The 71,310-nt window shown below is 43.5% G+C and overlaps 3 protein-coding genes across 10 annotated transcripts; 2 read left to right on the top strand and 1 right to left on the bottom strand.

Annotated features, from left to right (window-relative positions):
- The first annotated feature begins 25,790 nt into the window (after positions 1-25,790).
- Positions 25,791-33,977, top strand: LOC120817402 (eukaryotic peptide chain release factor subunit 1). Of its 4 annotated transcripts, none has more exons than XM_040173600.2 (11): positions 25,791-25,974; positions 26,341-26,451; positions 27,662-27,837; positions 29,794-29,933; positions 30,027-30,165; positions 30,295-30,485; positions 31,352-31,481; positions 31,583-31,756; positions 31,863-31,927; positions 32,009-32,156; positions 33,234-33,977. In XM_040173600.2, exons 2-11 carry the CDS (start codon positions 26,366-26,368, stop codon positions 33,314-33,316), a joined length of 1,332 nt encoding a protein of 443 aa, XP_040029534.1. In that variant the 5' UTR covers positions 25,791-25,974; positions 26,341-26,365; the 3' UTR covers positions 33,317-33,977. The 4 variants fall into 4 exon arrangements, with proteins under 4 accessions (XP_040029534.1, XP_040029536.1, XP_040029535.1 ...); XM_040173602.2 differs by having other exon boundaries at positions 25,798-25,970; XM_040173601.2 differs by having other exon boundaries at positions 25,798-26,238.
- Positions 33,978-35,256: 1,279 nt separating this feature from the next.
- fbxw11a (F-box and WD repeat domain containing 11a) lies at positions 35,257-47,784 on the top strand. 3 transcript variants are annotated; one of them, XM_078101306.1, is made up of 14 exons: positions 35,305-35,455; positions 37,681-37,785; positions 39,609-39,677; positions 39,923-40,142; positions 40,504-40,690; positions 40,863-40,953; positions 41,646-41,783; positions 43,177-43,295; positions 44,243-44,492; positions 44,711-44,829; positions 45,030-45,140; positions 45,216-45,294; positions 46,157-46,321; positions 46,496-47,784. In XM_078101306.1, the coding sequence occupies exons 1-13, from the start codon at positions 35,417-35,419 to the stop codon at positions 46,316-46,318; spliced, it is 1,689 nt and encodes a 562-aa protein (XP_077957432.1). In that variant the 5' UTR covers positions 35,305-35,416; the 3' UTR covers positions 46,319-46,321; positions 46,496-47,784. The 3 variants fall into 3 exon arrangements, with proteins under 3 accessions (XP_077957433.1, XP_077957432.1, XP_077957434.1); XM_078101307.1 differs by lacking the exon at positions 37,681-37,785 and having other exon boundaries at positions 35,257-35,455; XM_078101308.1 differs by lacking the exons at positions 35,305-35,455; positions 37,681-37,785 and adding an exon at positions 35,653-35,719.
- Positions 47,785-51,964: 4,180 nt separating this feature from the next.
- fgf18a (fibroblast growth factor 18a) lies at positions 51,965-62,084 on the bottom strand. Of its 3 annotated transcripts, XM_078101312.1 has the most exons (6): positions 60,472-61,433; positions 57,089-57,128; positions 56,762-56,942; positions 55,132-55,238; positions 54,821-55,007; positions 51,965-52,115 (listed from the first exon to the last, which is right to left on the bottom strand). In XM_078101312.1, exons 1-6 carry the CDS (start codon positions 60,501-60,503, stop codon positions 52,102-52,104), a joined length of 561 nt encoding a protein of 186 aa, XP_077957438.1. In that variant the 5' UTR covers positions 60,504-61,433; the 3' UTR covers positions 51,965-52,101. The 3 variants fall into 3 exon arrangements, with proteins under 3 accessions (XP_077957438.1, XP_040030710.1, XP_040030711.1); XM_040174776.2 differs by lacking the exon at positions 51,965-52,115 and having other exon boundaries at positions 53,139-55,007; positions 60,472-62,084; XM_040174777.2 differs by lacking the exon at positions 51,965-52,115 and having other exon boundaries at positions 53,139-55,007; positions 56,762-56,939; positions 60,472-61,415.
- Positions 62,085-71,310: the final 9,226 nt, after the last annotated feature.

Here is a 71,310-nt window from a genome sequence, read left to right as displayed (position 1 = left end):
TTTTATCTCACCTAAATGTGTTTCTCTAGTTTTATCTTTATTAAGTGTGAACCGAATCACAGGCGACAAATTGCTTTTAGAATGAAACATTTCATGTGCGCCCAGATAATGTCTGGCCTTTTTGTCTGAGGCAGCTCTGATGATGTTTCTGCTCTCTGGGAATTGATCATATTAAGATTACGCAATGTCACGATCATCATAGAACGAGGTCAGTGCGACATGTTAGAACTTACCTACATAATATGACTATAAGGTTCTTCCCTCACAGCTGCTGGTTAGACCTTTTTATTTGATAGCAACCTGGTATTTATAAGCGCCTGATGCTTTTCTAAAAGGCTCTCAACCGCACAGACTTCCTCGGCCTGAAAGATCAGTGATGATTCAGCCTGTGCCAAAGAGGAGGACCCGTTTTCAGAGAGGTGGCTGTAAAAGAGCCGACCGGCTCACACCAGCCATCTGGGTTCATAAAATCCCAGACCTCCGTGGTCCCACAGACTGTCCTCACGGCGGCACACACACACACAAAAGAGGGAGGTGGCATTGTTCCCCATGGTGTCTTCACTGTTTATTCCAATAAAACATCGTGCACTCTCTACTATTTCACTTTTGTCATCTTTACGATGAGAACTAAAAATAATAATTGTCATTTGACAGGAAACTAATTGGAAAGAGTTTTGAGAATCTATTAACGGCTGCAGTCACTTTTCAAGCAAACTCTTGGAAACATCTGGGGATTGTCATGTTTTTATTTTCATCTGATATTAACTGATTATCTCTATGTCTAATTGGTCTGACAAACAAATAACCTTAGATATGATGCTGTCACTTTACAATTTATTATTCAATGTTTTTTTCCTTTTTATAGTCCAATTGAATTTGTTTTCTCCTGATATGCAAAATGTCAAGTTATCAGAACGAGCTGCATTTAATAGTCGCAGTTGTCTTATAAACTGTGGTGTTAGTAGTTGCACTACACATGCACCCAGTGGGACTCTCTCTAATCAAGGTGGCCAGCTGACGGAATTCAATGATCATCTACTAGGACACTCACCATGGATCAACGTGCATCTCTCTTTTCCACTCTTTTTCCTGCCATGTAGCTGTTTGATGATATCAGGCTTCTGCTTATAAACAAGGACATCACGGGCAGATTAATGAATTAGAAAGCTCTGAGTTTCTACTACAACTAACTTGGTGTCTATGATGTACATAGTTAAGGCTTTTTGAACTGACAATCCTTAGATGTATATCATGTTTTATATCCATAAGACTGATACGCTGGAAAGTGGTTTAGATCTCTAACTAGTATTGTGTGAGTAGCTTTATTTTCTTAGAAGTTATAACAACCATGTAGAGCACGTCCATGAAGAGGAGAGTGCTGCTCGATAACAAGCATGTTGATCCCTTAGAGTTGATCAGTACCGATCCAGTAGCGTTAAAAAAGTTCATTTTACTGCGATAAAATCCCACTTTATTTTGGTGTCATTCAAATCTGTGAGACAACGTGTTTGTGTTACCACATGATGATGTGCTTTATACCTACTTAGACCCCCCCCCCTCCCCCACCACCCATCGAACATCTCCCAAAGCACATAAAAACATTTGCTTGCAGCACACAAAGCATTACAGACTGGCTAAAATACATCTTTGCCGATTTTAATCTTGTGATTTACGCATCCTACCGTTGCCCACTGTGGGGAGAATAAGGAATGCAGTGTGGGAAAGACACGACACAATGATGGAGGCTGTCCTGTGGAAAGAAAAGGTATCCTAAATAATGTGTTTAGAGAACTGAGTGAACAGCTGTACCGCTGTATATAATTTAGATGGAAATGTGGCCTCGCACAGTCATTTGCTCCTTGTTGACACGTTATAGGGAGACGGAGTGTCAGACAACATGTGCCTGTGCATGCTGCATAGCTAAATAGTTATTGATATAGATGGATAATGAATTCTGGTTCGCAGGCAATGAAGTTCGATCAAACAGCATAGTTGATGAGTCTATTATTTGCAAACTGCTGCCTGCATTCGTGTTGTGCATGTTTATTGACTTAAACAAATAGATTATCTTGCAGTTTTTTTTTTAAATTGACAGTTATGTGGCGTTATTGACAACATTCTGATTGGATGCCATTACCATGCAATTTGCAAGATGCTGATATCAGCAAAAAAAAAAAAAAAAACGTGGAGGCGGCCTGTTTTCCTATTTAACCCAGGGGTTGTATTCTGTGGATATGGAATGAGGTACGAGAGCTTAATCCTCTTGGGTGTATTTGCAGCTTTGCCTCGGTTAATCCTGAAATGATTATGCCATAGCTTGTAATGATTTTTTCTCTTCCTCTGGACCAAAATAATGCAAAGTATTTTCTTAAGGGGGAACCCACATCAGTGGAATATGATGCATGAAAACACATGAGCTTATTGTCTTTACATAAGCCCTGCCACAGTACAGTTATAATACAGGTATAATCCTGTGTGGTTACATCTAAAGGGTTTAATTTCCAGATATCAACAGGCCACATTTCAGCCAAATGGGAGCTCTGGACCTCCCAGGTCCCATCGACTGTATACTTGGATCAGCATTGGTCTAAAAAACAAATAGAAGAATGTTGAAACTAAAGCAAAATACTTCTCATTTATCCTCCATCGCCAGTAATGGCTGCTTGCTCAAGGACCTCTCATGGTTGCGTTGACTAACATTCAAAACACTTTTTGCTGCCTGTTTTATACTTGACCGCCTGCTGACTCCTCACTCACCACTTTCAACCTGCCCCCACAGGGACAACGAGTGATAACACGGTTTAGAGCAGAACAAAACACCCAGCCGCTGCTCCAAAGCGGGAATAAACGGTTCCACCTCCAGCGTTTCAGACGGTGTGTTTGGTTAAAAGCTAAAAGCTAACAGAAACACCAGTTGACAGTGGGCCGTGTCACTCAGGTGCTCCTATGCAAGCGGACAGCTGGGGGGTGCACCGGGAACTGCAAGGTTGGCGGTTCGAACCCCAGCTGCTACATGTCCCATGTTGAAGTGTCCCTGAGCAAGACACCTAACCCCTGATTGCTCCCCTGGCAAAAATGTACAAAGCCATGGCTTAAAAATGCAATGTATGTTGCTTTGGATAAAAGCGTCAGCCAAATGACCTGTAATGTAACGTAAAAAGCTGCCTCACCGAAGCGGTGCTTGCATTAAATATTAAGCAACAAGGAGACCGTTATGGCCGAGGGACAGAGATCGTGGATGGTTGGAATGACGGATGGACCAGTAAAAAATGTTATATGAAATGGTATAGTGGGGTCCTTATATTTCATTTTAGAAATAATTAAATTTGTATGCTTTAACAGGCGTCCGGCTGTGGAGAAATATTTGTGAAACAAGTTGACATTTTGCCAGATGTCAACATAGCTGCCATTTTGGAATGTTGGAAATGGCATCTGCTGAATGACGACTTCCGATATCCAATGTTATGGAAGTCTGAGGATCGTGACTCTGGGGGCTAAACGCTGGTTTTAAAGGTTAAGGAATCTATTACGGCTAATTAGAAGATTATGGTTGTTATTGTTTTTGACTGTAACAGGTGCTGGGCACATAAAACCATTTAGCTGTTTTTTTTCTTAAGTAAATATCAGTTGTGTTGTAAAATGTAAATCTGTGTTCTTCAGTTAACATAAATTGAGAAAGAATGATTCATAGAATGAATTCTGCATTTGTTGTTTTGACACTTTGCTGTAAGTTATTGATCATTGAGTGTCCTGTAGGATACATCAATAAATGTAGTTATGTTTTGACAGTTCCCAAAAGAGAAGGAATACACAGTACATTGGCTTCAATGGATTTGGGCTGAGCTCAGCAGTTGCTGCAAAAAAAAATTCTCTGACCTCCAGAAAAAGGCCACACAGTATTTCTTATTTTTAGAAGTTAAATTGAGTGTCTCTGTCTCTCTCTCTGTGTCTCTCTCTGTGTCTCTCTCTGTGTCTCTCGCGCTTTCTCAGCAGAACTGCTCTGTAAGGAGTGAAGCTTGACTCGGCAGTTGTGTTGGATTTTCTTTGATCCAGTTAGAAAATCCTCGACAGACCGGAACAGTAAACCAGCACCAAGGTACTCACGTTTTCTGCTTGTCTCAGTTTTTCTCTGTCACACACATTCAACAATTACACTGAAGAAACAGGAGGGCCATTAACATTTTGTAATATCCACATTAAGGATCAAATAATAATGAAAAAAAAGATTATTTCAGGAGCATCCTTGTTTTTCACACGATGGAAACAGTAGTTTCAACACATAACTCTAATCTGTTGGCTTTTCAAAATAAAACCAACTCGTTTCGTGCATTTTTAGATGCTTTGCACAAATCATATACGACCACATTGATGTGTAAAAACAGTGAGATTCTAAATCACACTGTTCAGTGGTGGAGTTAAAGCTCTGTTATCAACACAAATATAAGGACATCACAACTCACAGTATACACACAAGTTAGCACTATGGAGAATGACGAGAGACTTAAAGACAGTGAGACTACACCACAACTAATGCTGACTCGTATATTATATTTCCATTTTTTAAATGTAAAACATCCCTTTCTCCACAAAAAGACCGTTGTGTTCATATTCAAACTCAACAGTACGATCAACATCCCTTGTCGGAGACCGAATTTTGTACTCTGTAAAAGCCTCAAATCAATAAACGTCACCCACATTTTCCCCTTCACTGTGTCCAACCTCCCACCAAACAAACACGTATACAGTCTCGTCCTCATCTGACAGAACCGTGAACTTGTTTGCAGACCTAGCGAGCACGATGTCAGATCAACACCGTATCACTGCTGGTTACCTGAGCGCACTTCAAAGATGAGAGATGAGAGAACGGGGGCGTTTCAACACGGCAGACGGTACAAACTACTGCAAACAGAGCCAGTCTACCTGAGAGCAAACCGCTGGGTGGGTGCTGCATTTGCTCTTGTAATTGTAACATAAGATACAGATGGTTCGGTATATTTAGCAGATGTTACATGAATAAAGTGGAAAAAGCCTCAAGCTATTTTTCAAACACTCTGCAAAGACTTACCAGCTTTAAACTTCTAGTAAACACTTTAATTTAGTTTTTTGGAAATTGCTCTAAATGCCAATTTTCATAATTCACAGTGCAGTCAGCAGTATTCTGCAGTCTAATTAATTATAATCTAGCTTGTGTAATTCATTCATTATTTCTTGTTTGACGTATTTATTACATTTTTTATGTTTTTTTCCGCACGGCCGGACAAGACAGAAAGTGTTGCTTAACTATTAGTTAATTAATAATATTTGCAACCTGTTTGCTGTGTGTTGATTTCCATCGTTATTAGAACAAAATCTATAACTACAAGTGTGTGACTCGGCCTTACGTCTTGTGTTTGACCATTTTTGTCTTTGCCACAATCCGACTCTCCTTCGACTGTGATATAAGACGAGACGGCGAACGCATCTTTCATTTTTATGGCATTTTAAATCTGTCTCACACCTCCCTGTGCAGCCTTTGGAAGGATAGGGATGAAATACACAGACATAACCCGCTTATTTATTAGTCGGGAGAGAGGAAACAGACAGTTTCAATAAAAAGATGATATGATCGCAAAAGACAGTTTTATATTCTTTATAATCACTTTTGAGTTTGAGTGACACTGGGGCAAAGTTAGGGCTGCCTTGTTTAATGCTTTTGAAAATAGAATGCTTAAATATTAATGAGGTTCTGGGAAAAGAAAGGTCATTCCTCCGACTTAGGCAGAATAATAAGAAAGCTGGTTGCAACATGAAGGAGTTTAGAGTGTACATTATCGCTCAATAATGTAACTCTGTGACTCACTCTCAACCAATCAGAGCGCTGGATTTCATCTACTCGTGTTAGAACTAAAACTGAGTTTGTTGTAGAGGGCTTACAAAATGAAGGGTGGTGAAAATGATGTGGCCCGCGGGCCGGAGTTTGAGACCCCTGATCTAAAGATTGTAGAAATTAAATTAAATTAACTTTCTATTACTTTCACTTTAGAGCTCCCTTTTAAATGACAGATGTCACGAACGGGGGGGCGAAAAAGGGGTAAACAAGGAACGGAGAGGTAAACAAGAGTCATGACAAATGTTGATTTTAGTAATCTGATTGTCCAGGAAAGTCAAAGGAGGCGCAACAGAACATCCAACAGAAAACTGGCTCAAGAGAAACGGAGGCAGCCCGAGTCAAGGAGCTAAAAAGGGAACGCGGCACAGCTCTTAGCAGTCAACATAACAGGTGGCATGTAGGAAACACGAAGGACGAACCGACACGAGGACAGACAGGGTTTGAATACAACGGGGAGGCGCAATCAGGGACAGAGCGGACAATCACAGGGGCTGCCAGACGCACAAAGGCAGGACATGATGTGAACACGGAACACAAAAATACGAAATCAAATAAACCAAAATCAAGACTGTTACAGCGGCTTAATTGACACAGTGTGTGATGCTCATAGCTTCTGTTCCACTCAGGTAGTATTCGAGGAAAACCTGCAGTGGAGGACGGGAAGATGCAGTTTAACTCTCCCTTTTCAAGCCTGTATAATTTGCCCTGGATGTGTTTGGGATTACATGTCACATCAAATAAGGCCTTAGTCTGATTGCTTGACCATTCTTTCATCTGTGTGATCTTCGTCCCTCTCCGCTCTGTAACCATTAAAAGGAGGCATTGGTAAATGTTATTTGCATGGCTGTCAGTGTAAATGTGCACATGAGAGGTCGGACTACTGAAACAGAGCTCGGGGAAGGGGGAGATTGAGGTAAAACACCGACAAAACGGACATTGCGAGGGGAAAGAGAAATGGATTCTTTCAAAAAAAAATAAAGAAATAGCCAGAAAAAGCAGCTTTGGGTAAGTGAGCTGTGAAAAGGCAGAACTGGTGGCCAACGGAGCAGTTTTGTCGTCTCTCAGTGGGAGAGACAGCTTTGTAAATATGCTGAAGCAAACTGAACAACTTGTGTGTGTGGGGGGGGCTTTTAGCTGTGGCCAATCATTTGGATCCAGCTGTGGAGGAAGACGTTTCTCCCCTGAGCCCGACAGCATGGTGAACAACGCCAGGCCCTGGTTTCACTTCAGGGCCTCAAAGAGTCTTCTTAGCCGACGCTCACATTACCCGATCAAATCGGTTGTGCAGGAAGCACCGTCTCCGTATGCAGGAACGTGTGTGTTTGTGTGTGTGTGTGTGTGTGTGTGCGCCAGCAACAGCACACACAGAACCAGTCAGAAGTTTGGACACGCTCTCTCATTGAATTGAATGGTACTCGTACTTTATGTTGAAAGGAAAACCTCCCTTTATTTTCAACCCACATCGTCACACGCAAATCACACTTCTCTCTGCCAAACTCCCAGCTGCCGCACATGCAGCGTGCATCTGTGATTTATTGCTAATATTCCGGGGCTGACACACACACACACACACACACACACACACACACACACACTGTGATCATACTCCAGTTTGATTGTAATATCGCCAACGCAATGCCATTGGAGGGGAAAACAGCATTGGAAGCTACATCATAGGGTTGCTGTGTAGGTGGGTGGAGAGAGGTGGAGAGGGGGGAGGGGGGAGGGGGGGGTGCCGCTTCATGGTACGACCCTCTATTCAGTATTTAACTTCAAACGCTTGCTCGTTGGGCTAATTGAGGATGACTGATGGAGAGAGGCGAGGCTGCTTGCAGAGTGTAATTGGAGGCTAATTCTCTGTGATTTGTCTCATCTCAATGGGACAGATCAGCGGTCTTGAGGGGGGGTGAATAATCAGGTGAACACATCAGCACAGTATGCCTCTAAATCCCTGTTGAACTACTGGTCCTGATAAGCCAAGCTGATTACTGATAAAAAAGCAACACAATATCACAGCATAATCCAACATTGAGCGTGTGTGTGTGTGTGTGTGTGTGTGTGTGTGTGTGTGTACGTGTGTGTGTGTTTAATCCAAATCAAACAAAATAATTGCGCCCCGTGAGATACAATCCACGCTGCGTTCTTGTTTGAGCACGTGTGTACGCTCCTCGCGGTGCAGGCCTGTGCTAGACGTGCGTTCAGTAGGAATACTGGATCACCACATCCCTCCGTTTGAGAGGCTGCAGAGCAACGTGTCGATACCGCTGTACTTCCACCTGCAGAACCTTTGGGGTGTCGGGTTGGCTGTATCAGCGGGCTTACAGGAGCGTACAGGACCCTGTACTTTTTACGGCCGTTGTTCTGCCGTGAGGCCTCCGATGGAGGCTCCTTCAGAGTAAAGGTTCACTCTATCTATCAAAGTAAAACTCTCCATGGTTACTGTCACACACTGGGCTCTCTATTGGGTGTTGTTGTAGCCGGGTACCTCCATGTTTTATAGGGCTAGATACCCTGTCAAGTCATTGTTTTTTTGTTTTTTCAGGTGATTATCAAAATTATTTTGTGTTTTATATTGATTTATTTCTTTACCAGTATCATATAAACTGATTTGTACACATCAGAACACTCTAACAAAAAATTGTCCGGATAGACAAAGTATGACATTTTCGGGGGGGCCAAAAAACAGGTTGGCTCACTAAGGGGTCAAACGCTTAGTTCGCCAGTCGTCACGTCAAACAAAAAAATAGAGCCAACACATTCTGTCTTTGCGCTTACACTTTTGTTCCTTTCTTATTTCTTTATTACTGTAAGATCGGAGCTCCTTTGTCCCGTGATGTACATGTATGTTTTTGCCTTACTTGGGCTGGAAATGATTGATTGTTTAACAATGGGGAAGAGCGAGCATGAGGAACATGAGGGCTTAAGTTTAATCTTTAGGTGTATTTTCATACTGAGCATCTGAGTTATGGAGGAGAAGAGAGTGAAACAGAAACATTATGTAGTGTCTGTGAGGAGCATCAAGGCCTACTCACTAATTATTTAGATATGAACTATAGGCTCACATCTGGACCCAGTCAATGGATAATTATATATAATGAATATGGTTATTAAATTGGTAATTCCTCTAAAGATGGACAGAAATAAAGAACACAGCAGAGGAAGTCATTAGAGGAGCGGGGAGGTGATTCATTGAGGTGAAAGTACTCTAATGTGTAGAAGGCCATTAGAAGTCTTTTGAGCTCATTTGTAAGATCTGATGGAACAGTAGTTTAGATGATGATTTAAAATGAATAATCTCACATAATATCTGAGCCGTGTCACCGGGGTATTCGGTCCATTTATACAGAGTTTCTTGTTTTCTTGCGTTTTTTTGTTTCATTTCATTGTAATATTGGATGATTCGTTGCATAATGTTTTATCCATTTGGCTTCTGTTTAAAAAGGGAACCTTTTGTCACAATCAGTCTGTTCAATGAGTCATTTTTCTGGTCCGGGCGTAACCACATTTCCTTAGTGTGGTTCATCATTATGGGTTTACTAATAAGTTGATTATCGCTCCTGCTGATTCTGCTATTCAAAAACTTAGAGATTTATTGATTTATTATTTTTTTCAGTACAGCAAAATGTAATAAGTTTACTTCTCCCTCGTTTGGAAATTATGAACAATAAAAAAACTCAGATTATAAAAAACAACAAACTTTCTGCAGTTAAGTTTTTTTCTTTAACAATTTAAATTGTTTACCTCTATGGATTTGACCTCTCACGTGTTATGAATTGTATATCTGCATTGAGCACTTTAGAGGAATCTTTTATTATCGCATAGTAGATGGCTGACATTTAATAAAGATACCAAAGAGCTCTGGGATTTAGCTCATAATAATTTGCATGAATTTCACACGTACTCGAACAAAGTGGCTTTTTCATTATTATAAACCAGTTTATTCTTTCATTAGCCTCTCATACGCTGCATTGACTCCCCATTAGACTAAATATGTTTTGCAACCATCTGCCCACTTTACATTTCCTAATTTGAATTGAAAGCCAAATATATTTTCTGAGTGTTTATGAAGTTTTTGGTCGCAGATTTGTGGATAATCTCTTCTGTTTTTTGTTAATGGAATAAAAAAACAAAGCTCAGAGATGTTTTTATATTTCCAGGGTTTGCAACTCCATGAAACAACCGGATGTTTTTTTTCTTCCTGCCTGTCATTTGTTTTAAAGTATTAGCAGGTTCAGTTGCCCAAATGTAGCCGTCTCCTGTTCCACTCTCACAAGGTCCTGACCTTACCTGGTACCTCCAAGTTCACGTGATGAGATGGCACCACCAAAGAAGACGTATTCACCCACAAATATGGAAAGAAGTTTGCTTTTTTTCCCATGCAATGAAGTATTTTCATGAAAGTCTGACAGGCACATTTAGTTCCTGTCAGAATAGAAAAATAAAGTGTTATAGGAGAGTGGGCTTTTTCCAAATCCAAATTAACCACGGATTGAGCTGCAGGCACACGTCGTAAGCAAATGACAGTGTTTGTGTAGTTCAAATTTACACTCAAATTATATAATGCTTAATTATGCTCACAGCCGGGAGCAGAAAGAACATTCCACTTCTAATTATAGTAATTCACAGAATGGAAAGCAAAGAAGTCAGAAAGAATCAGCCTATTGTGCTATTTTCTTTCCTGTTAACCATCTCACAACCCACCTGATGCCCAATGAAGAACCAACGCTTTAGATCATCTGTATGAACTCCCTGACATCCTTCTCCTGGAGTTTTGGAATGTGATGTTTAAAACACACAAAACTTGCCCTTTTGACACTGAGCCGCAAAGAATATTTGAAATGTTAAACTGTATCTGTATACAGCCTCCGTTATATGCAACACTTCATTATGCCGCCGCTAAATGTCATCGTGTTGCCATGGTAACGGTCTACGGGCCAGGCGCATTGGATTTGACATTCAGCCGAGGCTGCCTGCAGCAACTACAGCAAGTTTTTGTGAGTGTTTGGTTGTGACAGACCGTTAATGAATGTCGTACTTCACACTTAGGCAGAGGGCAGCTCTACACGCGTGCACGCAGAGGGAGGGAGGCAGCCTTCAATGGGAGTCGGGCCGACGTCGGATAAGGTCTCCAAACCTTTGGAGATAACAGCGTTATCACAGGACTGATCTTGAAGACAGGCTCTGGATCAGGAACTGGGGAGACACCGTCACTGAGCCAAAGGAGGAAGGTCATGTGGAAGGATCTGTTGTTTGGGGCGTTGGGACCAAATGTTTAAATTATTTTTAATCAATTTGGTGGTTTGCTGACCCAACCAAAGGTCACACAGACATTACAGGTAACACACAACACACACACACACTCCCAATCAAACACGCGTGATTGCCCTTGGTCTCTGCCCTCCAGGTGTGACTGAATTATCAAGCTCAGGTTGAAGTCGTTGCTGTGTAGTCATTATAATGTCAGACATTTGCTTCATTTCTCGTGAACGCGGACAAACGGACTCGTTGTAAAAAAACAGCTGATGGGCTCACTGCAAAGTGTTGGGACCGACGAAAGGTCCCACGTTGTGTGTCCTCCGCGTATCGGACACAGATACGCGGCCCCATGTTGTATCTTTTCCAGTGTCCAGCTTACGTAAGCTGGACACTGGAAAAGATACAACAGTCTACTTCTTTTTATTCGTTTTCGTTGGTATTATTTTCCCGCTCGCTCCCTTCTGTGTCAGCTGAAGAGCTGCACAGAAAAGCCCTTTAAGCCCGAGGAAACAGACAGACATCCTTGGGAGCAGATCAGAGTTAAGCTCTCAACAAGGCCAATTTCATTTTAGGGCCCCCGTCTATCGCTACGCCCAACAGATTAGCGAGGTTTCGATTGTGATGCATTATCTAGTAGGACCGTCAGAGGGAGGCTCACAAATAGCAGCCAGTGCCCCTTTATCACAGCCGTTCCAGAGGAGCACAAGAGAGTCCAACTGGCACCGAGACACAACACAAAGTACACCAGAAAGAAAGACGTGGCCGGCTGAAGTCTGCGTCTGTCTCTGAATCGCAACCAAATACTCTGAATATGGAAGACAAACTTGTCGGTATATGTCCTTTTGTTTGTTATTGCAGACACTCGACAATATTACCGTTGTTTTATTCACAGAGCACTTTGTTATTGTCTTTACATTTTACATTTATTGACGTGGCATTTTGTGGGCGCCAGCATTGAGTCCGTGTCAGGGAGAAAGTAGCTTGCTTGATTTCTACATTCGGAGTTTGAAACAGCGCTGCGTATTGCAGTGATCGATGCAGATCTACGTTTTCCGTTTTTAGGGTCACTTTAACGTCTCAGCTTGTTCTCCGTTGCTCTTTTGCGTGAAATGCCATTGTGCCTTGAGCTTGAGGGACATCGTACGTTATGATATAAGACCTATAATTGTTGATGTAGACTCTACTGAAACAACGTATCAATGGAGGGAGAAAAAAGGAAGCAATAAGACTCAATTCAATTCTAATCAAACCAAGAGGATGCCATGCGTTTGGTCATGACAAAGTAGAGCGACACGTGAGGTTCAATGAGGACGGAGGTGGTTCACACGCTAAGAAAATACAATGAAGCTCCGTGTACAGTTGATCTGCACTGTTCTGGACTTACAATTGACCAGCAAAGCCAAAGTCAATAAAAGTCGCTGAGTTGAGCTGAGCTGAGTCCAAAGTGAACAGCAAACATCATACATGCATGAACGGATGAATAAGGGGTGTGGGTGTCTTGGGGACATTGGTATTGCATATTAGCTGATAAATGAGGTGGAAGAAAATATTGCAGCTCTGCCGAAAGAAAAGATGCCGACAACAACTTCTAAGCACACCAGATCTTCAGTCGGTTATGAAAGTGGCGGGTTTGGAAGCCGGCCCTGAAGCCCTGCGCGATCTCTGGAGGAATTATTGAGTCTGCATCCAGATTGGCTTCCCAGCCACACTGTAGTGCCTTAATTAACAGAGGGCTGAGCCGAAGCATGGCCTGCTACTGTCCTAAATTCCGACGGCCAAAGAGGCATCACATCTGTGCCAAAGGAACAATCATTTGAACCACTGACACGGGGGTTCCTGCTGCTGATTAGCATTATGTTAATCAAGGACAGATTATTGCAGCCAGACGGTCGTCGACCAAAGATATTCAAATTCACATGGCGTTCTCTCATCGATTAGTTGATTTAAACCACAGTTCTGTAAAAGAGTTTAACATGAGAGCACCAATTCGTCGTGTGATTACCAGAGATCTGTCTCTGGTAAATAAGTAAAGACGTCCTAATTGACAAAAGCAATCTTGACTAATGGACAAAGGGGGAAGACGAAATATTATCCACGCTCACTTTAGGGACAAAGAACAGAATCTAAAGCGCTGCATGTAGATAACATGCCAGTATTTTACATTTTTGCCAGGAATACAGATTGAACGTGAGGTGAAAATAGCACTTCAACCCATCTGAGAGTCGGTTGTCGGGGTCAGGGAGCACAGCTGATGCCACAGCCGGCTGTTTGATGGGAATCCTTCTCACGCCCATGAATGACGAGCATACTAACAGACTTGTGTCCTTCTCTGACATTGCGTGGTTGAAAAACTTCAATTTTCATATTCCTTGAACTCTCGCTTCAGTGGTGTACGAGTGTTACAGGAAATCAATGTGTACTTAAGTATTGATCTGATAGCTTATTTACCCGTAGTCATGCTTTTATCTTGAGCTTGGAGTGCAAATAGGGTCATTATTTCGATGACTTTGTGGGCTACCATTTTTAATATAAAATGATGGAGAGGGAAGCGTTGAATATAACGATGATAGAGGTCGACTGTTATTTCTTAATGTCTGTCATGAGGTAAACACCAGGCGGGAGGAATCCGTTTGAACAGCCAGTTGATCCCAACTATTTATTGTCTTAGGCTTTGCTTTAGATCTAGACCGATTTATTTTGTAGCTGTCTTAAAGAAACGGTTGATTAGGGAACGTATTGCTTGAACAGCAATTTATGAGATGCTTCGGAATAATAATATGCCATCTAAGTGCAAAAGCTGATTGTGCTCTTCATCCCTGCTTATTGCTGCTATTAATACATATTGCCAAACGATCAGTGTGAGGAATATCACATATAAAAACAACTGTGCTTGTGATATTTTGGCCTGTGTAGAACTCAACTACACTTAGTTTCAGACATATTAACATCTTATCTGCAGATGATCATAAACAATCTTAAAGGAAGGACTACAGAGTACAGAGATAGCAGCTGTGTGGAAAACCCTCAACCTCTTATTCTGCCGCAATCTTTAATCAAATTGAAAATAACCTGTTTGTGTTGCAGTCCACAATTCCATCCGAGTGAATATCTGTCCATGTTTTCATGGCCACAGGAAGGAACACCAGCAGTCATGTTCAATTCATTTTGTAGGTATTGAATTTGTTGTATCATTTTATCTTCCCAGAGACTCTTTCCTTGGTGTTATAACAGTGCCTCTCACTGGCCAAACAGTCCTTCTCATATTTTCTCTCTGATGCTATTTTCTCTCTGGCTCCCTAATAAAAGATTAAATAATATTTTAATTAGTTTAAGTTGTGAAAAGTGAAAGTGATACTAATTGCTCTAAAAACCAGTCAGTCATTAATGCATCATTTGGGAATAGTTGGTTTATTCAACTTTAAACTGGTATATTTTCTGAGGCAAACTTCTTACATCATCCCCTCTTACATCCACCCTGACGTAGACCTTTCCCTGGTGACATGTATTAATTAACCATAGGTCTATCACCTAGACATTTAAAGCAACCAGGTCATTTCAAATCACAAGAATATGCTCACTAGGAAGGTCTAACACCAAACTTAACTAAAGCTGCTTCACATCAGATGAATGAATGACAATGCACAGCGACATTGTGAAGAAACATCCCGCTGTAGCAATTAATTACAGCCGCCCATCTCCTCTCTCAGGACTTCTTGGCAAAGTGTCCTGTTGTCTGTCACCCAGACCTTTTAGACAAGACTACACTTTCCAAGCAGCAGAAGGTGTTTCACGTTGTTTTTCTACAAAAACAAAATACAGGTGTTTCTACTAATTAGATTTTTATACTTGTGCTGCAATGATGTTTTCTGCCAGAAGCCCAAGTGCGAGTGTTGCTGCAACTAGAAAACCTTCAAATGGCCGTCCATCCGTCCACTTACCTAAACAAGTGCGTTTCCCACGGAGATTTCCGTAGGACGCTCCAGCTTCACGTCACAATGTAATGTCTACGCTCACTTGTTCCTGAGCTATTGTCTGCTCCTCCTTGTGCTTTTATTGCCTAAATAAAACCATGCAGAAATAGATGAAAGCTTTAAATTCAGCTATGAAAAAAATCCCAATACATCAAAAATTCATGATTGGTGGATTCAGTCCCAACAGCAGACTCTGTTGTGAGCTGCTTGGCGTCAAGAGAAATACATAATGATGCAAAAAGCCACTGAGGGACATCAATAAGGCTCTAAAATAATGTGCAATATAAAAGTTATAATGTTCTTTTGAGCTGTTTTTGAGAAGCTGGACTCCCATAAAGTGCACTTTGTGCATTTTTCTTTTCTACTTTCATTCATGTAGTTTTCATTGCCGTTAATGTGTAAGTCTTACTCAAATCTCTTCATCCATCCTGCTGTTTTTTGGTTGAACAATATACCTGCCATTGTGATGGCTGTATACATGTTCACCTTACGGGTAGAATGTCCTAGACTGCTGTCACATGATGTTATTCTGATGATCCTTCTAATGACCAAGGAGGCTTTACTGGTGCCTATAATTTATTGACGTTGTTTTTTTTGCAGACAGTGAATCACAGATGTAATTACCTCAACCGCTGTACTTAATTGGCCGTGAGTAATTAGTTACAATTTGCTTAAATCGTCTTTCCGTCCCACCATATTAATGCCTCAACAAAAAACATCAGGCATTGCACCACTTTTAGATGCAACATATTCAAACAGTAAAAGCCTCTAACGCTACAGCAGATTTTAACTAAATGAATGCATAATTGTTGTCGGTTACTTGTGTATGCAGTGCATCATAAACTCCACCAATAAAGGCTTTCAGGAGATAAGAGGAGATGCATCTATTGGCCACACTGACGTTTTACTAGATTTATACACTCGCTGCTGTTTTTTTTACACGAATCAGGAGTTAGACCTTTTTTTTTCATTTTGAATTCAGCTTTAATTTCAAACACGATGATTATCTCGATAATGTTTTACAGTTTAGAGCCATCTTATAGCTTGATTGTCCAGCTTTATTTTTTAGTTTCACCTTGACATATATTTTTTATATATAAAGGTATAATATTTGAATAGATTTTCTCATAAATAACAAATGCATATTATTCGCCTTATGAAGATGGCCAAAAATTCCAATCTTTGGGCCAGAAGTCTTTTTTTAATAGTATCTGTATATTCTTTGTGTTAAAAAAATACTAAATTATTAAAATCCATTTTTAAATAGCTCAAACTGTTTGTCCCTCAGGTATCATTTCACCATCTTCAGAGACACTCCTCTCTTCACCCTCCTCCGACTCCTGCCTTCTCCCCCGACTTCGTCTCTACCACGTCTCTTCCTATCAGTGTGTCTGCATCGTTTTTCTATTCCCTTGTGGATCACTCCTGTGGTCATTTCTCTTCTAGTCAACTTTTTCAATATGTCAGCATGCATGACTCAAACTGCGACATGATTTAGCATTTATATTCAGCATTTAATCGCAATGTGGACATGTCTCCTTTCCTGTCCAGTGTCATGCCTTTGTCTCTTCTCTCATCCATGTTCCCATATTGACTCAGTTTCTCTGCATTGAAAGAGTCAAATCGCTTTCTGGTTTCTGCTTTATTGCCTCGGTCTCGTCCTAAAACTTTGGGTCATTGAGCTGCTTTGAACTCTGTCGCCTTGAACGCCGGCCAGCTGTGCCTTGAGTCCACAAGGATAACATCACCGTGGGGATTGATGTGATGGAAAATGGCATTGATATTGGCATTTACACTTGACCTTGTTTTGCTGTATTAGGTCCTCCATGGCATCTCTTAACTTTATTCTTGTCTGTAGCAATTAAATGTACCTTTAAAGTAAGGCATACGGACTATTCTGCGGAGAATCTCTGTGCATTATATCACACACCACAGATGAGTGGAAACAGACAAGTAAAGTACAAGAGGGACGGGTAAGGACAAAATCCAAAGACGTTACAAGAGTCTAATACTTAATAATAAAGCTCATTGGACTGGGAACCAAGGTGCTGGGTGGGTGAGTTGATGAGACGGCACAGTGGGAGACATTTCTGACGATAAGGATTCGGACAATGATGTGATTTTTCTAAATGTTTCCTCTTTATGCAACTCTGAATGATTTGAACTGAAAGTCAATATTTGGTGTAGAATTTCAGCTTTAATTCAATGGATATAACAAACCTTCAAGGGTCTAAACGCCGCCCATGGTGAGGTCTACGGGTCTGAGACAGGCAACCGTTGACTTCACGGGTTTTTAGTATTTCAAACAATCTTTATTTTTACAACTATGTTAGTTTGTCCAATTACTTCGGAACTTCTTAAAATGGGGGTGACTGTATGAATAGGTTTGATTCCTAAATTGCTAATGTGTTATGTATGTCCATTTAATTAAAGCTGAAAGTCCACACATTGCAATAATTATGACTGTGACCGTATATCGAATAAGTAGGTGTTAGAACGGGTGTTCATCTAATTAGTCCACATAAAGAAAGTCTCATCTATGTCTTGAGTTTTCTCAATTCAATTCAGTATCTTTTATTGGCATAAATAACAACAATAATATTTCCAAACTGTCAAATAAAAGTGAGATAATGAAGAAAACAAACCCAGTGTGGTTCATTAAATGAAGAAAATAGCAGAAACAAGGGAAATGGTGGGAAGAGAGAAGAAAGGAAAGGTAGGGGGATAATTCCCAGGTCTGATTCTGTGTTTGATATCTGAAGGTTTGGCTCGGATCAATAGTGTGTGTCTGAGGAGATTCACACAAACTTCCTGCCTGGCTGTTTACCACGGCTTCTTCCCCGGGGCCATGTGGAACCTGAGACACGCACACATGCTTTCTCACACTAACAAACCCCATTACTGTCAGCCTTTTGCTGCATTTACTGTCTCGTCGCTCTCTAGCCTTGTCGACATATTCTTTCATTTATTTATTCAGTTACTATATTTCAGCTCAAACGCAGCTAAAAGCGAGTACATTTTGGAGTCGACAATGGCTTTAAAGGAGCTTTTCAGCTGCTAATAGTGTACATTGCAGAATAAAGGACATGGGACATATTACTTCACAAACCTGAAGTTGAGAGCACGAGGACTGCAGGAACAGTCACTGTTGCCCCCGGTGGTATTCTGCCTTGGAGATGATCAAATGTGTGTAGTTTTGTGTTAAAAACAAGTGATTACTTATTACTTGAAAGAGTTAGTCTTTATAAATAAAACAAACATTCATTAACAACAGCATTCATTGATCGCGATTAATCACAATTAATGAATGTCAAAATGTGCGATTAATTAAGTTAATTTTTAAAACTCTATTGACAGCCCTATTAAAATCAAATACCAAGCACTTCTCTCTTTGCTCCCGGCCGTTTAAATTCCACTTTCCCCATTTGTTCTCCCTCTCTTTTTATCGCTCCATCCGTCCCTGTGTTAACGTCCCCTATGCCTTCCTCTGCTTCATTATTTTATTTGATGGTGACACTTCCGTATGAAGGGCGGAGGGATAACCTACACATTTTGACTACAAAGATGAATTACTCGCCCGCCCATTGCTCTCTTCTCATATAATATGGTGTTTATTATCTGTTTTTCTGCCGGCATGCCAAAACCCTTATGGTTCGCCAATGTATAGACGAAGGAAGATATATTTAACAATTTCCTATTCAAATTCTTGTAATATGCGACCTGTCCAATTGATAACATATTTCTTTAAAAAATCTATTGTAACTGTACATATATTGGTTCCCCAACACAGTTTGGCCAAATTATACTACTTGAATCTAGAACCAATATCATTAAATTATTGTAAAAGTAATGCGGCGTATAACTTTCACAATTTACAAGGCAATATTGGTTTTACATTTTGTTTACTAGAGCCTACCAGCTTATTATTCACCGCTTTCGAAAACGTGTATGTAATATGTTACATGCTTTGTGGCTACAGCTAAAAAAAAACACAGTTTGGCCATTATATTGTTATTGATTTCTTTTAAACTCTCAAATATCAATATTAGCCTGTGGATGTTTGTCCGGCTCTGTATGACACTGTGATATCATCTAGATGCACTAAAGTGTTGTATTACTCTTTGATCCATGTTTGTGCTTCATTCAGTGAGTAATCCAATACACCCATAGATCCGTGCAGAACCCTATTTCTGCTCTATTGTCTCGAATAGTGCAGGATCAGCCCGTCTGGGCCCCTCGGGCCATTTGGCACGCTGTGTCCCACTCAAGATGACTTCAGCTGGGTGAAAGCTCCCGGCCCACCGACCTCTGTCTCTCTTAACCATTAAACCCCTGTGTCCTTTGAATGTACTAGAGCTCACCATGTATCCCCCGTGGAACAACTTTGATGTCGGTTGTGTATCTGACTCTGACATCTTCAGGCCGGCTTGACCCCGACAACGCTGCTGAAAGAAACGGTTGACGGGACACGTTGTCTCTGCGCATCGTGTCCCTTTGTGTTTGCGCCTGCCAGAGTGCCGATGTGTCCTGCTGCGTCTCTCTGACATTTCCCAGAAAAAGGACTTTTACATTACATTACATTACAGGTCATTTAGCTGACGCTTTTATCCAAAGCGACTTACATTACACTTTAAACCCATGGCCTTTACATTTTGCCCGGGGAGCAATTAGAGGTTAGGTGTCTTGCTCAGGGACACTTCGACTTGAGACATAGGGCAGCCGGGACTCGAACCACCAACCTTGCGGTTCCCAGTGCACCCGCTCTACCCCCTGCGCCACGACGCCCCTCAAAGGACGCAGTGCCGTTCCTGTCCAAAATAATTTGGATCACGCGAAGGAGATACAGAAGAGAGGATATTATGGAGACTCACCGTCGACCACACAGCAAAGACTAGAGAGCAGAAACAAAGATGGAGACAGGGAACATTGAGGGAAGCAGGATAATTAGTCGAACGTCTCCAAATAACACAAATCATGTTTGTGTCCAAACACCAAAGAATGTTGAGAGTGCAGTAGGAAAACACTATGAAATGTACCGTTAAAGTGATGAAGCCATATTCCCCTGTTTTTGACTCAGGAGAAGAAGAATTTATGTTTTGGCTTGAAAAAGGATTTTGAGACAAAAGGCCTCTATTGCAACGTGATCTCCAAAACCTGTTCGTAAAAATGTATACGAAAATCTTGAACATACAAATTCGTAACAATACATACGAACTGGCGGTGGTTAACCACGCCCCTTGAGTGAACAACATGGCGGACCATGTCGGATTCTTGAGTGAACGTCTCTCCGCCATGTTGGATTTTTTGAAGTATTTGTTTTTTAGTATTGTATTCTTACAAGTTAACATTGATTTCTCGTTGAAAATGCAATCATAACACGATTTTACATCGTTGGACTTCACAAAGTGTGTTTACGGGGTGCAGGTCCCCATTCACTTTGAATAGGGTGACGTCATCAGTTGCAGTCCGTATTTATTTTGTATGTATCACTACGAATTTGTATGTTTAAGATTTTCGTATACATTTTTAGGTTTTGGAGATCAGACTGTTTATTGAGCTGCAGGCAGTGACTAACTGTAATGCCTGTTAGCATGTTATTCATTCTGATTCACTTCTAGTTAAATATATTATATTTAAAAAACGCCACACAATTCTCCGTTCTCGTGTTATGTCCAGCTGTTACGGTCAGTGTTTATCTATTTTCAGAGGACTAGCATGTCGGACCTGATATTATGGCATTTCTGTTTTTTACTAGGAGAATGAGTCATCACAGAACGAGCGAGGCGATCCATCCCAGAGGAGCTGTCAAAGACCTGGAGAGGGAGGATGAGACTGGATATATTTACATGTCATTTTCATATATTTATATACGTATTTAGTGACTTAACCAACCAAGCACCTCTCTCCTTAAAGGGGGTCCATAATCTCGTTTTCAAATTGCAAAATTACTCTTCTTGGTCCCTTTTTTTAATCTGATTTCAAGATTATATTTGTTGAGATGTTTCCCTCTGTCTTCTCTTTCCTCTTGAATGTCTAAACCTGTGGTCCCGGTCCCTGAGGACAGACGCATCAGCTTTACTGCATATACATACCAACATAAACACTGTATGTTTCCTCCAGAAAGCCAGATTTTACTTTGTTTTCTCACACTGTTCTGACCTCCTTTTCTAGATACAACCCGCAGGATTATACATATACTTTATATAAATAAATACATGCTAAGAGAGAGAGAGAGAGAGAGAGAGAGAGAAAGAGAATATTCAAGAATTATTGTGAGTATTATCCTTTTTCCTCTGAGATGTATGCATGTCATCAAAATGGCATTTACTTTTGATCATTCCCATCACCATCCCTCACAGTGAGCTTGCCTTGCCAGACACGCCTTTGTCTTCATTTAATGCGCCGTATTAAATCCATTTTTACTGATAATGGCCCTTCTGTAGGCAATTTGATTAATGCAGCTCGAAGAAAAATCAATTTTCCCCCCATATTTCTCCCCTGTTACATCCCACCTTCCTCTCCCTATCAGTCTATCTGTGAGGTTGTCGTGGTGGGGACTCCAGTGTAATGATTTCAGACTGCTTTGGAGCTGGGCTGCATGAGTGACGACATGGATTAATACGTGTAGTGGAATTGTTGCTTTGAAAACTTGATTCTTTTTAGTAGGAGAGACCTCAGCGTCTCTGGTGCCCACAGATACCACCTGAGTAAATGTTACGGACCCATCTGATAAAAGCGCCACCACTATTCATACTAATGTAAAACGATTGTCTTTATTTTTCATCCCTGCTAATTGTGCTAACAGTCAGAAGCACCGAGCCGCCAGACAAAGAACGGCAGTGTTTGTGTATTTATCAGGCATTGATGGAACAGATGTGTAACAGCTGCAATGCGAGACGTTTTTGCATCCACAAATATCTATTTTCCTGCATGTACAAATGTGTACATTTATTCAGTCTCCCCAATAATAATTGCTGACAAAGAGGATATTTCATCAAGCTGTGGGAAAGATGTGAGAATGATGGGAGTGTGCCAAAAACTCTCCCTTGGGGGAGTTTCTGGGTGGCACACAGGCTTTATCAACTGCTGCAGCAATATCCTCCAACATTTACAAGTAGCACATTTTCATCTTCGCCGGCCGGCATCACAGTAATAGAAAATGTGGCGACAAATAGCTTTAAAATCGAACTTGAAGTGCAAAATGCACGGGACTCCTTGCTTCCCGAGCCGTGAAAGAATATTGGATGACGTCTCGGGTCAGTGAGTGCTGCAGCCGGGCCTCCTGGCCCACATTACCTTTGGGTTTAACCCCTTTCCGATGCATCATTAAGATTGACTGTCTGTCTTGGCCTCTAAATTGAGGTTATTGGTCTTAATCCACTGCGCTGATAAACTCCTAATAGCCTGCAGTGTGTTGACATAAAGCATGTCTCACTCTATGCCTCAGACGCCCTCATTTATATTTATGTCAACCTCGACCCTCCATTCTTGAATAATCCACTTAATATTAGGACGCAGATCTGTAAATCTGCCTCGGCCTCTGTGGACAGAAGTAATACAGCCAAGGATGTGGCAAGAATTTCAACTCTTGAGACATGAAGAAGAAAAAAAACAGCCTTTTTAGTGCATCCCACATCTTTGCACTTGCATCAAACCCTGAAAGAGTCACAGTGGTGCAGCAGATGGCTGCCAGCCATCAACAGATGTGACGTCTCCTGCCCTGCAGCGCGTCCTGAGAAGATTGCGGTTTAAGTCATAAGCAAGCTATTGAATTGCTGACGATGATGATCCTCTTTTTCACTCGGAGAAAGAGCGCCGGCGAGACAGACGCGTACTGATGTGAGCCAGGCAGCAGAGAATGCGTGCTGCTTGATTCCATGTGACGGGTTCAAACTTCTTGTTTGTGTCAGAGGCTGCAGTGCACACTGAAGGGCAAATTAAGACATTGCGGGCGGGAAGGCATCAAAGATTTGACATGTCAGTGAGCAAATGATTCTGGGAGATCTTAGACCGTTCCTTAAACTTCCATGTCAACGTGTCTATAAATCTCAGATTATGTAACTACTTCCTTCTTTTCTGCAAGGGTCAGATTGGACGCTACTTTCAGCGCTTTCCTCTTTTCCCCCAACTACATGTCTTATTTATGACAAGCAAGACTGTGTCCTTCAACACACAATACACACACCTTCAATACACACACCGTCACCCATCCCGCTCTCCCCTCAATGCTTCTTAGCAGATGGCCAGAGCTGTGGAAGTAGAGCCCTGTGAAGCTGGTGGCATCTGTTTTGGGTCAAACTTTCAATAAGAATTGGACGTTATTGCCTGTGTACACGACATATACACAAAGCCCTTCATTTCCACATCACAGACTATTTATCACCCCTAACATGATGTGATGACCTGCACCGGTAATGAAAGTGCAATTTGATTTTGAGGTTACAGTTTTGAGTGTCTAGTGTCACGATGCTTTAGTATTTATATTTTTGTGTATTACGACATTATACAACACATGCATAGTCTGAAACTACAGGCAAATAGTGAAGAAATGTAATTATTATCATAAGTTCTAACTTGATAACAAGACAATCAGGATTTATCTGATATGCTTTGAATTGTAAAACAAAATTAAATAATGTTCGGCTATTGTTTCAATGTGGGTCTATGGGATACTTGGGATACACTTGAAAACATATTTTACTAACTAACTAAACATCTCTCCAGCTTCTGGTGTTGTGAGAATGTGTTGGATCTGGACCTCGCTGAAATGCTGATGATTCAACAACCCGTCGACCTTCTCTGCTCATCTGAATGCTCGCGTGTGACGATCGGGTGAAATGAGGAATATCGGCCCTGACCAGCACCGCTCCCCTCCACAGTACAGCGAGCACCATTCATCTCCCAACGGCAGGTCATTACAGCTGTGATGGTCGACAGACGTTGATGCATTGCCGATGATGATGCTGGTGATGGTCAGTTTTGGAGGAAGTCGGTGGCACACACTGATTTAACCCCTTTTCACTAATAATAAAGCTGTCCTGTGAGTGTCAGATCCCGACAGAAGCCGGCCCTCTGCCTCACCACAGATGGGTAATACAACAGAGGTAGATCGTGGGCTTCTTGCACGCACACATGCATGTTTGTTCTGACTGGAACAATCACAATTGCCTAAACACACTGACTAATAATCCAGCATATGGCAACATTGTGCATTGAATTCCACAATTACTACAACGTATACACAAGGAAACCTGACGTATGAGCGTCCCAATGAGCGATCCAAAAAACAAGGAGCTTAAGGGATGTGCTGCTCCTTTGTCAACTAACAAAAACAAGCGATACTAAAAAAGACGTTTATTTTTCCTAAAATCAATGCTGCCATCTAGTGGTGCAAAAGTGTGCACGTCATAGTGTTCATCTGCTGCTCCATGGGAAAGGAAAAGTACACCGCAGATCTTCCATTGACCTCCTGACAAATTAAAAAAGAGATGAACAAATATCTAAATTGTGATCGTTTATTTTGGTCATGTTTTATGTTTTTTTGGTCTGCAGAGTAACACTTTATGTATGTCACACTCACAGTTCCATCTTGATTCTCCTGTAAAAGTGTCATTAGTTAGTGAAAGCTCAGCAACTGCTGCACGTGTCACAGAGTGACCTACACAATAACGCTTATTAAGAACTACACCATATTACACACCTCAGGCTTATGCAAGGCTCACCCAACGACTCACTCACCATGTTATTTTCATCTGCCTCATCCAACTCAACAACAGACGGTGATGGAATAGCTGAGCGTCTTGGCTTGGAGACGCTTGAAGTCTTCGACACCGCCTGTCACACTAATTGGACAGCTGAACATTACCGGGTTTGAAAGAGCCAATTTAGAAGTTTGAGCGCTTTAATTTCTGCTACACTCACAGAATGAACGTATGGCCAACCCCGGCTTAACTAAACATTTAAAAGAAAATGCATATATGTGTAACATTCCCAACAGCTGTTAAATCGAAAATGGGGTTCAGTAGGTGGGGGAGTGATAATGACATATCATATCAAAACCTAAATCCTGACGTCATGTTTTTTACTTCAATTAAATTGTTAAACAATACCTCTGACATGTTTTTACTCACTGCTGGTTTGTAAAGGTCAAAGGTTTCTCTCATTGCACAGTATTTAAGCCCAGTGTTTGTCGAAATTTAAATAAGCAGGAAAGAATTGAAAAACAAAGAGAACTAGTAAACTTACTATTTCAGGACCCTAGCATGATAAATACATGTTATTATAATAATTATCTTTATTTGCGTACAGATTTTTTAAGTATTGTATAACAAAAAAAAGACAGCCGATGTGTGCTTGAGTTTATCAGAACAACACGTTCATGAAGCGGCCAGCAGATGTCCCTCTTCACAGTGGATATAATAAGACATAATAAGTTTGCCAACACAAGTATGACAATATAATACGTAGGTTATGAAGCCCCTGAAGTCTTCAGCTAAAGTCCAAACCATTAGAAGTAGCTTTAAATGTCATGTGGCACGACTCGTTCATTCGCATCACACTAACTTCAACTCCCACGATCCACATTCAATGACGTCCACCCGACCTCTAAGGCTGCACGTTTTTTTTTTTATTAGCTCCTGTCCAATCGCCGCCTCCCTCGTATGATTGACGTACGCTGTTATTGGTTACTATGCGGTTTCCAGGAAGTGAACGCTACAATTCAAACCACCTCCCACATGTGAGCTCTGTCGTTAGCACCACGCGTAGCGTGTGGAGGGAGAGAGAAACCGGTCGCGAAAGGCAACGTCACTCCTCGGACCCACCGATTCGACGTAGCGCAGCGGACAGTGGATAGTGGAGCGGCGTTGTCCGAGGCAGGTACCGTACCTGTTCCTACTTCACCCGACAAACACGCCACGCATAAAAATCGGACATTTGGTTTCTAGGAGAACAAGGGTGTGTGTGGGGGGGAAAGTAGGTCGTATTAGATAAGAACAGGGTGGACGCTAGGGCCTGGCAGAAAAAGTAGGCCTGCTATTCTCCTCGTGCTGTACTGAGCGGCACAACCCGGGAAGGGTCTTTTCCAGCCCGGTCAGTACTGGTCAGGTGCCTTAACGGACACCTCGCCACTAGGTCGGACAGGTACCTAGTCCTGCTGAATTTGACAAATATTTCGGCAGACCGTGAATTTCGATCGATTCATTTAATAACAGGTTCGCGCGTATGTTTTTCTTTTCTTTTCAGGTGCTGAAGAGATTACAGCAGAAAGATGGCGGACGACCCCAGCGCGGCGGACAGGAACGTGGAGATATGGAAAATCAAGAAGCTGATTAAAAGTTTGGAAGCCGCCCGCGGGTAAGGAACCGGTTGTCGCCGCGAGGGGATGCCGTCACGGTGACAACTTTGCCCGGCGATGGTGTGAATGTTGACCGCTGCAACAGCTGGAGATCTGGCAAACGGGGCCGATTTTGGGAGGGGTAGCCTTAGCATAGCTAACTTAGCTTGCCGCCGCTATTTTTGCTAGCTCTGCTAAATGCTAACCCCCAACTCCTATCGCATTTCGCCGGAAATGTTGTGTTCATTTGGACGAGTACACGTGTCGCCTCTGCCTTTGTCATGTGTGACATTGTGGGGAATGTTGCCAAAAGTCCCCCTAAGTAGCAGCCATTTGGTCGATGTTTGCTCTCGAGACCCGCTAATAGACGTCATCTCTGGAAAGAGGCCGCCATGGGTGTCTTTTAACAAGAAAGCACGCTGACGAGGCCGGCTAGCTTACTGTTGTACGTTTTTTTTTTATTCTGTGTAATCCCTCCACACCTTTTTTAAATGACTCTTGCCTTTCGTTTCCTCGTTGATTACCCGGGCTTCCTAATTCCCCGAAGGATCCATGATGTTAAAGCTAACGTTGCCTCATGGTGAAGCCGGCTGTTTAGCCCTTCGCTCAAACTCTACCGGCAACACAATCGTCGGTTGAGGCTCTTGTCTGACAACTGGCTCGCCGGTGGGCACGTTGTGTAATAAGTACACCGGCGTGTAAAACGGCTCGTCGTCTAGTGTTGCGTACGATCTGCTGTCCTGCGCTCCACCGCCTGCCGTGTCACACACGGTTCACCGTTTGCCCCACATTGATCCAGCTGTTGCTACCTGCCCGTGTGTGTGTGTGTGCGTGTGCGCGCGCCCGGTGTCAGCCTGTGCTGGTAGGCTTTGTCTTTTGACTGGCAATGAAAGGAGTGTATAGTAGTCTGACTGCTACAGTCCCCGGCTTCAAGGGCAGATATTGTGTACCGTGCCGTTTGCCCCTCAAATTTTCTTTTGCAAAGGAAGTTTGTTATGTTTATAAAATGTTATATGAGCACGATGCTGTGTTTTCGTGATTGTAGTAAAACAAGCTGATGGATGTTCTAGTTCCAAAGAACTAACATTGACATCAGTGTTATCCGTACTCTCTATCAGCAGTGATGGGATTGTCTTGTGGTGTTTATGCTGGTAAACAGCACTTATGTTTATATCGAGTCGTGTGTGTTAATCGTATGCACTAACATCAAAACCTTTGCTCTTTTTCTAGTAATGGCACCAGTATGATCTCACTGATCATCCCTCCCAAGGACCAGATTTCTAGAGTGGCCAAGATGTTGGCTGATGAGTTTGGCACCGCTTCCAACATTAAGAGCCGAGTCAACAGGCTCTCTGTTCTTGGGGCCATCACCTCTGTACAGCAAAGACTAAAACTCTACAACAAGGGTATGTCAAGCAATGGAATTCAAATAAAATACTGACGATTCACATGTGACTTACTCTTTCAGGGGCAGTTGTACAGAATGAACTCCTCCCAGAAAAGGCCAAATAGATAATCAGATCGAGTGTGTAATCACCGTTCGGTCATATGTTATTGATGCAAAGATATAGTTTGAGTGGGTGTGACAAAGGCTGCTCAATACGTATAGATAACAGCGGCTCAGATGAATGCACATGAACAAATGTTCTGTGGTTCTAGACTGAACGGGAAGTTGTATAAATGTTATTGTCCAATATCTTTGCCTCTTTACACTAGGATTGTCACGATACCAAAATTATGACTTCGATACTATACCTGCCAAAATATTATGGTACCCGATACTTACGATACGATACCACAAATAGGATAATGGAATATATTTATCTATGATAGTAATAAATAAAACATCTGTAAGGTTCCTTTTTTACCTGGTATCTGTTTGGCTGTCTGTGGGATGAACAATGCTTTATTTACTTGCATAGTTTGATATTCTCACATTCATATTTCCTTAACTAAAATTAAAAAGGATTAGGTGAAGATCCAGCCTCAGGCTCCACTAGCATGTAGCCTATTGCATCAAGTGTGTATTATTTGGTACAATTTTCTGTGCATTCTGACCTGATGATCATATAGGCCCACATGAGTGAAATTGTAGGTTATTTTGCATTTATATATTTCTGCTGGACTATTCAGGAACTTATTTGGGGTCTTGCTTTACCTTGTGTTGCTTGATGTTTGACTGTGTTAAGAAAGTTGTTGTCAAGCTAGCCAACAAAGCTACAGGGCTGCCAACTCTCACGGTTTCCCTGTGTGACACACGTGTTTCCATGTTTTCACACACACCCACGCCACACATCCAATTTATTACGCAAAAAAAAAAGTGTGCTGGTTCATCTAAACGGCGCATCTATAACCCGATTCGCTGCACGTAGCGTAACTTACACCCTCTGTCAGCCGTAGCTTCACCCCCAACGTCTCACTCCAAGGTTTAGTGAAAAGTATCCCTATAACATTACAAAAAAGCCGACTCGAGAGCACTTAATACTAGCATCAATATGCAAGCGTTTTCTACCAACCTTGCTAACATTGCTAACGAGATGTCTGCTAGCGGCTAAACTTACTTTGTTTATGACAAACTAGCAAGTTAACAATTTTCCAAACACAGTCAAACATCAAGCAAGTGCAACACAAGACAAAGCGGACGTCCTCTTATATCCAGACATTTCCTCTTTTCGAGACCTAAAAAATGCGTCCGGGTTGAAGAGGACGTCTGGTCACCCGAGCTAAGCTAGGCTAAGGCTAATCGTGTTAGGCTGTATATGCGTGAGCAGTCTGCTACATGAGGGCGCGTCTCCCCTGATAACTTGCATGTGTGAGAGCTGCGCACTCAATGTGTGCAGGCAGCCTGACACGGAGCGGAACAGTGAGTGCGCTCCCAATTGCATGCTTTTTTTAAAGTACCGGTACTAAAAATATTCAAAACCGTATTGTTTTCAACGTGCGGGTACCGCGATACCTTTCTAGTACCAGTACCGTGCAATGCTACTTTACACATAGTTATGTTATACAATGCACCTTCATAAACTGTCTGATCACCTAGTAAACAAGATTGCAGTGTTTCTGGAATAAGACAGTGTCATAATCTCATTGAACTGTGAAATATTTTTGCTGTATGCATGAGAGAAGGGTAGCTTTACCCCTCGGTAATGTGCATACATCACGTAATAGAAATTGCATGAACCAAACTTTGCATATTCTCTCACGGTATTTTGTGGTATTGCATAACCTCCAATGGAGCCCCTGTAGTGACATATTTGAGAAAGCTCTGATGCTGGCTCTCCTCTCTAGGAACTCTGCATTGTGAAATACATTAAAAACCTGATAGTTGTCTCACCTATCCCCTGACCTTTGTGTATTTCCAGTGCCACCGAATGGTTTGGTTGTGTACTGTGGCACCATTGTGACAGAAGAAGGGAAGGAGAAGAAAGTCAATATCGACTTTGAGCCTTTTAAGCCAATTAACACCTCCTTGTACCTCTGCGACAACAAGTTCCACACCGAGGTGAGGGCGTTCGCTTGATCTCTCACCTTCTATAGTCCACTTGTGTTGTTTCACATTCTCATTATCTGTTCTTTTCAAACATTTCCCCAACAGGCATTGACAGCCCTGCTCTCCGATGACAGTAAATTTGGCTTTATTGTGATTGACGGTAGTGGTGCGCTGTTTGGCACATTGCAGGGCAACACCAGGGAGGTGCTGCACAAGTTCACTGTGGATCTTCCCAAGAAGCACGGTACTGACCGACTATAATGACACAACACTGCCATTATTGGTATTGTTAACTTCACAGGAGGGAGCAGACGTACTGTGAGACTTCATTTCTACCTGTAAATGTTTAATTTGAATTTGCTCTTTCTTTCAGGCAGAGGGGGGCAGTCTGCGCTACGTTTTGCGCGTCTCAGAATGGAGAAGAGACACAACTATGTGAGGAAGGTGGCCGAGACAGCGGTCCAGCTCTTTGTGTCCAATGACAAAGTTAACGTTGCAGGAATGGTCTTGGCTGGCTCTGCTGACTTTAAGACCGAGCTCAGCCAGTCGGACATGTTCGACCCAGTAAGTTTGTCTGTTTTTATTAAAACAATACAGATTTTAAAAAGGGTTTTACTATGTAATATACGTAAGTATATTCAGAAACTAGACGCCCAATCAATATGGGTTCTAAGTTTACTGTGGGCCAAATATACCAAAAAAACACATTTGTCCTATTAGTAAATAATGCTGTAATATAATTAAAATACGCAATTAAAACAGATCCTGTAAAACTTGTGACACTGGAAGCACCACCTGAACACATGTAACACATATGTATATATATATATATGTATATATATATATATATATATATATATACTGAACCCTCTTAATAGAAAAGGCAAAGTGAGGAATTTGCATGCTGTAAATAAATTCCCTCTGAATGAACTCTGTAACTGGTGTTGGTCCTAGTAGTTTATCCCTACTTCTAATCAGTCTATGAAATGTTGTGGATACAAGTACATTAGAGTACCAACCTAAACCTTCTTTCCCCTCACACTGAACAGAACTGAAAATAATATCTGATCGTCATCAACATCAGACATGTTTGAAAATGTTCCCAGACTTCTATTATCAGCTCTGGGCAGCAGTTCTTAGTGTGAACTCGACCCACACTGAGTTGGATTTGTAACACTGGTAGTTTTCCAGTTATCCTGCCTCGTCTTTTGTGGAAACAAAGCCTAATTTTTGGATATTATCTGCATACTTCTATTCGTGGCCATTACAATATACCCCATGTTAACGACTTTGTGAAAATACCAACATTTAGTTGCAAGGTTTGCTGACTAAGCGTCTGTATTTAACGTGTGCTTCTATGCATGTTATGCCACATCTGTAGGTGGATTATTCTAGTGTTTAACTTTTGTGTATGTGCCTTTTTTCTACAGAGGTTACAGGCCAAGGTTTTAAAGCTGGTGGACATCTCCTATGGAGGAGAGAATGGTTTCAACCAGGCCATTGAGCTCTCAGCAGAGGTTCTCTCTAATGTCAAATTCATCCAGGAGAAGAAGCTCATAGGTGAGTCGTCCTGTTGACACATTCGAACGACCGTTTGAACACGTCATCAGCGATGGTTTATGAAAACCAGAGCTTTTCTTAATGGTCGTCCCTCTCCGCAGGAAGGTACTTTGATGAGATTAGCCAGGACACGGGGAAGTACTGTTTTGGTGTGGAGGACACTCTCAAAGCCCTGGAGATGGGAGCGGTGGAGATCCTCATAGTCTACGAGAACTTAGACACCATGCGTTACATTCTACGTGTACATGGGGCAGAGAGCAACGGACTTGAGAACGGTACACGAACCACAAACCTCACATCTACCATTGCTGAGAAACGGGAATATATTGAGATGAAATACTGTCGTGCAATTTCCTTCATGTCTGTCCCTTGTTTTTCCAGATGAGAAAACTTTGTACTTGACGCCAGAGCAGGAGAAAGACAAGTCTCACTTCACAGACAAGGAGGTAAGCGCTTCACTCCCTGTGAATGAAGATGGACGTCACCCATCGTCCCATGCGCTGCTGACTCTCTGATTGTTTTTCTAGACGGGGCAGGAACATGAATTGCTAGAGAGCATGCCGCTGCTGGAGTGGTTTGCCAACAACTACAAGAAATTTGGAGCCACGCTGGAGATAGTCACAGACAAGAGCCAGGAGGGGTCCCAGTTCGTGAAGGGCTTTGGAGGCATTGGGGGTGAGTGCGCTGTTCTTTACAATTTTAGGTTCTTTACGGTTTAGGGCCGTGAGGAGGAATGGAAGATGTGTGTGGTTCAGTTCTGTGACTTACCCTTCTTACTTTTGCTTTCTGCGTGTAGGAAACAAGCCGCTCTATAGTTGGCCACATAACCGCTTATGCTGCTCCACCCAAAGTCAATTTTATGCTGAAGTCTACAACAATCAAGACATTGAGAGCTGGGGACATATGATTGCAAGAATTTCACAGGCTATTAATAATTATTTGCTTAGCTCCATCAACTCGACACTATAACATATGCATAGTGGGTCGTGGCTCGGAGTAATCTGACTTAATTGATTTCATCCACAATAAAGGATCTATACAAACATTTGATTGTTTGAAGTGTGACGTTATCAGACGCCAGCGCCACAACACGCATTATGGCCGATGTCCTGATGGCATATTTTACTGAATATTTGCAGATAACAATAGTAAAACTTTATTTCAAAGTGATTTGCTACGGTAAACCTTAATGGATCTGCAGGATTAAGGTCCGTCTGTCTTATCGGTATGGATCACAGCTAGAAAACGTACAGTCTTTCTCTATTTTCTATTTTATATATAGTCATGGCTAACTCCACAGCCGATTAAAGAAAAAGACTCCTTCTTTTAGGATACTTGATGTGGATTGTGATGTCCCTATGGAGGGGAACTACAAATGATTCATGTTATCAATAAATTGCTAGTCTTTACTGTAGTGTTTGAATTGTTGTAACTTTAAGAATTAGAGTGAATCATAAGTATTTTTTTTCCATGGTGCCATGCTATGGGTAAGACAGTTTCATGCTGATTGCAGGAAAAGGCTTTAACGGGTGTGAAATTGTGGGATCCACTTAGTAGTTCACTGTAAATTTCCTCCTAATCCTAAAAATATGTGTTTTAGGGCTTTTTGGATAGAAATACTGCCGGTCAAATAGCCAAGGGGGCGATTAGCTTATCCTAATATGAATTCTTCCTTTGATGCTGCCGCAATCTAATCAAACATGAGAAACTTGTCAGTCAACCCGTTACCTTTCTCCTGTTTGTGTTCCTCAGGTATCTTGCGGTACAGGGTGGACTTCCAGGGCATGGAGTACCAAGGAGAGGACGATGAGTTCTTTGATTTGGATGACTACTAGGTAGTCAGGGACTGATATTTGGAGAAAAACAGCAAAGGAGTGAATGAAGAAATGAGGATAGAAAAATGACACCTCTCTTGCAGCAAGTGAGAGGTGCAACCGGGTTGAGCATATATGACGGACACACCTTCCAATTTACCTGTTGCATACACAAACTTGCGCCTACATTTCATCTGTACACTCAACAAAATGCATCACACAGGCTGAAGAGGAGTAAGAATTTCTTTCATCCAGAGAGGGAGAAAAGCCCTTCCTGAATAAATCCCTGCCTTAGAGTGCTGGTTCCTTCCCCTAGTTGGATTGGACTTGACTCATTTTGTTCATTTTTTTTTTTTTTTTTCTCCTCCCCTCCATTTTGAATGAACACAACAGCAAGTTCCCAGAGTCCTCTCTGCCCCCAACCCGGTCTAAAGAAGAACTTTGGACTCACTTCTCATATAGAAAATATATTTTCCTTTCTTGCCTCATGTCCCTACCCTCTCGCTCTCTTCTCCCTTCAACGCTTTCTCTTTGTCTCATTTTTTTTTTTCACCCTTTTTTGCATTTCATTTTTTTACTGGTGACTGCTGCTGTTGTATTTTATGAGAGTGGGGGATTTTTTTTACCTGGGTTTCTGTAGAGAAAGGGGGACAAAGTATTAAATTTGAACTGCTGAAAACCATTGCTACCTCCTCATCTGCTGTGGTCTCAATCTTGTGCTGTCTGTCCTATTCCTGGGAACGACAATCTTTTGCTTTTCTAAAATTCAAATGAATATTTTTATAGTCCTGTGTGATTGAAAAGTATACATAAGTGCTTTTGTTAAGTTGTTTTAATCAGGCTCCACTTCCCTATGTTTAAATTTTATTTTAAGTTGTGAAAGATGTTTTTTGCATTGTCTTGGTATTCATCATTGTATACCATGACATAAGGAGATGAGATCTATTTTAACCTCACCTTAAATTTTTCAACAATCAATTACAAAATTCCGACAGACGTGTTTGATTTCTTTTCAAAATGAATCTCCCACCCCTACAATCAGGAATTCATTGAAGGAGTGCATGTGTTAATGCATTGTTGCTATTTTATGTGATGTGTTGCTCATCTAGAGAAAATTGGGTTTTCTTGCTTCTATTTGGGTCATAAGATGGGGGGGGGTTCATTAATGACCCCTGAAAGTGGCGAAGACAGAACTCCCCAAAGAGGTGTTAAAGAATGGCCTCTCGCAACACGCAAAAACTCATCAGTTCACAACATAATCCAAGGGAATCAATATATTACGGAGCTTGTGTCAAAGAACTCTTAGTTTAGGCACCGATCGTAAAGGAAGGAAACAGATCCTGCCAATCGTAGCCCTAAAATACGCCCTGTGGCATTTCCATACCAGTTATGAACATTTCGTTTGAATAACATAAGCACTCAATTGACCAGCCATGTTGTTTTTGAGTGAATTAAGCAAAAGTGTTCCAGTTCAAGTAGGGCCTGAATTTCTGGGCTTCTGGATTTAGCGTTATTGTCTGAAGTGAAAGATGTTGCTGCTTTTTGCAGGACGCTTTTGGTGTAACTATTTGGTCATGTTTAGTCCTCTCTTAATTCATCCAATAGGATGAAAATGAACTGAACCAACCTGGGTCTGGTATTTTATTCGTCAATGCCATCACAAACCTGCAGGGAAACGGCCTTGAGTACTTACTATTTTAAAGAGCCATATTTTAAATTACATTTTCCAGTATTGCCCCAACACTAACATCCTGTAGCATATTACAGCAAAACTACACGGATGATTGGTTTTTGCCTTGGTGTGTTCCACTTCAGGATGGCAACAGCATCTTCATCCATTTGCCCTTTTGTTTGTGGGAGTCACCGGGGAAGCCTTAGTAGCATCGCGAGCCAATCAATAAAAAGCAAAGCTATCAAATCCCTCCCCCTTCGACGAGATATGTCCAATCAGCGCATTTTTCAATGCATGGGCGTGACCCATTTTCCCCCCACCCACCCCTTTGACACTGCCCCACCAAAGCCGTGTGGTTGAGCGAAGTGAATGACGTCTCTGCATTTGCGGGCCGCCGACGCAGGGCTGGGTTTCCATTTTCACAGCGAGTTTCGGGGGGGATCGTCAACATGGAGCCGGAGATGGAGGACAAACCGTTGGAATTGATGGTAGGATTATTTTCGTTATGGCAACCCGGACGCCCCAAAGTGTTCGGTATCACTCTGAAACCGGGAGAGGCGCCGACGCTCGATTCGACGGCCGGAACGGGCTGAAGCGGCTCGTCGGGAGAGGTGGCGGTGGTGGAGGAGAAAGGAGGGAGGAGGGGCGGGCGGGCGACCAGAAAACAGAGGGAGGGCCTGAAATTATCGATACATTTTCTTGAGAATACTCTGCATTTGGGCCGGAATAACAACCGAGACCTTCACCCCCAGGTCTGACGTGACGCGTGAATTTTTGGGTGACACCGGTAAAGCGCGGGGGAAGTGAAAACGGCCGTGTTCGGTCGTCGGCCGGAGACAGCCGAGGATTCTCGGGGCAGCGTTCACTGCGGTGACGCTGCGCCACTTTAACTGGGCCCTGTTCGCTATTTAGCCGTCCAGCTAACACCGGCTACAAGGCGATGAACCACGTACATTTGGTAGTATGTTGTTTTATGTTAAGTAGACGACATTTGAATATATGTGTGTAACAGTTAAATAGGTCTAATGCTACTATGCGTGTCGCTATGATCGCAATGATGCGCGAGTCCTCTGTTTATATTTCCAAAGTGCGTAGAAGGAAGTGTATTGTTTTTTCATTCACATAGCGTTACCACGATTAGCGAGGTAGCAATTAGCTTAACAGATAGCATGCTAAAGAAATGCTAGTTACACTTGACTTGCATTACCACACAAAAACAGTCAGTTCGGCAATGTGGCACACGCTGTTTTAATAACCAGAAACACAACCCGTACACACAGTATCACATTCCTCAATAGACTGGTCAGTTTCGGAGGATAAATTACATCGTTTTCTTGTGAGGTGGTAAGGTATCTAGATACTATAGCACGCTAGGCTAACGTTAGCTTGGTAATAGGCAACGTTACTATTACCGGGGTCAAAGTGGTCCAAGAGAATACTCTTACGCTAAGAAAAGGCGTTGATGTCTATTGTTCATGAATTTAGACGAGGACAGTCTCACGCTCGTTTGGCGCTTTACTCCAGATTGTTTAGGGTGTTATGAGAAAATGGATCAGATGTCTTCAGGATCCCAGAGCATTTTGTTTTGCCAATATTTGTCAAAGGGTCTTGTCCACATTCGATGCAGACGTTTATAGACCCCGAATAACCATTGTTGAGAGAAATGAACTGCCAGTAAAGTGAGTGAAAATACCTTTTTGATAAAACAAAGTAATGGAGGAGTAGTGGAAGACCAACAGACAGACGCAGAAAAATAAAAATATGATGCCATTTAATAAAGGTGCCAGTTTTCGAATCTTTAATTGGTTGTTTATAAGTTGTCTTCTAGAAGTTTAGATGAATGCTGAGATTATGAAAACAACATAAATGTAACCCATTGCTTACTTTGTCACTGAATATAAAAATGGAGTTAGTGTTTTATGTAGTATATTAGACAAGATCACATACTGTACATGGCCGACATAAATACAGAGTTTATACATCATCTCTTCTTCTCCCTGAAGAATGATTACACATATTAAAGGTGTGTAGGGTTGTAATCTTATGTAAACATTTTTTAATTTTCTTTCTGGTTTGTGTCTGGCAATTCATTCTTTTATTTTTTGTTTCCGTCTTCTTCACTATCCTCTCATCAGAGTGGGCCTGGCAGAGCAGTGGGTGGTGTTTCTGTCAAAAACAAGAATGACAATATTGACAATTACTCCCATTGCCCCGTCCTCTCCTCTACCTCCCCACCCAGTTCGTGTCTAATAATGCTTCTGTGTGTCTGTTTATCAGTCTGTATCTCGTGTGTGATGGAGTGTGTGTTCCTGCGCTCACTGTGCCAATGTGTGTGTAGCTCTAATACTGGTTTTTCCCCTTACTATCCCCCCACCTCCTCCCCTCTTCTCTCCTCACCCTTAATGGTTACACACCTACCTCCTCTCAATTTCAAATCAAACCTTTTTTTTATTTTGGATTTCCTTTCATTATTTCTGGATGTTCCCAACACTTTCGCACTCCACCTTTTCTGTTCCTCACCACTTCCATTCACATACCCATTCATTGATCCATTCACTCACCTTGTGTTTTGTTTGCTCCTCCCAACTTCCCTCATAAAACCTCCCTCCCCTTCTCCTTTTCTTCCCATCTCTGGTCTCTTGCTCTTCTCTTCCTCCCTCAACCTGTGCGCTACGTCCTCCTCCCTTCCTCCCTCCCTCTCTCTCTCACACAGTGCTCTGTGCCTCGCTCTCTCTGGCTGGGCTGCTCCTCGGTGGCTGAGAGTTTGTGTGCACTCAGGTGCCTGCAGAGCATCCCCTCCACCCGGGCTCACAACCAGGTTCTGCCTCTCTCCTCTTAATTCTGCTGCTCTTCCTCTTCTCCCTTCCCTTCCTTGCCATCTACTCCCCCACCCCCCCCCTTTCACTTTTCTTTGCGCACTCCACGTGACTCCTCATGCCACCTTGGTGCAGACAGCGCCCCCTCACCACCTCACCCTCCTACCTCCTCACCTTCCGTTGTCCTTTCCTCTCTGTTTGAAGCACACTGCTCTCCGGTTCTTCTCTGGTGTGTCCTTAACTCTCTCTCCTGGAGACATTTTGTTTAGCGTCACAAACTATAATTTATTTCCATATGATTATGTCAAATCACAGTTCTTGCATCTAAATTAGGACCCAGAATGCTTAAAAAGTCTAAATGTGACTGTGCCGTGTAATCTGAAAACTACAATCTATTTGACAAGTAGTCTTATTTCCAAAGTAATCTGAAGTGCGTGGAGTATGGACGCAGTGGTTACCAGAGAATAACCCCACAATGCCGAGTAGCATCTGATCACCTTCTACCTGGAGGTGTAAGGGGCCGCGGTGGGGGGGGCTGGGTTTTCTTCAAGCTCTGAGCGGCTACATGCTTGCTTGCCTGCCTGCCTGCCTGGCCAAACCTGATCTGTCTCTCTTTATTTCTCCTCCTTTATTCTCTTCCGCTCTGCATGATCATCAACACCAGCAAGCCCATCCTTGGCTTCGTGTCCTGTCTGCTGTGGCTCTGGTACTGGACCGTTTGTGTGGTTGCATTATGGCCAATCCCTGATGCCCTGTTGGTTTTTTCATCCAAAAGTAGCCGCATCACACGGTTAAATGGACAACAATACTGATCAAAGCGTGGAACAGGCTGGGGTTTTACTTTTTAGAAAGAATAGCCAGCTAAATAGTCATCATTTCTTTACGATAGACCCCAGGTTTGGCCTGCCAATGGCAACCCTTGGGTCTCTAGCAAGATGAGCCTTGATTCTATCCCAGGTAAAGGACACGTGCTCCCCATTTCCCTAAATAAGTTCAACAGATCTGCAAAGAGAGAAGATAGCTTTTCTAGAACTTAGAACTGGGCTTGCAAATAAAATAAACTATATATCCTTCACTGCTTGCTGTGTTTCATATTTAGATTTGTGCTTGTTTTGTTAATTCGTGAAGCGTTAATGGTGTGTCTTTGTCTTTTTACTTTGGGAATATGTTTCGTTTTGGTTGGAGGTGGTCTCCAAACATCCACCAACCAAAAACATTACAAGAGAAGTCCCCTAAGATCATAGGTCTCCTTGTTGGTTCATTTTGCAACCTGACTATTCATTCACATGTTGTTGTTATTATAATTTAAATGTTAAGAGCCAGGTTAAATGGTTTGTATCTCCCTATTGCGGTCAATAACTGACCCTTTGTTTTGACTCTTAAGTCTATGTGGGACCCTTGTGCTGCTTGATGAATGGGGGACATCTGCTTGCCTCCCCGTTCTTTTGTTCTTATGATTGTTTGTTTATACCATGAGACCACTGTTGGATTTTGCCTTTATTACACTCATGCCTTAGCGGCTGGCAGTGACCAAGCCCAAGATGCTGGAGTTCAATTTCCTGTCCAGACTTCTTAGCCCACATCACAGACAAGCACTCCTTTTTGTTGCCGTGCTTAGTTTCTTTCACTTCATACGCGTGTGTGTGTGTGTGTGTACATGCACGGTTGTTTCTGCGTGCACACCCTTCCTTGGCTGTGTTTATGGCACTCTTGTGTCCAGCGCTGTCCACACCGCTTCCCTGGCTCCAACAGCGCCTTTCAACGAGGACGCAGAGACAATAAAGCTAACCTGCTCTTTGTCTTTGTCTTTGTCCTCCTTCTACAGAACATGTCAGGGATGGAGTCCCAGAACCTCGACCACGATCTGTCGCCAAAGAAGAACACAGTTCTCAAGGTGTGTGTACACGTGTGTGTGTGTGTGTGTGCGTGTGCGCGTGCACAAACCGCTTGGTGAGGCTTATAATATAATAAATTATTGACTTTTAATCTCTTATCAAGCGGCAGACGTCTTTTACTCAGCTTTAAACCTCGGCAATGACACGATAGAACTACTCTCGGGCCTCTTTTACAGGAAGCCCAAATGACGGGGATAGCGCTGATTCTACTGCATTAACTACATTCAAACATTGGTTTGTACAGCTTAATAACGGCCCTGTCGTCGGGTCCCGCAAGCGGCCGTCAGAGGGGAACTACGAGAAAGAGAAGGAACACTGCATCGCCCTGTTTGACCAGTGGTCGGAGGCCGACCAGGTGGAGTTTGTCGAGCGCCTGATCTCCCGTATGTGCCACTACCAGCACGGCCACATCAACTCCTACCTCAAACCCATGCTGCAGAGGGACTTTATCACTGCGCTGCCAGGTACACAAATGGATATACACGCACTGTTCAGAAGAAGCTCCTCTTCCCTGTTCACTGTACAGTTGGGTGCAGGCGCAAGGATCATCATTTGCAGCGTACCTTGAAAAATGAAAATGCCCCGCCTGCTAAAAAGAGAATATTATTTAGGGATTTTTCTATTTATGTCTTTAATTGTAATTTAGAGCAAATTCGGCCTTCAAATGACCTAAACATATTGTTGGTTTTATTTATTTTTAAGCAAACTTTGGCCTTAAATACCGCTAAACATGGGTTACGATTTGAAATACATGAACCCCAAGTTTCAGATAAACCAACTAGATAAACGCACGCGCTCAGCCTCTTCTTTTCCCTCCCTTTTAAGCCCAAGGCTTGGATCACATAGCGGAGAACATCCTCTCTTTCCTGGATGCGCGCTCGCTGTGCTCAGCAGAGCTGGTGTGTAAGGAGTGGCAGAGGGTCATCTCTGAGGGTATGTTATGGAAGAAGCTCATCGAACGCATGGTCCGCACTGACCCGCTTTGGAAAGGCCTGTCCGAGAGACACCAGTGGTGAGGATGGACTTGGACCCATTTACACACGCACACACCGGTTTAGCAATCCTGAGCTATTTGATTTAGGATAACGGGGAGAAAGAAGTTTGTTCTATTAGTGTCTGTTAAAAAAAACAATCCCACTGCATAAAAAAAGCAGTTTTCATCCTCGTATTTTCCTTTTACCTAGGGAGAAATATTTGTTCAAGAACCGCACGTCAGAAGTCCCACCCAACTCCTACTACCACTCCCTTTATCCCAAGATCATCCAAGACATAGAGGTAAGCGACGGAGCTTTCATCTTTGCACCAGAGATATATATATATATATATATATATATATATATATTTTGTTGTTGTTGTTAAAAATATCCCTTGTTTGGGTTGCAGGAATAGAGCGTAGTATCTAGGCCTGCACTTAGAAGCGATTGGCTTGTACATAGAATTCTGAAAGGATAATAGTTTTTTACAATGCCTATATAAAGACCGTTTTAACTAACTCACTATCAGAAGTTTGTACAGGATCCTATTTATAAACACGAGCGCCGCCGCATTGAAGGACATAAGTGACAAGTTAATTTTAAATCCTTTTCCATGATTTACCAAAACGTGGAAGTCTGTTAGAGTACGGTTATGAATAGGGCTGTGTAAAATGCTTTTCTTGTCTTTGTAATGAGGTAAATAACATGGCTATCTAGTTAATTTAATAATAGAAAACGGCAGTCCTGTTCTACAAGTGGCTTCTGTTCTGCCGCTATATAGAAAATAAAACCTAGGGGGGAAACTCAACATTTGGAAGTATAAATGTTGCATTTCTGTTTTATTGACATGGCAAAGGTTAAAAAAAACACTTTCATGCTTTGATCAAATTACATATCGCACCAATCTGCTGGGCTGCTCAACTACAGTGCTTCTCTCTCTCTACTGGTTGCCTTCTGTGTGTCTCTTTAATGGTTTGTCCCCCTTTTCTCCAGACTATTGAGGCAAATTGGCGGTGTGGCAGACACAACTTGCAGCGGATTCAGTGTCGCTCAGAAAACAGTAAAGGGGTTTACTGTCTCCAGTACGATGACGACAAGATCATCAGTGGCCTTAGGGACAATTCCATCAAGGTGTGTATTGAGCATTAAGGGTTGTGACTTTACACACTTTATTGTTATCCGTTCAACACATTGGCTCCTCTTCTTGATCTTTCCTCCAGAACCACTGTATCATTTCTGTCCGTCTATTGTGAAATTGGCCCTCTCATCATTGTGGACAGTATATAAACATGTAGTGTACACAGAGCTCATGGGAACAAAAACCTGTTGTCTAGAATTACAGCCGGCCGGTCCCGTTTCTGTGCAACGGCTGAGCTGCAGGTGCGGCATTTGCCCAGATTTTGTGGTGTTTGACACATACGGAGGCACCATTTCCATCATGGACTGTAATCCTCATTAATAAGAACTAAAGTATCATGTTTAAAACTATTGTAACGGATAACTAGGCCATTTTAGCCGTTGATGTTCAAAAGAATAGTCCTTAACTTGTCCGTAATTTCTTTACTGAATTCCCTCATGCTCAATGAAAAAGAACTTCAATTTTATTTATTTTATACAGCCCAAATTTGCCTCCGAGGGCTTTACAATTCATACACATGCGACATCCGCCGTCCCCAAACCCTCACATCGGCACATGAAAAGTGCGAAAAAGGGTAAAAGAAGACATTTTAGGGAGAACGGCAGAGGAAGGGTCCGTCGCCTGCGATGGACAGAGTGCAATAGATGTATATGTATGTACAACAAATGCAATGCATATGACAGAAATGATCATCCATCTTTTTATTTCAATTTAATTTTTTTTCTCTCACAATGAGCGCCAACCTGAGGACGCTTGCTTCATACTTTGCTCAGTCTGGCAGCCGTAATGTTTGAGCAGGGCGGACAACCTCTCTGAGACGAGGGGTGCGGGAATAAAAAAACCCTGCACCATTGAGAACGCCCGGGCAACCTCTCCCCTCTAATGGGCTTTGTGATGCTCGTTATGATCGTGCCCGGCTACAATGTAAAGTTCAGGATGGACAAACGCTGACATTTACTAATTAACATCAATCCCATTAGTGCGCGTAAGCTACAGCTAGTTGGGAGGTTTCCGCGAGTTTGCCGAGAAATGTGCGTGTGGTTTGTGTGTTTTTGAGTTTCATCTTTCGCTCTGGCTCAGTACGGCAGACACTGAGGCAGAACACAAGTGATTTACAGGATAAAAAGGGCTCAGCTGCAAAGCTGCTGTGTGTTCAACTTATCTGTCTGCCCCGGAAGAGGAGGATTGAGACGATGAAGAGGAAGGGAAGAGTGAATGAGTCTTCTCATTGTGCTGCGGGAGGCTGGCTCACCCTAAGGCGCGAGCTGAAAGGTTCCGATCTGCACCGGTGGAATGAGGCAGAAACGCCGCTGTGACTTTTTACACTAACGTCTCCTCTTATTCGGTCTCCTCTTCCTGCTCCTGTCTCCTTTTCTGTCCCGATAGATCTGGGATAAGCAGTCTCTGGAGTGTCTGAAGATACTGACCGGTCACACGGGATCAGTGTTGTGTCTCCAGTATGACGAGAGGGTCATCGTCACCGGCTCCTCTGACTCGACTGTCAGGTATGTCGCGTTACTGTGTTTATAACGTCACTCCACCGCTGGCTTCTTATGGTAAACGCCTCTTCAAGCGATGTCAGGTCCTTCTTAGCTTCTTCAAATTCTTCCATAAAGTCAGTAGAGTTGATTTACAGCTGTACATTTAGAAAACACAGGACAATGTTATGCTTACAAACATAATAAATGTGCAGTTGTAGTTTCAACCCTCACATGAGGTCGACATTGCTTTACGCATACTGCCTATCATTTCAAACGCTGTGTTTATTGTTCATTTTCAATCGCAGTAATGGCCAGGCTATTACCTCGTTGTTTTTTGTTTTCTATCATCACTAGAGATGGTGGGATATGTTTTGGTTTTTTTAAACTTCTGTGTGTGTGTGTTTATGCTCGCTTGGTTACTACACACAGAAGCTAAACATTAAGTCTCTCATTACTTCAGACTTAGTTATTGGGTGGTATCCAAGGAAAATGTGACTTCACTTCCTTAGCAACAGCTTGACAAGCACTTTGCTTGTAGATTTTGTTGTCCTCTTTTCCAGTGTGTTGTACACGCATGAAGTTCAGACAGCATGTGTCGACTCTCGTTACTCCATCGCATAACTAATCAAAATAATTCTCCTGTCTTCTTTGTTTTTCTTTGCCGTTACGTTTATTTTCCACTCTCCATTCTCCAACTATCTTCTTTTGTATCGACAACTCTTCCATGTTTCCTCATCTAATTTTTCATTCCTACTCACCCCTTCCTCCTATCCCTTTTTTTTTTTCCACTCTTCTCTCCCCTTGGTAATTTATTCCCTCACACCGCTCCCTCTTATTCCACGTCCACATTTTTCCCTTCCTGCCTTTTCTTTTACGATCTGTCACATTGGCCCCCATCATACCGGCACCATGTCAATTCTCCCTCCTTCCGATCCTCCATCCTTCTCTTATTCGTCCCTCGTCCCCCGCAGGGTGTGGGAGGTCACTACGGGTGAGGTACTGAACACGCTGATCCACCACAACGAGGCGGTTCTTCACCTACGCTTCGCCAACGGATTGATGGTCACCTGCTCCAAGGACCGCTCGATCGCCGTCTGGGACATGGCCTCCCCGACTGACATCAGCCTACGCCGCGTCCTCGTGGGACACCGGGCTGCTGTCAATGTGGTCGACTTTGATGACAAATACATTGTGTCCGCCTCAGGGGACCGTACCATAAAGGTAAGGAGAGCGGCGCAGAGGGTTTCTAGACTAACGTTGCTCCTGGTAGTGGACTGCAGGGGGGAGTTGCACGATCCTTTCTGTTATTCCCTGAGTTTTCTAAGATTAAAATTAAGATGTCAAACTTGCCAGGAGGTTTCCAAGTGCTTGTTTGGTGAGCTGTACTCATCTGATTGAGTCCAGGCCAATGTTTCACAAAGCCTTCCCTGTTTTTGTAGGTATGGAGCACAAGTACCTGTGAGTTTGTGCGCACACTAAATGGTCATAAGAGAGGCATCGCCTGTCTACAGTACAGAGATCGCCTGGTGGTCAGCGGCTCATCGGACAACACAATCCGGTACATGTTTCCCTTGTATATTGTTGAACTGTAAACTGTTTATGTAAAAGTTATCTAAAATGATTGAAAAGACTGGCGTTTCGAACGTTTTCTCAAATGATAATAAACGCAGCCAGAATAAGCCTGTACTCAAATGTTAGTTCCAAATAATATTACAGTGCGTCGCCCTGTGTGTCGACTGAGGCTTCTCTTTTCTCTAGGTTATGGGATATAGAGTGTGGGGCGTGTTTGCGAGTGCTGGAAGGTCACGAGGAGCTGGTGCGTTGCATTCGCTTTGACAATAAAAGGATTGTCAGCGGTGCCTACGACGGGTCAGTTACACACACACACACACAGAGACAAAATGTTGTTTCCAATGCTGTGTTGACTCTTATTTCTCTCTGCAGCAAGATCAAGGTGTGGGACCTGCAGGCAGCCCTGGACCCAAGAGCCCCAGCCAGCACATTATGTCTGCGCACTCTAGTGGTGAGTTCCTTATGATTAAGCCTGCGTCAACATGGCGGACTGACGGGGATCGTGCTCATTGGTCTTCAACTGCAGGTCCTCAAGCCCTGCTGCAATTGGTCTGTGTAGTCAGGCGATGAATAACATTGCATCGACGTTAAAGTATTTTGTTCTTGCACATTTATTAAATACGCCTATAAAGCTATAAAAAGTAGTCTGATATGTTAAAACATGTATTAATCACAATTGTCACAATAGTTGAATCCAAAAAATGTAATGTAATAAAGTCAGTGTAGTTTCCCCAAAAGTATGTATGATGTGATAAAAGCGGATTATACAATAGGCATTATACAACTTTTCAAAAGATGTGTAGCATGACAAAAGATTTACACAGTACTTTGTCATAATGCGGTCCTTTAGGTCATAATGCTGTATTTGTAAGTTCATGACATGGTGACTAATAAGAAATTAAAAGTCATTAGTAACATTTCATTCATTAAAAAAGAAGAAATAAAATAATTTCATAACACTATTATGATATTGATTAAACCGATCTTAACCGTATAGGATTCAAATATGAAAGCGTACCGTCTGAATATATTAATTTTTAATGTCTGTAAAATAGTCACTTTGTTTCTTAAAAGCTTTCTTTTATGATGATAATTAAAGAATAGATCAGTCATTTAAGTGTTTTGTTACAATCAGCTAAGACTGATTCTTTAATGTATCTTTTGTGTTCAGTTTTCGTATAAACCATTCAGGGAGTTTATTAGTGGTCTTGTTTAATTCTAATGCATCACAAAGCGATGCACGCTGCATCTTATTGTGAGTCCACAACCTTCCTGCGTGGACGGTTTGACATAATGTCCTCTTGTGTTTCCAGGAGCACTCTGGCCGCGTGTTTCGTCTCCAGTTTGATGAGTTTCAGATCATCAGCAGTTCTCACGACGATACCATCCTGATCTGGGACTTCCTGAACGTCTCGACTAATGGCCAGTCGGAGGGACGGTCTCCCTCCCGCACCTACACTTACATTTCTAGATAGCAGGTACAAAGATCCCACACGTTCACATTTAGCTTAAATAGCCACCGTCCATCACACACGAGTGTGTATGTGTGCATAGTTAGAGAATCCTGTTGATGCCTGCTGAGAAGACCCTGGTGTGATTGTAGACTCTGTACCCCCCCCCCCCCCTCCTTTACCCCTCCTCCGCCCTCCCAGGTGGCACCATCCACTGCACCCTTTCTCGGAGGAGCCCAGGGCTGATTGGCCGATGGCTGCGTCCGTCATGGAAAAGAGCCCGTCTCTTCTCCTTCCTCCTCGTCATCCCTCTGTCCACCTCCCACACTGACCCCCCCCCCCCCCCACCGCCACATCCACCTCCCTGCCCGTTCTGGCAGACCCTTGAGCTTGTGCCCATTGCCTGCCAGTGCTGTCACATGCGCACGCACGCACACACAAACACACACACACTGGTCAACACAAGGATTCCCTTCTACAGAACCCACTCAACTCTCCAAAGAAGTTCACCCTGTACTACTAATTTATGTTTTCTAAAGTACACTAATGACAGTATTAACTAGACCTTATAGAAGTCACAGGTTCCCCTTTTCTCCCCTTGATACAAACGTAAAGCAGCTTTTGCTCTATATATGTGTGTGTTTGTGTAATATATACATTGTGTTATATTACACACACACACACGCACTCATACAGTCGCACAGTTGGACAGAGGATGACTGGAGCTGTGGTGCAGGAGACAGAGACTCTTTACTCGGCTCTAGGAAAGGAGGGAAGGATGGGACACGGAGGGAGTGAAGGAGGGAGAAATGTGTTTGAATGACTTCCCTGCTCCCTCTCACTCCCTCACACTCCTCCCTGTATCTCTCTAACCCGCCCCCTCCTCCCCTCCAAAGCCCTAACCCCCCCCTCCCCCCCAGAGATGCACACTCGCTTGGAGTATGGGGGCACACACACTCTAGTTTGAGTGAGTGTGTGTTTGTGTATGTGGACTTGTGAAACGGCAGAACGAGCAGAAGCGTCAAGACAGACAGACATGCATGTGAGGTTGCCTTGGATACAGCATCCTGGTAGACCTTTGCTTTTTTTTCTCTCTAACTCTTACTTTCTTACTGTTTTTTTTTTTTTTTTATTACTGTTATTTTCTCATTTTATTTGCGTATTTTGGTTCTTAGTACAAAAATCATACTAAGCGTAGTCCTTTCTCTCTCTCTCTCTCTCTCTCCCCCCCTCCGACTGCCTTTTCCTCATTCTTTCTTCAAACTTCGACCTATGTTCATCTGTCCCTTTCACCCCCCCCCTCCCCCATCATCTACGTGCTTGCTTTGGTTATGAGAGAAGCTGGAACTCAAGAGCTCAAATTTAGCTGTAAACGGAGTTGTCTTGTCAAAAATTGTGTTGTATATTAAAAATGATTTTTTAAAGAAAATGACCTTATTGTGAATAAAGTACTTGACAGTGGTGGAGTGTTGAGCCAACTGTAACATGAATGAGTTTGATGTCTGTCCTTGTCTGTGTGCATGTGTGGGTGGATTTGTGCTGTGCTGCTCTGACATGTAGAGAACCTCTGATTAGGCCTTAAATTTGTTACTTTTGTACACACATAAGGGACTCTATGGTCATGTGTCCCTCTGGCAAAGAGTCATTGTAATGTGTTTGTTTTTTTTCCTGAATTTTCTCAAGAAATCGTTTCTCATCTCAGTCATCAAGGAGTTGTAGTTTGTATTCTGTTTTATATATATTTTTTTTAAAGGCGTATACTATAATGACAAACAATAAGTGAGTACAGTGTCAAACAATGTTTGTATAGTATGTTATGAAAAGGCTAGAGTACAGTACGTCGGAAAAGGTTCTGGTAGAGTATATTGTGTCGTAAAAAGGCATATTATATCATGTTGAATAACGTAATATTTTTTAAATGTTTCAACACGCAAAACTAAAGTTGTCCTACAGATTGACACGCATAGAGAAAATGAAATGGTAATATTGGTGTATGTCTAAAAGTCATATTTATTCAACAAATATCTGATCCATAGAATAGTGTCAGTCAAAAAGTCAGCATGTAATTGAACTACAGGCAAAAAAATGTATATATATTTTTTTATTAATAATATACTAAGTGAAGTGTAATCGTACAGCAGGTTGAAGACATCCTAAAAGTCACAAAAAAAAAACAAAGGCAGAAATGTAATAGTATAGTGGTACAATACTTTGACTAAAGTAATACTGTCAAAAGGCACAGGTGTGTCATCAAGTCAACCTACACACAGAAAATATTGGCAGCAAATCAAGTAGAGGTAGACAGTCCTACCAGTTTTAATGGGTGTTTTTATATCTATATATATACTGTAGACTCATACACCTTCCACCGGACCACCTGTCTGTACTGCATCTCCCCAGGAGAGCTTAGGGAAAGGAACCGTGCTTCTCACACAGAATCTTTCTTTTTTTAATCCTGAACATTTTTCCAATTCATAAATGTACATAAAGTAGCGCACAAATACCCATTCCCAATTCAATTAATTCAAAAGACAAGTCCGATACAATAATAAAATGTTGAATGTTGTAAGTTCAGTTTGTCCCAGGGGAGATTCTGTCTCTTATCCGATGTTCTCCTCCCAAATTCTGTGACAATAACTTTCACCAGCTCACCGCTGTCCGTGACAGTCTGCTGCATCACCACAGCACACCTGGTATTTCAGAGCCTAAAGCATGTGGTGCTGATGACGGTCTTCTTGATGTTGGACAGACATCTTCTCGTCCCACACGGCGTATATATCACAGGTTCATGATTCAGTGTCAGACCCGACCTCCTGCACGCGGAAACAGTCTGTGAACAGTTTCCCCGTCTGACCTGTGCTCGTCTCCCCGGCCCGGAGATCAGCTCCAGGTGTGTCGCCTCCTACATTCGATCCCGATGCTCTCCAGAGCAAGTGGGTGGAGCCCTCCTGCAGGAATGTAGATCCCTCCCACCACCATGCCTCTCGGCCTCTTACAACAACACGTATGAAATAGAATGAAGCTGTGCAGAAACCTTTTAGTAAAAGAAAGACAGAAAAGACATCAGCATTGATTTCAAAGTAGTGAGAGTTGCAGCTGACCTGTAGTGGAGTTTTTCCCAGAAGAATCGTGAATAGAAACTCTGTGAAGCCCTTTCTTGGTTTTAGTTTGGACTCTAGCAGTGGCCTTGGAAATCAGCAGCACCTGTCTAGGTGACCATATAGTGTATGCACTATTACGGTGGTCAAAAATCCTGCTCGTTTTTTTAAGTATTGCAGGCTGACTTTTTAACTGAATTAATGTAGCAATTGAAATTTGAAAAAAGTAATGTCATTAAAATGTAATATTTCTATTTCAAGATAATACAAAATGACATAGAAAAGTAATTATGTAGCTTGTGAAAATATTTCATAAAAATCCATAGTAAATTCAATGTTATAGTGAAGATATGATGTGACATTTAAAGTTTTATTTTTTCAAAAATGTGATAACATAAATAGTAAATAATATTGTGTCACAAAGAGAAGGAAAAAGTCGAATTAAATAGTACATATTTAATATATGAACGTATGTCATACTATGTCAAGTCAGAATGCTTTGATAAAGTCCAAGCATCGTGTCTTGGACACGATGGAGGGAAACGGTTTTCCCAAACTGTGTCAACTGTGTCTGACCACTGACCAGCAACCTAGAAGTACACATCAGCTTGTATTATCTGGTGGTTCAATTAGCTGTTAGCCACTAAACAAGAGAAAACTTTTTCTCCACTGTTTCTCTGGGCGCTGTCTAGAAACGAACACACACAAACCTGCCATCATACAAATATTGAGGCGGAGACAAAAAAATAGATAGAAAGTAATACAGAAAGTCATAGCATAGTTGGTGTGTATGTGTCCGTGGTGATTATGTCCTTCACATATCTCAATAACCATTAATCTGATCCAATCACTCTACACAGGACATGCATTGTCCAAATTGGGGTAGTCTAGTAAGATTGTGTTCCTGTAAGAACTTTGGTCAGTTAAAGATTGGTGCAGTTTTGTTCAATTCTACTAAACTTTGAATGGACAAGCGATCGTGTTCTGTGCAGCAAAGCAAACAGTGGTGCTTCTCTCAACGAAGACACACTTTCCAGCTGTGAACTGATGTGGTCGACACCCACCTCTTCAGGAGCCGCCATCGTTATGGAAGGACCGGTTGTCCTTCCGTGTCCTCTCGCACTCACCCAAGAAACCCTCCCGTGGCTTCCAGTTGCCCTTCAGAGGACTGGTTGATCCATGCACTGGCTTGCGGGTAACATACTTTTTTACTTTAAGCCTGATAAAACGGACTTTTGTAATGTATTCAATCTTTCCGTGATCTTGTGATATAGTGAGAAGCCGTCTGCAGCACGAGGCGAGTTTACAACCAGCTCCCATGGAGTCTACGGGCCATGAGCGGTTCTCAACAACGGTACAAGATGCACCTGCGGTGGCCCGGCCTTCGCCCTCGGAGCAGGAACTGCAGTAGATATAAATATATGAAGCTGCAAATGGAACAAAGTTGACCTCAACATTGCTCAACCGACTTAGTTGCCAAACATTAGCTTTTAGGCACGTTTTACCAAAGAATGCTGCACACTGTGAATCACTTTTACTCACTTTATTAACAACCGTTCAGACCTTCATTAGGTCCAGTTAATTTAGATCTTTTTCACTTCAACAAAGCCAGTACAAGGAAAATGGACAGTGTGTAGAATTCCTCTGGTTTTAGAAAGACAAAAGTTGTAAAATATAAAACAACCAAAGGCAAAGACGTCACAATATTGAAGTCAACTTTCTTTAATTTGAAACCACAGTGTATATGCGATACAAGTTCATATGGTTCCAGGTATCTGTCGGTAAGACTTTCCAATATGTTCATAACAGTTACTTATTTACACTTTTGTTATAAAGACATCTAACGATAGACAAATGTTGGTTAAACTATGGCGGGATGACAGTGTATCAAAGACGGCCACCAGGTGGGAGTGTGAACTCAGCAATCTCCCACAGTGCAATCTGTCCTGGAGACTGGGCCTCTCACTGTTTGCAGCCAAGTTCAGAGTTCAAAACAACCTGTTACAGTAGATCACATACTCAGTCGTGTAAATACTGTAACTGTGAACGAGTAGTGTGCATTCGACATGGTCAAAGCCGTGCCTTTACGGCAAAGGTCCAGCTGTTGTAATTCACCTCTGTCCTGCGTCTGTATGGTTAAGGTGTATTCTCTCTCTCTACTGGTACAGGGAAGGGAATCGCTTTCTAAATGTTTTAGGTTTAGTTTGATACAGCAGAATGTTTTGAATTCTAGGAATAAGTTATGTGGGATGGATCTGTGCTTGGTGGAGCACCATTAGTATATGATGTGTGTATGAGTTGGACATGGGTGTGTGTGCTTCCTCTGGGTCTGTGGGATTTTGGCCCATAATTCCTGCAGCTCTCAGGTCACAGCTCCTTTCTCACGCACATATTTGGCATTCCTTCCCCGACATGATTACCATACACCTTCCACTCTGGGTTTGGCTACGCGGAATATTTCCATCATTCCCGACTGGAACTAGAGCCACGTTCCAGAAAACGAACAACTCACCCCGCCACCCCCTACTCGTCCTTCTTTATCCCACCCCCCACACCCTGTTTCCCTCCCACTGTCTCCCCCGTGTACCACCCCCTCCAGCACAGATTCCTGTTGCCTTGCAATAGAATTCCTCTCGTACACCCTTTTCCCCCCTGAGTCAGCTGTTTGTGTCTGCCGGCATGATTGGGTCATTTGGCAGCGACATCTCTTCAGTGACCTCCTGCTAGGATAGGAAAGGAAGGTGAGGCATGGGGGGGATAAGAGCAGGATAGAGGAGATAAGAAACAGCAATGAAACTCAAACTCACTACTGAATGTTCCACTATTCTGTCAAATCCTTCATGTTGCATAATTGTGGCAAAAACATTTTTAATGCGGATGTCACTGTTTACTTTGAATCCTCAGTGCTCAGCAGTTTCAAGCGCTTCCGTGTTGAGGCTGGTCCCTCTTAGATTTGTGTTTTTTAAAGCAAGTGCCTGAGTTTAGAGCTTCTGTGACTTCTTCTACTGCATTTATGTTCTTAACCATTGTCTCTATTACAAATCTGCTAATTTGTTTTTATACGTGTAGTCCGCAGATTACTTTTTGAACGGTGTGGGAAAGTTTAATTTAAGTTTAGTTTAACAGTGACAGCATGCTATTGGCCTTTGATACTTAGTTGTTAGTTATTATGTAGTTTTCTAATGATTTTCTAATCATTTCTCTGCACTACAATATTTTCATCTATGGAATATAGATTTCTATTTATATAGAAAATATCCCATTGGGAGTGGGAGATATGGATACGATTTATCACAATAGACGCTTTTTTATACCACGTATTGTAAATACAAGTGAAACATTTTATGGATCAAGGGCAATGTTTGGTTAATCCAGTGAACTAAATACATAAAAAACTACGGTACACTGATACAAAAGTCCCTCAAACTCAATACTCGAATAAATTAATCCTACCCACTGATTGATTGTGATGTTGCAAATACATGTTGTCTAGTACAATCAGATATATTAAAGCCATATACATATCTTGGTATAAACTGTATTGCACATTCTCTGATGATTGACAAACGTATAATATATCAGGCTGTATCTCATCATACCGACCGAACCCTATGACTATTTTTCTGAGCTCATGAAAATGTCTTGCCTTGTTTTCTTCAACTAAACCCCAACAATATTCAATTTAGAGTGATACAAAATAGAGCAAACAAAGAAATCACCATATTACAGTAACTGGAACAAGCAGATGTTGTTGTTTTTTTTATACACGGCAGATATTACTTTATAATTTTGGTCGATAGTTATTGGGCTTTAAAGCCCGCCGAGCATATCCGTAAACTCGGCAATCTTTCTACAACAAACTCTTTGACAGAAAAGAGAGAAGAAGCAGTTTAAAGAGGCTGTGAGACACAGGAAATGTTTCTGTAGGGTTTACTGAGTCGAGAAAGACTGCTGCACACAGAGCTGAAATAAATAAATGAAATAATTTTATCGTAATAATTATAATAACCATCCTAGTAAGATTGCTTATTTAAGGTTTCTGTCTTCTTTATATATATAATATATATATAACTTTCAATAAATTGTTCCCTTTAATATTTTTTCTCCTGTGTGTATACATGAGACTTTGGTCTGTTCCACCGAATGTCCTGTTAGCAGCATTCTGTATCCACGGTATCGCACAGGAGCATCATCCCATGGGTCGTTTCTATAGCAATGCTAATAGACAAGGCACCCTCCCCGCCATGCTCGTCCCGGCACTTGTCATTCTCTGCACCTATAAGCTGAGGGCGTAGTGTCCCTGGGGGAGTGTGGGGAGGAGTCACGAAGAAGGTCTCCAGTTGTCTTTGGTTGGTCGTTGGTTTGGTTCGCTGTGATTGGCTAGCTGTTTTTGGTGCGGCTTGGATTTTATACATTCCAGTTCCTAATGCTTCGGTCCCCGCGGTGAGGTGTCACAGGTTCATGCATGGAATGAATGGTCCCTTGCCAGAGTCCCTCGTGATACAACTTGACTCACGGTTGTTGGTGCACTCCCTCACACACACACACACACACACACACACACACACACACACACACACACACAAACACCCACTGTCACATACATTTCCGTGTCTTCTTGTTCTTACAAACATGCGTTTATTCACTAAGTTACTCACTCAATCATTCCCTCGTTCATCCTTTTGTCGGCACTCTCACAGGTTGACACCAATTTAGCAGTGAGACAGATGTGACAGAAGTGTGTCACAGGTCAGCAGTCCATCATTGGTCCATCTCATCCGTGCAGATTGCTCTATCCCTTTGTCCACTCTGCCGTTTTCCTGTCCTTGTCCTTCCTGTTTTCCCTTTTATGCCTAGGCCAAGCACCCACTCTCTTGTTCAGTTCGTCTTTCCCACCCCTTGTTCTCTCTCTCTGTATGGTCCAGTTGTAATCCCATACAGGACATTGTCCAGCTGGTCCAGAAGAGGATCCACAAAGGCCTTGTGGTTTTTGTGGTATTGGAATAAAGGCCTTCATAGAGCCTGGGACTCTGGATGCCCTACAACTTCCCTGTCAGTATTTCTGGCCTAGAGATGCCAGCAATGGACAAGTAATGGTCCAGTTGGCCCAGTAAGGGAACTAAAACTAAGAGGAAGGATCTTTAACTATTGGACTGTTGTAGCAAATTACTAGGTGTAAATGTATACCCCATGTATGATTCATCTAGTCTCTGGTCAATGTTTGTCCCAACAAAGAGAGGTGTTCAGTCGTGTGTGACATAGGAGATGACTGGGTTAGCTATTGGCAGGCTCAGGTCAAGGCTTTGGATGAAAAAGACAGTGGGTGCTCGTGTGAGCCACTACTAGCGGGGCCCGGTAGCACGCACCCGCTTGCCCCGCTTGCTGACGGTGGTGAAGCGAAAGGGGGTGGTGAAGTCGGGCTGCTCACCGGGCGGGAAGCGCTTCATGAAGTGTACGTCCTGCTGGTTGGGGAGTGTTTGGGGGCCGCGGCGAGGACGGCCTCTTTTGGTGAAGCCCACATACCAGCCTGCGTGGCGTGCTGACATCAGAGCTGTGTAGTGGTTTTCCAAAACCTTTTCCACAAAGACGCAGTCATCGCTTCGATTACTGGCCTTCTGTGTGAAACGCAAACCGCAGGTACCATCACACACGCACATCGGGAGAAACAAAGAGACGCTGGTCAGGATCCTTTAAGATCATTTGATTCTTGATAAACTGCAAGAAAGAAAGAAGTCTCACCTTTCCTACCAGCTTTCCACGACGGTTCATGCACAGGTAGAAGTCGGTCGCTTTACCACGGATTCTCACCTGGCTACCAAAGGTATCAGCCTCCACTACGAGCTGGGCTTGTGAAGGGACAGACAGAAGGACAGACAGACATTAGAGATGCAGGCAATGCAGAAAATACAGCATTTGGTATTTGCAGGATGTCACCGATTTATTAGGTTGTACCGCGCAAATATTAGAGGAAGAAAGCTAAAGCTATCCCGCAGTGAGTGCTCACTTCCCTTTCATGTGAGGTCGTTTGTCATTGAAAGAACAACATTCAAGTGAACCCGAACGAGCCCACAGCAAGTAGTGCAACACTAATTGCACAGATTACCAGTCACCATTAAATCAGATTTGAGTCTTTAAACCAGATAAGGCATTCCCAATAAATCACAGTATGAGGATTCATAGTTGCTATTAAACATGCTGATAAATCACAGGCCTATGTAAATGTCTCTGGCTGGACAGATGGTTGTGAGATAAGCCCAGTCACACACATGGATCTGAGGCACTGACCACAAATGGGCCTCGTAAAGAAGATAACAGCCAAAAGTAGACAGAGCAGGGTGGGCCGAGAGGAGCGGGAGAACAGACCGAGTGTCTGCGATACTATTGTTTTAGGTAAGTGCACGTGCGCGTGCGCCTCTGTGTATTTGTGTGTGTGCAGGTGCATGCGTGTTCATCCTCCCCGGCAATACCGCTTCGCCAACAACACATCCTCAGAGCGCTTGTGTCTGTTTGAAAATATATCCTTAAAATGGTTCCTACGTGACCTTAGTCAACAAAGGGGTCAAGAGAAATCAATAACTCCCTCCCTCCTGCCCTCTTCCGTTTTCTTCCCCCTACTCTCGTCTCCCTTCTGCTCTTTCACTTCATGTTTGTACCTTCATGCGCCCGCCTCATCTGTGCTTTATTTCCTCTCTCTGTTCCTGGTTTGTGTAACGCCTTATTGTCACAGCTGGTCAGTTTTGGATGGGTTGATCTGCTTAGGAGTAGTATGTGACATACCTTTGTGTATATGAACTCCACCTCTATGGCTTGGCTTTTTTCTGCCCATTGATTGTGTGAGGTTTAAGAATGGATGGAGAAAGATGGAAGGGACCAGGGAGTGGGGGATGGACAGAGGGATTGTTCCAGGATAGAGGGAGGGACGGAGAGGAAGCCTGCTGTTTTGATTCCAGAGGAGACCACAGGGAGAATGAGCAATCAATGGAGGGATCGATGAAGGAGATGAGTTTCTAACACTCTACCTGCCAGGCTTTTCCGCTAACTCACACTTCTTTTCACAAACACCGTATCTCTTCCTCTCTCTCTCTCTCTCTCTAGTGAATCATTGAGTCAGCAGCCAGTCGATGAGGTCTTTGTACTCCCAAGACAAGCTCCACTGCCCCTCTGCCAAAGCCTGGGGAGGCGTGTATGTGTGCTTTTGTGAGTGTGCCGGCACAGTTGCATTCTGTATCCGTTCATGCATGCACTTTGTCAACCACCAGGCCTTTGTACTTGCGGCCGTGAGTGGGTGTGAGTAGGCATGTGTGTGCAGGAAACATCTCGCTGCGTATTCACTGAATCACGCGTCACGTCACGTGTGTGTGTGTCTTACCAAATTTGTCTCCATCTTCTCCTCGTGCGCTGATTCTGCGCCCCAGCACCTGGACGTGTTTGCCGCTGGTGCGGCTGTAGAGTTGGTAGACCCGGTGTTGTCGCCGACTCATGGTGTCTCGCACCTGCGTTTGGTTCTCCACGTGCACGCTGAAGTTGACCCCGTCCACACTGAGTACCTGCTGAGAAAGCACACACACACACACATCGAGAGGTTGGCATGCGTAAACATATACAGAAAGTAATTAACAGCCTTAATAAAACTATTATCACTTTAAATCCTTTGTACGGTAGATGAACGGTAGATGAACTCTTTGTCAGGCATTACCTGTAATGGATTGCACTTCACCAGCAACATCTGGATACATCTGGAAAAAGTGGAAAAGTCTGAATTTAGAAATATCCAAGCAAATTTAACTTCTGGAAGAGAGACGTGTGACACCATGATTTCCATCTCTTTCTTCCCTGCCATTCTTTCTCCTCAACCTGTCTCCTTTCCTTGTTGGGTAATTAGTCACATTGCCGGGTGCACGACTGGCACAGATACATGCCAAACGGACAGGCAGGCAGATGTCCAGGAGTCCGCAGACAGACAACACCCAGAGCAGTGTTTATTGTTACGCTACCAGCCTTCAGTAGAAACCCACTTTCTGACCGGTTCATGACTTTCGCCACGCCAAAATCTGGCCTCCAAATGACCTGCTTGGACCGTGGCGAAATGGCAAACATACCGAGACAACTAGAACATGTTTTGATTTGGACATCTGAGGCACTGGGCTGGCGTATTTGGCTGCTCTGTGTATGTAGACAGCTGGGCTGGACTGCAGGTGTATGTTAAGCTGTGATGTGGCTTCGGAGAGCAGCAGAATGTGGTCAAATTAGAATTTCTATGAATAAGTGGACATAAATTACTAAAATGTTTGGACGGATTATTTACGGGGGAATCACTTAGTCACCTATTACTATTACTAACGTATCCATCTGATGTGGACCTTCAGAGACATTAGTGATGGAAACACCTGGTTACAGTTTCAATAAAACCGTCTCACTTTATCGAAGGGCTTTTTTAAAGTTTAGACCTTGAACTTGGATGCATCTTGTTATTGACATCTTTAGTAAGGGAGTGTTGTGTTGCACAGAATCTACTCTGCCATTCCTTGAACTGTTCCGAATTAGTGGCTAAAAAACCTAATGAAGTTCAGAACCAAGTGTGTGGGCCGAAAAGCAATTCTACGAATGTTGTCTTTTCCCACCTCATCTTCTATCTCTCTTGATGCCTTCTCCCTCTCTCTCTCTCTCTCTCTCTCTCTTATATGCTCTGTACTCCAGTCTTACTCTCTGACTTGTTGTCCTCCCTATCGCTTTCCACATTACCTCCCTCCCCGTCTTTCTTCTTTCTCTACCTTTTTCCTATCGTTCCCTGTCTCCCATCTTGCTTTATGTTTGGGGTTAGCAGGGTGACTCCTCCGCACTGTCATGGGCATACACACAGATGTGCAGATGTGTGCGGGCTTTATGTGTGCGTACAGGAGGAGCAGGCAGCTGACAGCTGGGCCAAAGCAAAGACATACACAGTGCTGAGAGAGGGAGATAAACTGAGAGATACACAAAGGGATAGGGAGAAGGAAGGTGATGTCGGAATAAATAGAGGGTATAAGAAGCAAGAGAAGGCTGACAGATAACAAGAGAGGTGAGAGATAAAATCAGAAAGAATATGCAAAGATGTGCGAAGGAAAGGGTGGAAAAGGCTACAGTTTGATTTTCTAGGAACAAGGAGAAAAAGTAGTGAGATGAGAGTCAGAAAGTGGCCTGGCGCGAGAAGTAGGCAAAAGGATAAATAATTGGAACAAACGAGTGGGGTTCAACTCATGCACATCGTAACACATGTGACTGCCCCCTGACAATATCATCCACACATACACATACTTCCTCTCTATTCCTACCTCCGTCTCAATATGTTTTTCCTATAGCTGGTGTGTTGGCCTCTGAGTCGTTATATAGCTGCAGATAGCCCGGGCAATGCAACATATTGGCCATCGGATTTTGCCTGCGCAGCCGAAAAAACCTGAGCGCCTGTGCATTGTGAGGACTCTCAGCTGTTAAAACACCACGGCTGCACTGCTGCCGAGGACACTGCAGGAAAAGTGCCTCGGCACTAGATTCCCCCACTCCCACAAAAACCACAGACACTCCGTATTATGCCAGCCACAGAGCGAAAGGGAAGGAGAGAGGAAAGAAGGAGACGGGATCAACCCGGGAGTGGGGGAGGGATGAGAAAAACGAGAAAATAAGAGTAAAATTCGGGTAAAGTAAAGACAGAAGGAGGTATGGAGAAAAGGGAAAGCCCGGTGCGCCTTGGCTGGCTTCCAATACAAGCAAAGGTCTGACATCATAAACCTGCGTCCCAGCAGATCTACCATATGGAGGCTGCGGTCGGACTAGCAGGCCTCAGAAACGAGGACTGGGCAGCAGCGCGGAGCGAGAGCGGTCGGCCTGGTGGGATTCAGCACAGAGCCGTGGTTTCAGCTGTGTGTAGCAGTGGTTAGCGTGGTAGGCCAACACTGGAGCGATTGGGCTTCGGCATTAATGCAAGAGTGTCAGATGTTCCCCGGTGAAGAATGGTGGTTAGGCGAGAAGGCGTGTGAGTGGTATCAGCAGGAAAAGAGCCTATGCGGGGAGAAATTGTCAAAGAAGCCAAAGGCCTCGCGAGGGAGCTGAGCAATAACAGGTTGTAGCGGCATAAGGCTCTTGGCTTGAACACTTTCGCTACGATCAAGTTGGTAAAACAGCATTCATCAAGTGAAGAGGCTGTGAAGAAAACTGCGAAAAAGGAAATGAATAGAAAGATGATTGACTCTGGAAGACCAAAACTAAAACCAGCAGACTAAACAGTGAGACTGCTTCTCCGCGGATAGCGCCAGTGGCGCCATCATTCAACAGTTATTAATTCATACTTTTTTATCTGAGCAAGTATCTGTGGAAAAATTGGCTATAGGCAAGACAGGAAGACAGATGCAGGCAGTGAGGTGGTTAAGAGGAGAGAGTGTGAGGGAGACACAGACAAAGAGAGAGAAAGTCAAGCAGACACCAGCACCAGCAGCAGCACACACCCTGTCCAGGTTGTGCGAGGAATGAGAAGTATCTGGAGATGACTGCCATCTGGGAGAAGTACAGCCGACACAAAGAAAGAAAAATAAATCCCTTGGCTTTTAACAAGACACACCTCAAATGGGCAAACCCAAGCCCCTTGAGTCTGTATCCTCCTCCCTTAGTTTTGCTCTTGGCACTTGATCATTTTCCTATCCCACTAGATAAAGCCGGTGTTACTTGACTCAACTTCAGAAATATTTTCAATAGGGGGAAAAAGCAATTTCTTGGCAATGGGGAAAACGGCTTTTTCTAATTCAGTCTGGCCATCCCTGAAGTAAGTGCAGATGGTGATGGAGATGTTTATGGCAGGTTTTATGAGTAACAGGTCCCCGACTCTGACCCAGTGACCCTGAACTGTCAGCCAATCAAAACAGGCCTTCCCTGGCATGTTTTCTGTGGGGACTGATGAGGAGTGATGTAATCGTTAGACATTGCAACCTTCCTCTCTATCATCTTCATTTGCAGCTATGGCTGTCACAGAATTAGTTTGAACAACTAAGAAGGACATGGGCCATCACGCAAATGAGTACATTACATGATGAAGTGATAAAAGTGACTTACAAGACGGTCAGCGTGGAAAGAAGGGACAACATTGCTTCCCCCCTCCACTATGGAACTTGTCCCAGAGACAGTCTCCTCGCTCGGTCTAAACCAGTCCTACAGCCCAGAGAGTTTCCTCCTGTTTTGTCAATCCGCTGGATGTTGTGCAGAGTCAAAGAGTCAGCCGACAGTCCCGTTGGCATCGGCGGCGGCGTGCTCCGGTTCTCCCGGCGTGCGTAAACGTGTGGGCGCGAGCGAAGTGGGGCGTGAGGCCGGGGTGACTGTGCCACTGTGACCGCCGGGCAACCTCTAACAGCTGTCCAGTGTAGCGGAGAGACGGATGGGCGGGGAAGCAAAGTGGGGAGGTTAGGACTCTAAGGGCTCCGCGTTCCCGACAAAGAGAGGAACAGGTGAAAGCGCGCTCACGCGTCACAGATAACCAATTTCCAATCGGCCTTGTTGACCCGTGGGGCGATGCTCAGCCATTTGACGAGGATGCGTTTTCGTGCGTAATCTTCTGCGTAATCCAATGCGTGAGGTTTTTGTCCACCAAAGTAATTCTGTGGCCGGTCAGATGATTAAAAAGACAGTGGTAGAGTGTTTGTTCCAGCAAAGACAAAAGTAGCAGGCAGGTTTAGTACCAGCAGAGCGGGGTCAGGAGCAGTTGGAGGTGGGCTACCTGGGCTGGCTGATGGAGCGAACCGTGAACTGAATACGGGGGCTCCGCGGGCGCAGGGTAATGTAGGGCCTCGGTCATGACTGCGCCCCCACGCTGGCTCAACGGGTCTGTGGCTCTGGTGACACCGCACAACAGTGTCCGACAGAGAGGCTGATAAGGTCCCAGAGCGGTCCAGCTCAGAGGAAAATGGCACGGGATAATGCAGGGGGAAAAAAACGAGTGGGGGAAGGGGGTGGGAGGGGGGCGTGTGGGGGCTGTAGAGGATGGGAACAGCTGTGACTGGGTGGCGGACTCAGCCACCCGCGACACAGCGAGGAAATGACAGCCGCACTTTGCACCTGATTTTGCGGACTTCCCCGCTTGCCCCGGCCGCTGGTTACCGATCAGCTGCAGAAGTCCTCCCTGCGCCCTCTCGACACAATACCAGCCCAAACAGAGCACGATGACATCACCTCCAAAATGTTTGAAGGGGGGGAAATGAAATCCGACCTTTTCATTTATTTAAACGTAGAAAGTTTAAGCTGCTTCTCTGCGGGAGGAAAACACGAAAGTCTATTCGTTTCAAGGAAAGCGAACTCCGCGGCACAAAAGGAGATGGGTCGAGCTCACCAGTTTCTGAAGAAATAAAAGTTAAAACGTGCGCACTGGAAACGTGTTTACACCAAATCACACAGTCAGACCGACTCCTAATCCAGAACCTGCACCGTCTCTCTTCCCTCTCCCTCCCCGTTTCATTCAGACACCAGGGGGAACAATGCAAGAGATAACACAAAAAGAACCCAGTCGTGCGTTTTTATCCACTTCACTGCTGTTATTCAGATCCGTTTTCCTTTCAAAAAAAATCCAAAGGTTTTCCTCCCATAAAAAGCTATTCTTGAGGGGGGCAGCACAGGAGAGGCGCGTCGGCAGGCACGGACCTCACTCCAAGAAAAACCAGAACAAGATTTTAACAGACGCGGATCAATCCTCCCTCCTCTCCTCTCCTTTCCTCTACTCCCCCCCCCCCCCCCCCCCCCCCCCCCCTTCTCTCTCTCTCTCTCTCTCTCTCTCTCGCTCGCTCTCTCTCTCTCCTCAAACACATGCACACTTATTGGATCAAACTGGAATTAAGTCAGTGGTTAAGCGATGGCAACCACTTACACTTCAAAAATATACATTGATATGAATGAAAAAAATCTGCTAATGAGGTGAGATAATCGCACTTGTTAGTTATGCAACGCAACTGACATTCGCTGATTTCCTTCAAGTCAAGTAGTATTTGTTTGTGAAAATTCCTAAAACACGTAAATGCATTGAAAACAATTTGAATGATGTCACCGTATCGGGAGGAATGCATTTTGAAGTGGATTTCAGAATGACAGCAAGAGAGCAGAAACTTTCTCTGGTGCTTGAAGTTACTGAGATCCTCTCAAAACAAAGACATCTACCTCCGCCAGGTGAACCTCTGTCTCACACAGTGTCCCCTCCGAAGATAACCTCATCCCTGCAGCCTCAGTGTCCCCGGATTCAGAGGTTGGATGCGCCCCCCCCCCCCGCCCAACACACACCCTTCAGAGCGGCCGCGCTTTTCGACTGATGTCTTTGGCCTCCCCGTTTCATAACTTTTAAGTTAAACCGTAAGGGGGGAAAAAATGAAAAGGGGAACGAGAGACAGTCGGGAGGACGGTATGTAAGCACGGACATCGATCCAAAACGAACATTTCTCAGGGATTTCGGCAGCAACGCCCGCTCTGCGCTCCCAAAACTCCCTCTCACCACCGCACAACCGCAGACGGCCAGCCAAGCCAACACAACGCTCCTGCCATACCTTTCATTCACACACATACACGCACACAAACGCGCACATGCACACGCACACCCACGGACACACGCACACAAGTCAGTGCTCGGAGAGAGAGGGAAAGACATATGTGCGTGAATGTGTCTAGAGGGGGGAGGGGAGGTTGGCCATCAGGGACAGTTATTTTGGCTCCCGGTGTAAGGCTATTCTTTTCAACATTGTACTTTTAAATACGCACACACACGTTTTGCAACTGGACAGGGTTGAGCAGGGCTGGGTAGGGGTACTGTGGTTGAATACCTTTCCAGTCATGCTCCATAGGCCTTTTTTCTTTCCTACTACTGGCTCTCTCCGTCTTCGCACCTGTGTCTGGGTGCTTATTCGCTGCTCACCGCACAGCTGCGAGGGACATGAGTGTAAATGTTGTGGAGAGGGATTTGAACCACATTCAGGTGATGAGGAATGAGGCCCGTCTGGAACGCTCAAATCCAGATGGAAGGGTTCAGATCAGGGGCTGCGGCACATCTTCGTACAAGTAAGACAACAAAAAAGAGCTTGACTTAATCCCCAAACTCTGCATGGAAGCCTGACTCAACCATAGTGGATTTGTAGATAGTTGTATGGGCCAAAAAGATTGCTGATTGAGGTGATGTCAATTTGTATACAGTTACATTAAGTTACACAAAATACAATACAAAAAGAAAATAAAGGACAAAAATAAACTGAGTGAATGGAGTCACAGACGGTTATAATGACGCATCATTTATGATTCAATTGTAAGCTGGAGCAGCAAGTCTGAAATTTCTCGCTCCCTCCGTTGAGATTTGTTGAGAAATGTTGAGAAATGTTGATTTGGTAATGACATTTCATGTTCCAAGAAAACAATACAAAGTTAGGAGGGTGGAATGATGTTAAATCAACCAGGCCTTTTCTTTCTCTTTCTCTCTCTCCTCCTGTCACATCGCTCTTTCTCATTCATTTTCTGTCCTCCTATCTGTCCCTTTAATCTCCCCGTTTTTTATCTGCTCACTCTGTCCCTCCCTCTATTTGCAGCCAGCATATTGATCGCCCATGTCTTTGCCTCTGCAGCTCCTGCCCATTGATCCTCGCAGAAGACACACATTCACACACCAACACACACCCTTGCACGGATGTCCCCCTCCCGTTTCTCCAGACTCAACCAACATTTAACTTTCCTGCAGACCAACTTTGCCAGACACAATATTCATAAATGCACATGCGCATGCATCCATGTGTGCACAAAGACACACAAAGAGACACACCCCAGGACACCGATTTCTACATATACCCTCTGTTGTATACTTGGCATTGATGGACGTCATGCCTTTGTGCTGCTCTCTCCACTCATTAAAGTGAATGAGAGACGTGTGTGTGTGTGTGTGTCTCGGGCCCCTTCGCTGCTTTACGTCTGGGCAAGACAGGTTTTATTCTCTATCTCTCTCTCTCTCTCTCTCTTTGACCGGGCCTGCAGGCTTGTTCATCCAGGGAGCCTGGTCAATATGGCCATTCTGTCCAGCAATTAACATCGATCAGCGCTCGTCAATACCGTCAGCACCCAGACAAAGACCCAGGGTGCATTGCGTGCGCTTGCCCTTTCTCTATCACAGTCAAACAAATCCTAAAACCGCACTCTCATTATATGAGGGCATTCTGGCATGACCCCAAGGTCATCTTGGAGGAGAGCCATAGCGTCCCGGGCTCTATGTTAAGGGTGACTGGAGTGGAACCTAACGCAGAGCTTTGAGACGCAAGCTGTTGAGCCATCGTGACAGTTGTGTGTGCATGTGTAGAGGTGTGGGTGAGCAGTCGAGCATAGATATTCCTTGGTTTGGATACAGTCAAAGACAAGTTGACAGGCTATATCATCCCCCTGGCTGTGTACTCTAAACTGTTAAACACTGTGAAAACTTTGAACGGTAAGAATGCAATCCATCATTCTGTTGACACACAGATTTTGATTTTCTTCAGATGTGTCAAGTGTGGTGGATTCCGTCCAATTAGATTTTCCTATCAAATCTGGGCTGTTTATGCTTTCATAGGAGGAGGGACCAAAGTAGCACGTCTGCAAGTGTATATGTGCAATCCCCCGAGAGAGAGGTTTTGCTTTGTTTAATACCTGTAGACATGGGCCTTAAACTTCACATCAGAGGGTGAGATGTCAGGCTAACATTGGTTTCTGGGATGGTTATCCCTAAACTCTGTTAATAAGGGCCAAATTTAAACTGTTCCCCAATGTGTAAATATATGAGACACTTAATAGAGGCCCTTTGATGACCGAGGGGCCCATGGAAAGTCAAGGAATGCGTACAGTCTGCAGGTCTTTGAAATGAGAACCTGTTCGCCACTCGTCCGCGTCTGCGAGATGAGAGAATCGACAGCTGCAACTAAGCACGAGCAGGAATTAATCAAGAGAGCCGTTTGAGCAATATTGAGCCGCGGCTAAGATGAAGAGAAAAGAAAAATGTTGTTTCTATTTGCGGCGATGTTGGTGGTGCACAGCGTGCTCCCTTCTCTCGCTTGGCAAGATTAATCCAGTGAAAATGACCGTGTAGTCTCCTCGGTCGCACAATCCATTGCAGCTGTCTCTATACATAGACCAGCTGAAGGGCTGGAATAACTTTACTTTAAATTGGAGTTTTTGATGCTGCTTTGAATACGTAATTGTTTGTGCAATCTAACTTTATTGTAAGGCTAAAGCCGTATTGTGCAGAGTGAACCAGGCTGTCGTGTACTTTGGGCTATACCTGCTTTCTTAGCAAGATACACTGCACAAAGTGTTCAGTAAAGAAGTAATTCAGTGGCTTAAAGATTTTATTGTAAATGTTGTTAGTGAGGTTTGCTAAAATATTTGTAAACAACATGTTTGACTAAGTGTAACATACTGTAGTTCAACTCCAACAACATATGCAATCCAGCATCAAGAACCCCAAGAACCCCACGCAGGGCCCGACCATTCAAGAACCTCTGGTCATCCAAATTAAATTAAATCATGGACAGAAATAAACTTCAACAACAGGCAACTGAGTAATTGATTCGACATAATCTAAAAATCTAATCTAATAAGCTGCAGCACTGGTGGCTCCACAACAAGTTCTGTGTGATGGAGAAACGGCACAAGTGGCACTCCACGCTGTCTGTGACTGATTGGCAGGGGCTGTTCGGTGCACTGTCAAAATGAAGAGAAAAAGATAATTGCTTATGACCAATGAGGTTGTGCATAAACATGCACCGCTCAGCAACTGGGCTGATGTTTGTTTAAATATGGTCCTTGTGGTTCTGTGTATTTGGTTGAGTGAGAGTGTCAGGCCCGTCCGTGACACGCTGCGCACAGCTGACACAGTGCAGTTTGTGGCTTTGCAGTGAATGATTATATATTGCAAATATTGCGGCAACAAGGTTAAGCACCACGTTGTGTTAAAGTGTGTGTTTCATGACTGCAGTGTGCATGTGTGTGTGTGCGTGATGCATAGTGATGTGGATTGCAGCTGTGGCTCGTGTTGGATGATGGTTCAGCGGGTTTCTCTCTGTCTGATGATTAGGCGCTCAGCGATTGAATCCATGAACATGGTTACCTTCTCTCCTGTCATATTTCTTTGTTCATCTCTTCCACACTCTCTTCTCTCTTCCTCCCCTTCCTCTGAAATAGGTTCCTTTTACTATTCCATCATCTCTGCTCGCCTTTGTGCAGCCTCTGCTCCCTCTCACTGTGTCCATTCCTCTCATTCATTTTTCCCCCCCTCTCCCCGCCCCTTCAGCCCCGCCATCGGCCAGAGGAGGAACTGTAATGTTTATGAAACCCTTTAATGTGCTATGTAATTACTCTGGCAACACCTCCCATCATTACTCACGCCAATAAAGGGCCTTCAAATTGACATGCCAGAGTGGGAGAGCAAGAGACAGAGAGGGACACAGCCAACACACTTTTCACCCCCCCCCCCCGGACCCCCAATTAATCTCTCGTCCTTTCTTGTCTTTCCTCAATCTCTATTTCTTCATCTCCGTTATGTCACTTCTATCGTGCTTTGCCTCAGGTCCTACCTTACCGACCTCGTCCCCTCTTCGCTATGACGCTGGGGGGAGGGGGGGAGGAGGGGGGGTGACAAAAGCGTTCTTAAACTTGCTCAACTAAGCCTATTTCGGAAAGATTTCTCCGTATGTTGGAATATGGGAAACTGGGTGAATGGGTTTGAAGGAGAATGAGAGAGAGAGGGAGAGAAAAGGGGAGGGGGGGTGTCAAGGGAATAACACTTACTGAAAGATTGTAAATGAGGATTCATAAAAAAGGCAGGCAGCTGTCGGAGCATGGTGCATTCGTAATACAAATTGTTGTGAGTAATGCAGAAATGTTTGTTCATGCTGAAAACTTCCATATGCAATTAACACATACTCACATCCTTTTACAGCTGCCCCTCCCTTTCCAGCGCACCCACCCAGGCTAGTCCACCTCGGGTCACTAAACCTCCCACCGAGACAGCTGAGACCCTGGCTCTTCTTGTGTTAGCAGTTACGCTAAGTCCCATAGCTTTTCTACACCGTAACTGTGAATGCTTGAATCCCATATGATGCCTTAACATTTGGCTCTTACTGTATCACCCTTTGCCAAATTTTGTTAATCTGTGATTATAGCCTCTTATTCTTCCTCTGTCCTGGCAAAATCCTAATTTGTAAGACAAATATTTTAACAAATTAAGCAGCAAAACAATGGGTGGGTTCCTGCCTGACGTCAGCCTGCATTTCATTAGCAATCGCTAGGCTAACGCGTTCCATATGGAGGAGCCTGCAGGGTAGCCCCCTGCTTCCCAACCCCAGCCCAGCCCAGCATGGCCCAGCTCGATGTGGTTGCCACAGTCTGCCCCCACCCTCAGTTTGAGTTAGCCCCCATTTGGACCCCATCCGGGCCCCCGCCATTATGTCATCTTTAATTTGGACTTGTCACACATCACCTGACACCTACCCCCGTCATGCTGTAACCTTTTGTCCCGTTGGAGCGAAAAAGCACTCGGGAGGCTTTCTCCCTCTTCTTTTCTCTCCCACTTTGCCTGTTGTTTTATTCTCCATTTTCTTGTCAATTTTTCTTTCTCTCATGCTCTTTCCCCCCTCGCTCACACTCTCTCTTTTGGCTTCTGTCACTTCCTCGCCTTCTCTCTTCATCCTCTCACACCATGTAAACCCACCTGCCTTTCCCCTACGCTCTTTGTCCTTCAGACTCAGCGTTTTATATGTGTTACGAGGAGAGGAAACAATCAACACAGATTCAGACAGGAATCCGTTGACGCCTCAGCTCAATCACCCACAGCCCCTTTTCTCGGACCCCCGACAGAGGAGCTAGAATGACCCAGCGACAGATGAGAAGTGACAGTCAGAGGCAAAGTCCTCTGGAAAGAGCAGGATTGTAGCACATCACAGGATTCTGGAGTAAGACTGGTTTGCTGCAAGGAGCTTTGGACTCCTGGGGAGCGGCAGGGCTGAGGGGCTGTCTGCTGTGATGAAAATATGGAATGTGACGGATCTCTGGAATTTAATAGAACAATAAGAATGACGACGGAAGCATGGAACCATAGAAGCAAAGAAGAAAGGTATAAACCTACACGTGTTCAATGTGCACTAAAACAAAGATGTGTGTGCATGTACACACAGACGCATGTAAGCATGTGCAGGTGTGATACATGCAGATACTTGTGAGCGGAACCTGGTATTTGTGTTTGTGTGTGCGTCTGCACGTTTGCCCCTCCTGGCCTGTGTATCTATGTGTACAGTGTGGTTTTTCTGTGGCCGACATGGTGCATGGGTGTGGGTTGCTGTGCACACCCACATGAGTTGCTGGGTGTCTCTGGTAGCTGTCCCTCATCACTGCTCTGTTCCCCCAGGTCTCGGCTGTTGGCTCCACTCTGCTCTCCTGTTCTGCCGTACGCTTTGTGTTCAGCTCTCTTTTATCATTTTTCTTGCTGAAATGGAGAGCTTTGCCAATGTAGATTTTATGATACAGATAATATGGTTTTGATTTGACTGCTTTGAAGGCCAAAGTTGGATTGTTGATTTATTAAATTAATTATTTTTAAAAGCTAGTCATAGTTTGTTATTTTTCATCTGCATTAACAATGAATTGGTGATATCAGGTAAACAACTATTTGGTAAAATGATTCTCTTCAGCTGGTTAGTCAGTTTTAAGTGTGGATGGAGGAAATATATATTTATTTTATGTGTTTATCTGACAATGAATATTCAAACAGATTGTAAATGGAGCAGATAAATACACACTAAACACAACTAAATTACATCTAAATCTACATTAATTTGCATTGTGCAAAGACAAGAAAATACTCAAAAACATTTTCTAAAGCTCCAAAAAGAAATTGCTCATGTTTCATAGATTTTTGAACAGTCCTATAAAACTGATGTTTGACATCAGTCAACAAGCATCAATATAATTTATACCACATCACATGGCCTTCACAATCATTATGACAACACAATTGAATACCTATTGGATATGGGAGGTTTTGGATTGACATGTTGGACAGGACTCTCCACCACCAGCACCATCAGTGATTGACATCACCAAAATAGTATTCAACCCCCAGGAAGTGTGTTCGGAGACTGAAAAAGCTGAATCAAATATGTTCAACCCATGCTGCAGCCTGGGATCAAGTGGAGAGATTACATTACATGTCATTTAGCTGACGCCTTTATCCAAGGCGACTTACATTGCATTTTTAACCCATGGTTTTTTTTTTGCCCGGGGAGCAATTAGGGATCAGGTGTCTTGCTCAGGGACACTTCATCATGGGACATGGAGCAGCCAGGGGCGTGTATTTTAGATCAATTGCATTTTTTTAAACACACATTTGATCATCAGCAGTTTATTTTGCTCTCAACTCTCCATCATTTGACGGCTGTGTTCAAAGTGCCAACAATCTGCGAACATTTACCCAGGACATTTTTCAAACCACTGTCTTTTAGGGCAACGGTGGTGATCCTCTCCATCTCTCCATGTTGAAATGGAAGTAGCCTAGCAGCTAGCTTAGCATAGCGGTGCTCTAAGTGGTCCGTTTGCCACTCGTCCCCCTTCTGTTAGACACGTGGAGGATTTCCTCCGCACAGTTCTCCACTATGTGCCGCGCCTCTGTTTATTTTACTTCCAATGCAAGAAGCTCTCTCCATCTTCAACTACTGTCTGACTAACCGCAGACCCGCGGCGATTTTGTTTCCGGGGCCAACGCACAACAGAAGCAGCGTTAACTGCGTTAAAATATTTGATCGCATTAATCACAATTATCACAATAATCGCATAGATTAAGATTATATTGAAAGCCCTAATATGTATTTACTAGAAACCTCATTGAACAGACCTATGTGATAAATGTCACGATGACTATGTTGATGCTTCAGGTGGATCACAAATACACAAAGCGTTTCAACTTTGTCTTTATTCTGACGTGAGACGTAAACCACGTGAATGTTGTGAAATTGTAGAACTGGAGGTCTGTTTTCAACCAAGACCTGTCACATTATTTGAACCGTGCTTTCAGCACAATGCTGAACTCACAATGCGTGCACATTCAAATTAGTGAGGCAGGCCTATAAAATGACAATGGTGGAATGGTAAATACCAGAGTGACGCCATCAGACATTTGTGTAGTGGGTTTGGAGTGCCCTGTTGCGCCTTATGCTCAGGAGCGATGTGCTGCCAGTGGCTGTGGTGTATGAGTGTGTGTTTCTAACCATAGTTAGTTCATATGAGTGCAATTGACAATGTGCGCCTGTGTGTGTGTGTGTGTGTGTGTGTGTGTGTGTGTGTGCATGGACCACGTCAGTGCTTGTGCGTCCAGTAGCATAGCGTGTGTGTTTGTGTGTGTTGGCTCTCTGTGGGGTTGTTGGTTGCTCATGCTGGTTGAAAGTTTATGATCAGTATTTTCCGGCTTGCATGACTTAGCGTGTGAAAATCCATTCACACCCAACACAAATACACACACACACACACACACACACACACACACACACACACACACACACACACACACACACACACACACACACACACACACACACACAGACTAACGGTGTGGCTCTTGATGATATTCCATGGTGTGTCCGTTACTGTATGGTAGTCTTGGTAGCGGCTTAAGGTTGGGGGAGGTAGGGCGTGTGTGCGTAACTTTGTGTGTTTGTGAGTGCAGCTGCATGTCGGTGTGTGTGGAATGAGTGTAAAGACATCAGACACCACCGTTAATGGGCTTAATCAATGGCAGATGAAATTCCTGTTGTTTTTCTCACCGCAGCACTGTCTGCTCCAATAGAAACAAGGCACAGAATGTGCAGAAAGACTGACGGGGACGACTGAGGTTGGAAATCTCACTTACACCCTCAGCCACCATACACA

This window comes from Gasterosteus aculeatus, chromosome 4 (genome assembly GCF_964276395.1).
Source record: "Gasterosteus aculeatus chromosome 4, fGasAcu3.hap1.1, whole genome shotgun sequence".
NCBI lineage: Eukaryota > Metazoa > Chordata > Actinopteri > Perciformes > Gasterosteidae > Gasterosteus > Gasterosteus aculeatus.
The sequence above is the reverse complement of the archived record's forward strand: the minus strand, read 5'-3'. Positions and strand labels throughout refer to the sequence as shown.

Coding starts and splice junctions, on each gene's coding strand:
- LOC120817402 (XM_040173600.2), top strand. CDS start 26,366: ATGGCGGACGACCCCAGCGCGGCGGACAGGAACGTGGAGATATGGAAA. Junction 27,838..29,793: donor ACTAAAACTCTACAACAAGG/GTATGTCAAGCA, acceptor GTGTATTTCCAG/TGCCACCGAATGGTTTGGTT. Junction 30,486..31,351: donor AGTCGGACATGTTCGACCCA/GTAAGTTTGTCT, acceptor TTTTTTCTACAG/AGGTTACAGGCCAAGGTTTT.
- fbxw11a (XM_078101306.1), top strand. CDS start 35,417: ATGGAGCCGGAGATGGAGGACAAACCGTTGGAATTGATG. Junction 44,493..44,710: donor CAGGGGACCGTACCATAAAG/GTAAGGAGAGCG, acceptor CTGTTTTTGTAG/GTATGGAGCACAAGTACCTG. Junction 45,295..46,156: donor TATGTCTGCGCACTCTAGTG/GTGAGTTCCTTA, acceptor TTGTGTTTCCAG/GAGCACTCTGGCCGCGTGTT.
- fgf18a (XM_040174776.2), bottom strand. CDS start 60,503: ATGTTGTCCCTTCTTTCCACGCTGACCGTCTT. Junction 55,239..56,761: donor AGAAGATGGAGACAAATTTG/GTAAGACACACA, acceptor TCCCTTCACAAG/CCCAGCTCGTAGTGGAGGCT. Junction 55,008..55,131: donor GTGGAAAGCTGGTAGGAAAG/GTGAGACTTCTT, acceptor CGTTTCACACAG/AAGGCCAGTAATCGAAGCGA.